Genomic DNA, 72,089 nt, shown 5'->3' on the forward strand with positions numbered 1-72,089 from the left:
TAGTAGGCTTGGATTTGTGATAAATATACACCACATACTCTAGGGCAGCCACTTTTTTTTTTTTAATACTTTAAGTTCTAGGGTACATGTGCATAACGTGCAGGTTTGTTACATATGTATACTTGTGCCATGTTGGTGTGCTGCACCCATCAACTCGTCAGCACCTAGGGCAGCCACTTTTTAAAAAGTGTAATTGATACACTAAGGGGAGAAAATGGACTTATATTAAATGTTTGATTAAAATAAGAGAAGGCAGAAAAAAAGAGTAGAAAACAAAAATGAAGCAAAGAATGAGGAAAATGAATGGAAAATTGTTGTAAATATGATAGATGTTAACAACTATGTTAATAACCACGTTAAGTGTAAGACTGTCAGAACGAATAAAAAATACATAAGTCCCAACTGTATATTGTCTATAAGAAGCTTTAATGATATTTAATATTAATAGAAAAGCAAGTATACGATTCATAAGTACACACATTAGGCTATATACTCAAAATCTTTTTTTGAAGGTGGGAGTGAGCAATCCAAACTGCTTAAAAGCTACTCATCGAGAGTAGAACACTTTCAAATTTCATTGTGCGTAGGAATCACCTGGAGACCTTGTTACAATGCAGATTTTGGATCACTGAGCTTAAGATGGAGCTGAAATTCTGCACTTCAAAAGAGAACCCCAGGGATTCGGATACTGGCCTTCCTCAGACCTCACTTTGAGTAGCAAGGGTGTAGAAGATGTATTTCAAACCCCAATAACTGTCACTGCATCTAAGACGGAAACATAAGATCTGTACTACTGACAGTTTTCCCCTCCCTGCAATGATAATGCATTCACATACTACTGGTGAACTTTTTTTTTTTTTTTAATATTTTAGGGCAAACAGAAATAAGACTGTATCTAAACGGTAAGAAAAAAAGTGAAGAAAAAAAGAAGGAAGCATAGAGGAAGGGAAGGAGAAAGAAAGAAAGAAAGAGGAGAATTAGGAATGAAGAGAGGGGCTGCTATGAAATGAATATTTGTTTTTGTCAAAGCTCATGCTGAAATTTAATTACCCTATTGTGACAATTTTGGGAGGTGGGATCTTTAAGAGGTGTTTGGGTCATGAGGTCATCACACTCGTAACGGACTAACACTATTATCATAGGAGTGGGTTTGTTATCTCAGGAGTGGGCTCACTCCATCTCTTCCTCTCTTTCACTATCTCTCTGCCCTCTCTTTGGCCACCGTGTGATGCCTTCTGCCATGTTATCATGCAACAAAAAAGGCCCCAGCAAGGTGCCAGCACCTTGATATTGAACTTCCCAGCCTCCAGAACTGTGAGCCAATAAATTTCTGTTTGTCATCATTTACCCAGTCTCAAGTATTCTGTTATAGCAGCACAAAAGACTAAGACAGGAAGTAATGAGTTAGAATACAGGAGAACGTTACTCTGTCTTTGGGGTCATGAATCAAATAATACAGAAAGTAAAACAAAGATTTTAAAAATCAAGATTTTACTTTTATGACTCATTCAGACCATTTTAAGACTTACGATTACACTATAAGGAATATTTTGAAATAGGGGTCTAGGGAGCAGGCTTTAATTGTTCACTTTCAGCCTTTATGGCTACTGAAGGAAATCTTGTGATGGGACCTCTATGAAGGAGAGGTGGCAAAGAGCCAAGTCCTATCCAGCAGCCTTAATTCTTGGGAGAGAGTTTTGGGAGAAAATCTTGATTGTCTAATAGTAACCAAAAGCCAGAACAAGCAGGTTGGAGTTCAAGACCAGCCTGTAGGGAGGGAAAGGAAGCACTGCAGGCCCAGATGCTTTGCCATCCCTTCGGCAAAAGCAAATTCTGAAGACCCTCAACAGGTGGACTTAAGGGGGATATAAATTATTGTGAGAAAAGAGGGTAAAGTTACAGATTTAGAAAGAATTATAGAGGTTACTTGAACTACTTCTATGCTTCTGATATACTCCTCATTATGGCTTCTGCTCTCTCTACTCCCTTTATATCCTTCCTACCAAAAGTTATAAGTTCACCTGTGACCTCTTAATTTCAAAATCTACAGAACATTTCTCAGTATTTCCAACAGAATATTTGGCAACATCTGCCTCTAGTATAATCAAAACAATAAATAAATACATCATACATACTTTTTTAAAAAAAACAGATAAATACATAGGTTTTGAGGAGGAAGGGACTGGTTCACCAGCTCAGGATTTCTTCCCGCACCCTTGATAACAGGTTAGACTCCTCCTTTGTCTCCTCTTCTAACCAGTTTTTCAGTGTCTGTATGTGTCTCTTTTAAAATGTGGTTCCCAGAGGTAAAATGTATTTTTCATGTGAGGTTTGGCCAAGGGAGAGTACAATGGAAATCTTCCTATTTTTCCTGTTGACTTTTCTAAGAAAGAAGTCAAGTGCAAGAGCTAAAGAGAAGAGTGTCACATGGCCACCCTAATGTTGATCTTGTAGATTGCCTCCTTAAAGTTCTTCAGACAAATGGATCTAAGTTGCCTTTCCACAAGCCAAACCTATCCAATACAGGATCATAATAAAATGATATGTCTCATTAATAATAATAATAAAATAAATACAACTAACTTATAATAATTTTTTTTCAACAAGTGGTTCCCTTTTCTGAAAACAAAACACTGGCTACATAGGAAAATAATATGTTATTGTTTGCAAATAATCTTATCATTTCTTGGCAACTTCTGTTAACAAATTACTGTCCCATTAAAGTGAAACCTAAAACCATTATAAATTATTCCCTATCTTGTGCAGTTGATTCTGAGATCATTAAGTGGCTTGAATATTAATAAAGCTAGATAATGCAGTTGGTGAGACTACAGTAAGCAACTGATTGCTTACGGTATCCATCTCTGCTATTGACTCTGATATTTGGCCTTGAGAAAATCATTTCCTTACTTATCCTCATTTCCCTATCTGTAAAATGGGCCTGTTGGATTTTTAAGTTCTGTTTTGCCTAGGCTGATCCGCCTGGCCACATTCCATCTTTTCTGCTCAAAACATCCCATGGCGTCTACAATCACCTTTGTCTCCTTAGCCCTACCTTCTGAAATCACATTCATTCTCCTACCAGATCCTCATCTCTCCTCCATTGGATCTTCTTCTGGGCACCAGTCCCACCGCTTGCACACACCACCCCTGCAACAATGCACCAACGTGCAAGGAAAAAGAAACTGCATTCACAGACCCTCACTGAGATTTGTCACATTAAAGTGCATCTAAAACACAGATACATAACTGGGGATGAGGTTAGTTTCTGTATTCTGACTTCCATTGGATTCCTTGGGACAGTAATAAATAGTCCATGAGAACAGTCCCTGAGGAAAGCGGCCTGTCACTAGGCCTCTCTTGGGGGCAGGAGACCTGCAGTGTTAACTTGACTCCACCTCCACTTTACCAATAGACTCAGCCCTATTTCTGGGCTCCTTTTTTCCCCAAGCTGCCTGGGGAGATTCAGCTTATCTCCTCCACCTTTCCAGTGGCCTTGGAGACTGGTGAAACTGGTTTTTCCTGAGGTTCTTTGAGGTACCTTTGACTTTGCTCTTGGTTCATTCCTTCCTCAGGACCCTCTTTAAAGTAGAGGTCAGGGTTATCTTGCTTTCCACTTAAACTCTCCATTTTCAGGTTTTTCTACCGAGGAAGGACCTGCAGGTCACAATATAAAGAGTGGTACAGAAAAGAATGCAGGTTCTCATTCCCTAAGCAGTGGCCCATTGAATGGATGCTGGGGATTTATCCCCCTCTCTGTCTCCACATCCACAAAGTCCAATCCATGGAGATTGCACTTCAATCTGTTTATACCACTCTCTGCAGACAGGGCTTTTACCACCTCCTTCAGCCACCCATCTCTGCACCCAGTACAGGAAATTAATATGTTTATCTGCCAGAATTTACCCAAGTAGCTCTTTTCTGAGGATAAGCAGCATTTAAAGAGAACTACTTATGGGAGGCAGGGGCAGGAAACCAATGGGTTTCTTGTATTTTCAAGCTGATAATGAAAGAAGGAAGCCAGAGATGAAAGTCATCTGCATATCCAAAATTTTATCCCATTTATCAAAATCTTTCTAAAATTTAGATTAGCATGAAAATCTGTTTTCTGAAAAGTTCAAGAATTATCTGCTTTGACATAAACCCTTCCTGCATTCAGAGAATGAATGCGTTGTAGCTTTAAGAAGGGCAACCCTACCCTTGTTCTCACACCAAATTGCACTCCACATTTGGAGCCCTTTAGCAACTGAGCTGAGGCAAGTAAGTGCTGAAGGTGCTGTGCAGCAGGCAACTCCTGGAGTCCTGCCAGGCAGACATGGCAGAGTACAGCCTTGCACACACATGCTCACCCACACTGAGGTCGTTACTCTTTGGTGTGATGGCTGTACCCACTGAGCAGCCAGGGACAATTTTTCCCTCCCTGGGACATGTGGCAATGTCTGAGACAATTTTTAGTTATCACAGCTGGTATGTGGGTGGGGTGGGGCACAGGGGGTTGTTATTAGTATCTAGTGGATAGAAGCCAAGAATGCTGCTATGCTTTCTACAAAGCCCAGAACAGCCCTTCTTCAGCCCAAGATGTCAATTGTGCTGAGATTGAGAAATGCTACCTTTAGAGTAACCAGTTTGGGAAAAGAGTCATTTCTCCTATGTATTTTCAGATCTACCATCTCCCAAGCTCCAATTCTGAATGCATTCATTCTCTCATTCATTTATTCATTCATTCATTCTATATGCATATATTGAACTCCTACTACTGTATAACAAATGCTGTGTAGGTGCCGAATAAAGTGGCAAGAGGAAGTAGCCATGATCCTTGTCCTTAAAGAGAATGCAATCATGCAGGGAGAGAGATCAACATTAAGAGTATATACTTGAGGAGATCAAGACCATCCTGGCTAACACAGTGAAACCCCATCCCTACTAAAAAATACAAAAAACTAGCCGGGCGAGGTGGCAGGCGCCTGTAGTCCCAGCTACTCGGGAGGCTGAGGCAGGAGAATGGCGTAAACCCAGGAGGCGGAGCTTGCAGTGAGCTGAGATCTGGCCACTACACTCTAGCCTGGGCGACAGAGCGAGACACAGTCTCAAAAAAAAAAAAAAAAAAGAGTATATACTTGACAGCAGACATCATTCTAAGCACTTTGCTTATTCATTTAATTCTTACAATAGTCCTATGGGATGGGTACTATTATTATTCCTAGGTCATCAGTGAGATCATTGAGGCAATAGGTAGAGAGGTTAAGTAACTTGCACAGGATCACACAGACAACAGGTAGTGGAGGCAGGATTCAGGCATAGGCCAGCAGGTGACAGAGCCCATCTATGCTTTTAACCAGCATGCCCTGCTGCCTGTCATGTAAACAAACACACAGCTGGAATGGTAGTAAATTATTTAAAAAGGAGAGGAAAATGAAGCTTTGAATGGCTATTATAAAAGGAAGTATAATACAGTCAGGAGGCTCTGAAGAGAACTCCTTGAGGAAATGGCACTTGGGCTAAGATCTGAGGAGTTGACAACGGAGACAGAGAAGGGTCTTCCAGGCAGAGGGACAGTATGTGTATTTGTTTTCTGTTATTGCTGTAACAAATCACCACATAGTGGCTTAAGACAACACACATTTATTCTCTTATAGTTCTATGGTTTAGACACATGATGCGAGTCTCACTGAGCTAAAATCAAGATGTTGGCAGAAGTGCATTCCTTTCTGAAGGCTCTAGGAGGAGTCTGTTTCCTTGCCTTTTCCAGCTTCTAGGGGCTGCCTGCATTCTTTGGCTCATGGCTCCTTTCCATCTTCAGAGCCAGCGATGTCTGATTGAGTCCATCTCTCATCAAATCATTTCAACCTTTTATTCTGCTCCCTCTGCTACTCTTAAGGGCCCTTGTGATTACACTGAGCCCACCCAGATAATCCAGAATGATCTCTCTATGTTAAGGTTAGTTGATTAACAATCTTAATTCCATCTGCAACCTTATTTCCCCTTTGCCAGGCGATGAAACATATTCACAGGTTCTGGGGATTAAGGTGTGGACATCTTTGGGAGGTCATTCTTCCGCCTATTACAGACAGCATGTCAAAAGCCTTGCAGAAGAAGCAAAGAGACAAGTATGAGAGGTGGCAGAAGGTCCACGTGGTTGAAACTAAGGAAAGGAAGGGAGAAGGGAGGCTAGGCCACAGAGCCAGACATGATGGACCTTGGTAGCTACATTAGAAATGTGGTCTTCTTCCTGAGAGCAAGGGTTAGCTCCGAAACATGTTAACCAGGGCATTGGTGTGACTGGATTAGCATTCTGACAACAGGTGGTAGAGGTAGGTGTTTAACAAGGAGAGAGTAGAGGGAGAGGCCAAAGTGGGGCAGGTGGACCCGTTGGGGAGGAGAGGGGGTGCAGGTGGGAAGTGATGGCAGTCTAGAATGGAATTTAAGATAGAGACAGACAGGAAGATGAAGATTCAAGAGGTGTTTCTGAGATTAAATCAATAGAACTTGGGTTTGGGTGAGTAGGAAATGGAGAATGAGAGAGAGGGAGAAGTCAGGGAGGCTCCTGGGCTTGGGTGACCAGTAGTGCCACAGAGAATGAGAACAATTGAGGAGGAGCTCCTGGAGGTGGGGGGAAATTGGCTTTGAATGCATTAAATTTGAAGTGCCCAAAAGGAAACGCCAGCTAGGCTGGTGGATCTGTGAGTCAAGAGCCCAGAGGAAAGGCCTTATTTATGGTTGCTACAGTGACTGTTGGATAATTCCAACTCCATGTCCTGCTGGCATCTCAAAACCAATATATCTCAGCAAATCTGTTACCTTCCCCCAAACCAACTTTGACACCTGCATCCTTTTCCCTTTTAAGGCACCATCCTACAAGGTCAGAAGTCTTATCTGACTTATCTTACCAGGCCCTGTACAGGGCAGCAACGTGTCTGGACTCTTGTAAGAGAATAATAAACATGGTAGAATAAATAACTGATTAAACCAATGAATTAATCAATTACCTCTAAGTCTCTTTCTCTGGGTCCCCCTGCCCTACTCCCTGCATCACACTCTCTTATTCTGTTTCTTTTGGGCAAAAAGTCAGGTCTGTTTAGTTTACAAAGACCTGGGGTCAAATTGTGTTTTGACCCTAGCACCTGTAGCCACAGGACCTTTGACCTTAAAACTGCAAAGGGCTCTGTTTCTTTAAGCAGCTCAGCCAGACACTCAGAGAGAAACTTAACAAAACTGACAATCATTGCTGGATTTTATTATTTGTTTGGGTGTCTAAAATCAGAGTTATTTCCCGTAAGAGATATGTTTCATAAAGCATTGCTATAAATTGACTCACTTAAATATAAAATTGTAGCTTTTTCAATCAGATAAATATATTTCCATGTAGATATTATTTTGTGAATTCATGTTCTTTGTCCTTTAAAGTTTCCAGGAACTCTACACTCATTCACCACACAGAACTGCAGTAGAGAGAGAAACAACTGCTCACAAAGGAATGGTCCACTGGGTTAGAGCCTCCCTGAGCTTAAACCCTGATTAATCAATCACTCAGAAAAGTATCCATTAAGCTCTGCTGTATTCATCACTGTAAAAAAAAAAAAAAAAGAATTACAGACATGGTGCTTTAAAAGCTTGTGGGCTGAGACTCTTTCCTGCCGTTTGCTTTTGCACCATACTTGTTAGATGTTTAAACAAGAAATTGAACAAAAACACAGCAAAATGCTAAAAAGAGTTCTGGAGTTCTCTTTAGATCAAATGGTAGCTCATTCTATCACAACAAAACTGTAGTCAGATAATTTTCCTTTTCTTCATTCACCAAATGAACTTTATTGAATACCTATTATTTGCCAAGCAGAGAGAATACAGCTAGGAAGAGTCTGCTCCAGTTCCCCACGGGACTCACATTCGAGAAGGAGGAGATAGTCAATCAGCACTAAATAAGCAGAAAAATACTAAGTCTTCATGATTGCAATAGGACTGTGTGAAATGAAGAAATACTGTAGGCTAGACTTTTAGGAAATGCCTGTCACCATAGTTAATATTTAAGCTAAAATATGAATAATAGGGAAAAAGCGGGGGCATAATACAAAAATCTGGGGGAAGCATCCCAAATATTTCTTGACTAAAAACTACATAAAACAGGGACTGAGCCCTGTTTAACATTACAGTCACTGGAGTTACTACACAGAGTGTTAGCTCTGGGTACTCAAAAAGGAGCAGGTATTTACAGTCTTTAAAATATAGATAATCACCTCCAGGACCTACCTAACCTCTTGACACTTTGCAAGGCTCTCTAAACCAGTACCATAATCACTACAAAGCTGTGCTTAGAGGCTTTGAGCCAGCAGATCCAGCCCTTACCCCCATATCTGGGCACAAAGACTCTTTTTTTTAAGCTAGAAATTTTCTAACCTTGACTCCTTTCTAACATTTTTCATTTCCTATTTATCTTTTACTGGGTTCAAGGTTTTGCCCAGTTTCCAGGTGGGTCCTGCTTTGGCACGTTAGGAGTAACTGCAGAAAAACCCCTCCCTTCACTTCTGAACCACAGTAAAGGAAATGCTTGGACTAGAAAAAGCAGGAACCACTTCACCTCTCTCCCTGCTCCCCAAAATACTCCTCGTAGCAGACTTGGAGCACAGATTCCCTCAGTCTTCTCTTCTAGGACATCACATCCTCCACCATAGGAAATTCCTTCTCATGACCAGTTCCTCCAGCTACAACTTTATTCCATGTATGGAGCTGGTTCTTGCTGCTAAAACCAGTGGCTGACTCTTCACAGACTCAACACAGCTGAGGAAAAAATTGGTGAACTTGAAGATGGCTCAATGGAAATTAAACAAACTGAAGCACAAAGGCAAAAAAAAAAAAAGGGGGTAGAAAACATAACAAAGTGAAACAAAAACAGAATACAGCATCCAAGAGCTGTGGGATGATAAAAGTTAATGGCTGGACATGCAGTCATCACATAAACTGGAAGGGTACTAGGGTTATTAGTTCAACCTGTCCCCACCTAACCCCTAGTTATACAGCATTAACTTCAAAGTCACCCTGAAAGTCAGCTCCCAATCTTAATTTCTCAGTCATCTTCCTTGGCTAGCAAATTCTAATATTCTAATATAGAGATGGTCTTAGCAGTGATGAAAATGATGTTCTCATGGCATAGTTTGGGGGTCATTAAAATAGGATTGCCAGATAAAATGCAGAATATCCAGTTCAATTTGAATTTCAGATTTTTAATCTAAAGCTTGTCTTATGCAATATTTGGGACATACTTATACTAAGAAAGTATTCATTGATTACCTGAAATTCTAATTGAATGGGGCACCCATATTTTCATTTGCTAAATCTGCTAACTCTACATTAAAAGTCACCATGCAATCCACTCAAAAATCTCTCCTTTTTGACCATCCACATTACCTCTTCCTAATAAAACCATGGATTGGTTTATCAGGTCTACCAGGCATTAACCTAAGCTGTAGGTGCTTGGTGAAGCACGGGGCATACCATGGAAGAGTGGCAGGAGAAAACCTGCCACAGATGAGAAAAGCTCTGAGTCCAGAATCAGAACATCCTGTTCTAGAACCAGCTCTGCCTCTTACAAATTGGGCACCTCACTGAACTTCTGTGTCTCACCTTCCCAGCGCATAAAATGCCAATTACAGTCCCACTTAGTCCCCTCTCCCAAGCTCTCAGGTGATCCTCAGCACAGCTCTCCACGGAAACATAATTTGAAAACCATATAGGAAGACACGCCCATCTGGCAGTGGTATTATTGTTCCTTATGGGAAGAAATGAGAAAAAAACCAAGCCGCCAGGCAGAGGGTTCTGGATATGGGAAGGAAAGGCCTCAGATGCTCTTTGCCTGTCTATCTTGCCCCTCACTGCCATTAGCAACACCTGCTGTCATCAGACCTGCCCACTTCTCCCCCGACAAATTGTATTTCAAACCATTATCGGTCAATAGCCTTTATTTTTGGACTTTGCCATCATGAGCACCCCAGGCGCCACCAGGCTCTGTGATGTCAGTGTGGCTGAGCTTGGCCTGGTCAATTCTCAAAGGGGAAACTGCCAAGGGGACTGTGGGACGGCTCAGTGATACGAGACCCTGTCCTCTGAGCCAACTCTGATGACAGCCGGGTGAAGTAAGCCTCCGTCAGGGACACCATTCACCTGCTGGCTTCTGGCCTCTCTCTAGCGATGATCAGCACCCAGCAAACTGGCTCGGGCATGAGTAACAAGACAGGTTTATTTCACGTGGCTCCTGGCGAGGGAGCAGTGGCCTGGATTCCATACATCAATAAGAGGACAACAGCAAGCTGGCACTGGCCTGGAATTAGTACTCCCAACCTGGTTCTCCAGGGCTGCTCTGCCATCTCTTGAGACTCCAGACTCTGAATCCAAGGCTCAACTGCCCCATTTTAGATGCCTCATGAGCCTAAATGACCTGCCTCCAAGGCCAGATCCACCCTTCCCCTGCTGTCTCTCCCTCGCCAACATCCACGGCAGTCTCCACATTCAGGAGAAAGAAGCCTTAGGTATTTCCTCTGAATCTGAAAAAGGGAATTAGCATGAGCAGCAACAAGCTCCCCTGGGCTCAGGGGCTCTTTAGTTATAAGAGGGAACGTGTTGTAGTTACAGTTAGAGAGGCTTGAACTAGACAACAGGAATTTGTACACTGCCACTGCAGCATGAGGACACAGATTGGAGATAGAGGGACATGTTACCAAAGGAGGTTACAGACAGCCCTACTCTCATGTTTTCTGATCCAAAGACAAGGGACTGTGGCAGGCCCAGAAAGAAAACTCCAGAGACAGAAAAATTGTGATTCTTTGCACCATGAAATAAGCTAGAGCACAACTGAATGTCTGCTTGGAACACACGACATCCACAGGAACATCTTTCAACACAGGAGGTCTTCTCTACGCATATCCCTGGTGATAGGACAACAGGGGGCTCAAGTTTCTCCAGCCAGTAGCAGGTGAGTTGCACCCAGGCCTGTCAATTTCATGCACACCTGACCCAGTGGATCATGCTGCCCTCCAAACCTCCCTTAGCTTCCATATTGACCCTGGGCACTACAGGTCTAGGAATGTGCACAAGAATTAAGACAGCTACATGCTCTTACACACATGGAGCCCATCAATGGCTGTTCAAAAGTCCAGTCAAGGAAGGAGAGGCTAAGAGGGGCCCCTGGGGAAAGTGTAGAAGGTCCCACTGGGAAGCTGCCTCTTGGGCTTCTTTCGGAGCAGGAGCACCTATCTGGCCTGAGGCCTGTCCCTACTGGCTCTCTCTGAAATGGCTTCTCTCTGTCCCTCCAGACCAGATCTGGTTTCAAAAGACTTGGAACTCTCCAAGCCCTTGCCTGCTGTGAACTGATTTATTTGGATCCATCTGTCAGAGTGTGACTGAAGGGTGTCCGGCCAGCTAGGAGCCCAGCTGCAGCAGGTGTGTCTTGGAACGCCCTGCGAGGTGAGGCTCATATGAATTTTACCCGCCCGTTCCACTTGTTCTCTTTTTGCCCTCCTGGGAAAGACTTGGAAAGGGGTTGAGAACATCTGCATGACCCATGAGAACCAGGAAAGTGAACAGGGCACCTTGGGGGCCACAGAGCACTAAGGAGGCAGGCGTGTTGGTGCAGCAAATGGTGGGGACCCTGGCTCTAGCCTGTGATTGCACACATAAAATAAATGTTGCTGATACAAGGGTATGTACCATTTATTAATAATAAAATAAGCAACACTCTCTATTGTAAGTTCCATATGACCAATGGATTCTCACAGAATGCTTTTGCGAATTTTTGCCAAACTCTTGTGTCTATGGTGAGTTTATCATTTGCAGTTCAACTATGATTTGACAAAGGGCTGTGTTTGGCAACAGCTTGTGAAACTTTAGAAAATTTAAAAATTGGAGTAGGAGCTCTTGGGACCCAGTAGAAGCTGGGTCCCATATCCCACTGAGGCGATCCCTTGAGTGGGCACAGAAGGGTAGGGGCTGTCCCTGTCTATCTGTGCCTGCAGCACTCATCACCAACCAACCCAGTCAGCCAGTCACAGTTCAGCATTCAAGCTGTTCCCTGAATTGGACCTGCTCGCCTTAAATCACCCAAAGAAGAAAGCCAAGCAAGCAGGATCTGATAAAGTAGGAGCAGGTGTCCACAGGGAGCAGGGCCAGGGACTGATGGTAGCAGGTGGTGGGTAGCCAATAAGACTCCATAGACTGAGTGGTTCAGAGTTTGGAGAGAAGCAGCGGGCATGGAATGGGGAGAGCAGGAGCCAGGGAGGGCATTCCTGGTGAGAGGGACGGCATGAGGAAAGGCACGGGACAAAGGGCTGCCTTTTCCGGCACGCAGATCACTCTTAGATACCGTCACTAAACAAATGTTTATTGTCCACTGTGTGCAAAGCACGGTTCTAAATTAAACAAAGTCTCTGCTCTCATGGAGATTAAATTCTACCAGGGAAGAGACCCAATATACAGCAAACAAGAACCCTCCATGGTGGAGGATGCTATGAGCCAACAGCTTTTATTTCAATATAGGGAAGAACTTGATGGGGAGCCTAATCCCCAGGGATGTTAAACAGGTGCTTCTCGAAGAAAAGTCAAGTATGGCTAAGCAAAGAAAACCAGGTACCTTTCATGCACGGCTTCTCAGGACCCTGGTGCTCATGGCCATCGGGAGTCATCAGCAGGAGCTGATGGGCTGTAGTGCTTGTCAAACTTGCTTTATGGATGGAAGAAAACAAAAACATGAGTTGGGCTCCTAGGTGGAGAGTCAGAATATCTGACATCCTGGGTAGCCAGTGTGGGGATGCTAGAGCAGGTAGTCAGGCAGACATGAGCAGGGCTGGAGAGGGCTGCCTCCCACTAGCAATGTCCGGTGACCATCAGGTGATGGTCAGGCAGTTGCTACACTGTCTCTCTAAAATGAAAACTGGTCACAGCTGGTGCCAGGGAAAGGCAGTCTCCCAACAGATAGAAAACACCTGAAGCTGGTGATTAGCAGCAGCTTCCTGAAAAGATCTCAGGAGTTGGGCGAGTGGGCCCATGCATGGGCTCTCAGAGGCAAAATGGCCAAGTTTAACTGATCTATGACCTTCCTCTAAGAACACTTGACTGGTAAGGGAAAAATGCCTCAAATGAGCATGTACACAACTTCAGTAAACTCACTGGACTTGCGGCCCCTCCTAAGTGCTGGCAGGCCACTGTGCATCCTAACAGCCCACCCCAAGGGAAGAATCAGGGGAGAAGAAGTATAAACTCTGGAACCTTCCAAGGTTTAAAACCCCAAGTCAAGAACAGAACAGTGCACTTCAACCTCTCAAATTGCTTGCCTGGCCCTCTAACAAGTATACTTTACTTCCTTTCATTCCTGCTCCAAAACTTTTTAATAAACTTTCACTCCTGTTCTAAAACTTGCCTCAGTCTCTCCCTCTGCCTAATGCCCCTCAGTCAAGTTCTTTCCTCTGGAAAGGCAAGAATCGAATTGCTCCAAACTGGCATAAATTCACCACTGCTCACAAGAATATTACTTCAATGTCTGGGCTCCTGAGACCTGAATTAGGGGAAATCAGAGGAGGGGAAGGCTGATCCAGAAATGTAGCTACTCCTGTCAGCCCAGCTGCTGCTTCTCTGCATTGTCCACAACCCCCAAGTCCCCAAGAGAAATTAATCCCCCAGTGGCACTTGCACGGGGTAAGAGCTCCCACCTGGGTCTTTCTTGTCACAAGGGCCAAGCCCCGTGCTGTGGAGCAATAGCCCAGGCTTGGCAAACAAGCAGGCCCTGGACAACTTGTTTCTGGCCAGACTCCTGTGAGAGCAGTTGGAGCCTCCAGAGAGCTCACAATGAGACGCAGCTCCTGGACTCCAGATGACCTAAGAATTGACGGATTAATTAGGCTTCTCCAGGGACTTCTAAACTGTCCCGTTGGGCCACCAGAGATCCTCCAAGGTGCCTTGGGAGGTACTGAGAGAGATGAAAAGTAGCTGAGGGATAGGGCTTCAGCAACTCCTGGCCTCAGCACGGAAGACCCCTCTGCTCTCTACTGAGGCTCTGCACAGAAAGAATCATCTGATTGATAAGAAGAAAAACATATTTGCAACACACGGAGGGCTCCAGCCTTTGCCTCTGGCCCCTCCAGACATACAGCCATCTCCTATACTACTCTCACTTCATAATAGTCCTCTGACTTCTCCATGAACTTGGCAGTTGCCAGATACTCTTCACACACTCAGGTCTGCCTGTCTCCCAGTTCTGGAGAAGGGAGGCAGATGAAGGAGAAAACAGACCCAGCGAGGAGAAGGAACCACAGCTGTTAGCAGAGCAGGGGTGGCCCAGGACAAGCACTGTGTCAGCGGCTACACAATCTGAACATCCCCTCTGACAGCCCCTGCCATCCCTTGCTCCCAGCCCACAATTCCACCCAACATCAGAGCCGCTGCCCAAGAGCTCATGAAAACCCCTCTGTGTTTTTTGGCCCTGCGGTTTAGGTCCACACACAGCACACTCTACCAGTTTTTGAGCCAGCCCCGAATGACAGTCATTTTCCCCAGGATTAAAAATCCCTTTAACTGATCCTTCATGCCACACAGGCTGAGCCTGGGAAAAACATCCGGGAGGCACAGCTGGTCCACCAGCCGACCTCCCTCACAGACGGGCCTTCATGGGCATGAGCCCTGGTTCCTGCCACACCACCAGGAATGTGGCTTTGGGCCCCAGCTCCAGCCAAGAAGCTTACTCCACCGAGTAATCCTACTGCCTGGAGAAAGCCAGCAAACCTCTGTGAGCTCGTTTCTGCTTCTTTGCAATGTGGGGAAAACACACCCTATTAACTCACTTCACCATCCATTATAGCAAGCAAGGCAGTAGCTAAAAGGCAGTCAGAATCCTTAGTGAAGGCAGAGCATCTGCAGTAATTACAAGTGTCTGTTCTTTTGCAAGATTGTTGAGAGGTGCAAATCCATATTGTTAAGTTTGGGGGCAGGCTCACATAGTTTCAGTTCAATTCCTCTTGCTTTCCTTCAGCAGCCACCCAAAAGACAGCCTGATCTTGACAGAGGCTTTGACAATGGTGATTTTCACAGAAGCCCTAGATAGTCACCCCTTATCTGTCTTGGGAATAAAGTTGCTGAGGGTTGATTAGCAAAGTAGGAAAGTGCAACTGAGGCCTGGCATTTTCTAGAGGAGAGATGGCAGTGGCGACAGGGCCCATGGGGTGGGGAAGGGGGTCAGCCGTGTGAGTGGCTCCATTCCTGTTAGTGGCACCACCAGCAGACCTCCCTGGAGCCAGCCAGTCCGGCCAGACTGATTAGGCCAATTCACTCTTTATCTGGGACAAGCAGATAAGGCTGTAGCCCAAGAGGGGTGGCTATGGGATGTGCCCAGCTGGAAGGAGACCCAAGAACACTGTAGCTGATGGAGAGGGAAGGGAAGAACAGAAAGAGTTCTCTCAGAAGCCTCCTTTGCGGGTTTCAAATGGTCTCCAGTCAAGATGGCACTGAGCCTCCTGACATGCCCCACCTGAATATCTGAGGCTGGCAGTTCTCCAACTCTAGAGAGCATCAGACTCACCTAGGGGGCTCCTAAAACACAGGTGGCAGGTCCCCACCCCAGGTCCTGCTTTAGCAGGTCAGGAAGGGACTAAGAATTTGTATGTCTAACAAATTTCCGGGTCACATTAATGCTACCGGTTCAAGCACCACACTTGGAGAACTGCTGCCATAGGCCCTTGACGAAACCTGCCTGTCCAGCCCCTCCCCAGCCTCATCCTTAGGCTACTCCTCAAATCCATCTCCCTCATTGCTCCTGAGACCCTACTTCCAAGAAAGCCCCTAATGAGGAGGGATGGCCACCTCACTCCCCACAGTTTAGGGCTGTATAGGCACTGAGGTATGGGACCGTCCTGGGTTCCGCTTCCCTCATTTTAGGGTGGACTAAGCGATATTTTTGTTTGTTTGTTTGTTTGTTTGTTTGAGATGGAGTCTCACTCTGTCGCCCAGGCTGGAGTTCAGTGGTACAATCTCAACTCACTGCAATCTCCGCCTCCCGTATTCAAGCGATTCTCCTGCTTCAGCCTCTTGAGTAGCTGGGATTACAGGTGTGTGCCACCACACTTGGCTGATTTTTGCGTTTTTAGTAGAGATAGGGTTTCACCATGTTGGCCAGTCTGGTCTGGAACTTCTGGCCTCAAATGATCCACCCGCCTCAGCCTCCCAAAGTGCTGGGATTACAGGTGTGAGCCGCCACGCCCGCCCTAAGCAATTTTTCAACAAGCCCCTTTCCACACTGAAGTTCCCTGAATCCATGGAAGGGAAAAGAACATCAAGCTTTAACTGGGAACCTAGCTGGGGCCAGCTCTGTTCTTCCCATTCATCTGGACACCGGATTACACAGATGACTTCGTTTTGAACATCCACTCATATCTAAACCCCTAAATACATGTCTGAAGAGTTTTTCAGTTGTCAACTTTCCCTCATTTTCCTCCTGTCTGCTTTCTTCTCTTTGCCTCTTCTCCAGACTTAAGATTTAAGCAGAATTTTATTTCTGCAGATGTTTGATCCATTTTTTTCATACCTCAGCTGGCCACCTTTCGCCTGGGACACTCTGGTGCCCTCCCAGAATAGAATCTTGTCCACAACCATCTCCCTGACAGGCTTCCAGATGCTGCCCTGGCCAGAATCAGTCACCCAGGCTGCACCGGAAGCCACCTGTTGCCTGGTCCCAGCCTTGGCCTAAATCATAGTGGGGAGCCCTGGCAAGAGGCTCAGTGCCTGCCCTCTGAATTGCTAGCAAGATCTCTGGTACCCACACCAAGGCCTTGTAAAACTCCACAAATTTTTGTGAAAAAGAAGTGTCCCTGCAGGCAGAAGGCCTACACTGCATCACTATTTCTGCTGTCAAATGACAGCTTCAGGGTCCCACAAGTGAGAGAGGGGCAGACCCCTGCCTGGGCTAGAATTCTGTGGGTCTTGGGTCTCCACACAGAAGTTGCTGAGTCAGAAACCCCCTCTATCCTCCAGGTGTCCTGCCAGACACATATGCTTTCTCCCACTTGACTGTCACCAATAAATCATGGAGTTGGCCAAAGGCAGGTTCTCCTAACATTGCAGGTGAGAAAAGCTGAGATCCCCAGGGCAAAAACAACATGCCCAGCGTTGCACAGATAAATTCTTGGTGGAGTGGGAAAAGGGTCAGAGTCCCCCAGACTTGAACGGCTCACTTTGCTTTGACACAATTTGGCCCTGGGTGCTGTTGCCTGACTCAGATCTGACTGCATGTGCCAGGGCCAGCCTGCCCTGGCCGGTGTCTACTCTGTAACCGGACACAACCATGAAGGACATCAAGAAGGGGGCAAGGGAGCAGAGAAGATATACAAAGGGATTTGAGCGGATTTAGTTACAAAGTTGCACCAGCCATTTCCTGGAATCTAATGGGAGCGAGTTCTGAGAACTTGAAGGGGTGGGGAAGTAGAGGGAGGAGGGAAAAAAAAAAGCAGATGACTGGCTTGCGGGGTGTGCAGTGGGGAGGAGAGATGGGCCCTGCTCTTGTGGCCAACAGCCAGGCAGGCCAGGCTCCTGCAGGCAGGAAGGGGCCTGAGAATTATCTTTCCCCAGCCCTCAAATGATTTCTGCAGCCTACGGAAAGCCCCCAGGCCTTCCAATAAAGCTCCTTCTAAGCCTTCTTCCCAAAGCCCACTCTGGGCCTGGACAGCCTGGAGGGTTGATGCGCTTCTCCAGGGCTGGTAAGGACAAAAGGGAGCAAAGGTTCCTGGTCCACCCGGGATGCCTTTGCCCCGGGAGACAGGGAACCAAGGCCCTCTGGTGCTGTTCTTGTCTTCTAGGCCTTCCTGCCCCTTTCCTCTTGCCTCCTCAACCCTCTCTTCTCTTCCTGCTCTCCCTCTGCTTCTGCCTTCACGTTCTTCTTCTTTCTGTAGAACTTCTCCACCTCCACCTTCCTCTACCCCTTTGGTACTTCCACATTCCATAATGCCCAGTTGAGGACAGAGGCAGAACCTCATCCTGAAGCCCTGTCCATGCTGAGCAAGTGGGGTTTGGAGATAAGAGTCACAATGGAGACTTCACTTCTCATGAGTGATTCAGCAGCCTCCTGCCTACTTGCTCTCACTCTCTCTAAGCCTCATTCCTGCCAGGAGGGCCATGTCTGCCAGGCCCAATCACCAACGTGGGGAAACCAGCAATCCCCTATTTTTCCAGAAAGTCCCCCCATCATCACACACTTTATTTGCCCTCTTCCTTTCCTTTCCCCTTTACCCACAGGACCAAGGAAAGATGGAGATCGCTCACCTGTTCCTACCTTTATGATAGCTGCCTACATTGGCATGCAAAACACCAAATCATAAGGCAAGACAAGGAAGCTTCACCCACTAAACCACAGGCCCCTTGAGAGAAGGACCTGTGCCTTTTAATGTTGTACAACAAAGCCACTGTGACTTTGTGGCTGAATATATTTATTACTTTTATTTGGAGGTGCACCAATTTTTTTGGCTTTTAAGGTCAATGTATTACTTCTGTTATTTAAATGTTGAGAGAGACATATTGTTAATACTGAGGCATGAATTAGCAGCTCTTGCATACTTGGATACTCCGAAACCAACATATTTTCGATTGGGACCATCCTGGAAAATCTGTTATGTAAAGGAGATGATGCATACTATCCCCAGCTGGGTTTGGGAGAGATATGGAGTAGGCATACAAACAAGGTGTGTCTAATTGCTTAGTTGTTTCACTAAAGAAATCAAGATGGCATGGGTGGAAAGCCAAAGGGGATGGAAAGCCAAATGTCATGACCAGCACTCTCTGCAGATCACCCATCAACACTCCTCCCACTGACATCCTATTATCAATTGCAGATTTTGCTAAAAATTAAACCAAGTCAGATGTGTCTTCTCGGAGTAGCCCACAGACAGGGTGCCATCTCAGGATCATCTAAAGCTAGTGCGGGAAAGGCGAGTCCCTTTCTTTAGCAAACAAATCTTTTTGTCTCAACCCTGACTTATTCCTGGGGCCTGCTGGGTGGTGTACACAGTGACTGAGTCATATATATAGTATGACTTTTGAGGGCGATATCATGATAAGATGCCCACACAGAAGCAAAGCCAAGTTCCTTGGCCTTGTGTATGAGGCTCCCTGCTTGTGGCTAGTTTTCCAGACTGAAAAGCCCTGTTTATCTTTCCCACTCAACCTCCTCTGAGAAACTTTCTGATTCTCCTTAACTTTATTGACATTTCCCTTCCTGGAACTCCCAAAGCACCATGCCTGAATCACCCATCTGGCCCTTACAGCCTGTCGGTATGGTAAGTTGGCTTTTTTTATGTCCACATAGCTGAAACCACCATCTCTGTGCAGATCTCCCAGGAGGTTTTGTTGTGCTTTCTCTTCCCAAGTGACCCCTATGGGTGACTCCTCTTTGGAGGGCCACCTTTGGCCTACTAGAGCCACTTCATTTGCATACAAGCAGAGAACCTGATATGCCCAGGAACCTATGACCTCATGGGGTAACCCCTGGCTCCCTTGTTCCAGGGCATATATCAGTCAGGATCTAGTCTCAGACAACAAATCACACCAGTTATTTTAACAGAGAGAATTTAATATAGAGAATTATTAACAGTATTAGGAACAGAAAAGGCTAAAGGGGACATTATAAGGTATCGAAGAGGTAGCAATTATAAGCAGCTAATATCTTTAGTCTAGGGGAACACAAGGGAGCATTAGAATTATAAAACTTAAAAGCTTGAAGGGAGACACTCACAGAGCTGATCTGCACCCCTTAGAAAAGGAGCTGCTTCTCTGCTGGGGCTGAAGGGGAGGGCTCACCATGCTGGGACCCAAACCCCTGAGCCAGATGACGGCTGATGGTGTTTCTGCGGGAGAACAATGGACCTAGTTCTACAAGTGTTGACAAAACTGCAAACTGGTATCCCTGGCTGCTACTGGAAGGAACTGCCACTGCCAGGGTGAGAAAGCATTGCTATGTGATACTGATAGGAGCGGAAAGCATGATGAGGAACAGAAAGTAAATAGGAAGGAGCACTGGCCAGGCCAAACTAGAGGCTGCCTTACAGAGATGGGATTAAATTTATTCACCTACAGAAACACTAGAACCATATTACTGCCATGTATATGAATTTCAGGGACAGCTTGAAATTAACAGAGGGCAAAGCCAAAACTGAAAGAGATCTACTTTGATTCAACTTGCTCATACTCTGATGCCCATACTCAGGAATGGAACTTGTTATCTTTCCTATATGGGTTAGTTTATTCTGGGAAACAGTAAAGAAGATGCCTACTTAAGTCACTTAACCAACTAGGACCTTGACTACGGAAACCACACACCATCCCAAATAGAGAGGATCTCAGGGACTGGCTATTACAACCTTCCCCTCTCCTCCCACCCACTAGCAGACATTAACAGATGAGGAAACGAAATGACAGAGGGACCAAGTGATCAAAGAGTGGCCAGGACTAGCCCTGGAACTGGAGTCATTCTTTTGTTCAACAAGTATTTATTGATAATCTACTGTTCTCGCCATGGATCTAGGTTCTTGGAAAATATCAGTGAATAAAACTCCCAGGAAATCGGGAAAACTAAAATGTAAGCCATACTGTGGCAAAGAGGTTTTGTCTGTATCTCTTCTTCCTAAGGTGCTCTCTCTTTATTACTTTAGGAGGGCTTCGTTTTTCACTTATTTTATCTGCAGATGTCATCATGAAACAAAACACTTTCAGTGAGTTTGTGCTTAAAAGGAGAAGCTTGGACAGGCAACAGAATACAGTGCAATGAACACTGCATTTTGCCCCCATGCTCCACTGGCCTCCATAGTTCTGAAAACTCTAGGACCTTACCAATTTCAAACATCCTGCTCTTGTGACTAGTACGTACTAAGAACCTTGTTTCTGGATGGTTGGGTATATATGTTATGTTCACATTCTTCTTGGAAAGAGACTGGTGCCAGGACTGAGTGGCACAACAGCTCCCCCACGTGCTCTGGAGGAATGGCCTGTGTTAGACAGTGGTGGGGATCAACTGGTTTGGAAATTAGTTCACCTCTTCCATGAAAACAACACCCTTTTTTTTTTTTTTTTTTTTTTTTTTAAGTTCTGAGATGCACGTGTAGAACGTGCAGGTTTGTTACATAGGTATACATGTGCATAATGGTTTACTGCACCCATCAACTGTCATCTAGGTTTCAAGCCCCACATGCCTTAGGTATTTGTCCTAATGTTCTCCATCCCCTTGCTCCCCACCCCCTAAATGGTCCCAGTGTGTGATGTTCCCCTCCCTGTGCCCATGTGTTCTCATTAGAAAACAACAAACTTGTAAGAGACCTTATGGGAAACCTCAGAGATAATGGAGGAGCCAGGGTTTCTTTGGGGGATTGAAAATTCTTAGGTTCTATTTTTCACATTTCCAATGATACCAGGCCCATTTATTGTTGATGATAGACATGAAGGTGCTTTGAGCCTATAAAATAAGAGAAGCAAAGGAAGACAGATAAGGCATTGGAAAATATAGATGTGGCTGCATTTCACCCTTCACCTGAGTTCGAATCAAGAAGCATGGCTTGTGCTCACTGATCCAGGGGATGAATTGAAATTTTGTTTATTCTGGTCTTTGTTTTTCCCTCTTTCTCTTGATCTCCACTTTTTAATCTTTTCCTCTGATTTTCTAGTTTAACTCCTGGGAAACAAAAGGGACAAAGGGAAACTGGGCTCCAATTCTATCAATCAACTGTCAGAACTTCTACAAGGTGCTTGGTCATGTAAATCAAAATTTCAAGAGTTCTAATATGTATCTGGGTTATCATTTCCCACATAATCTTAGAAATTTGAACATGGAACACCTGGTAACCAATTTGGTACATGGATACACAGAAAATAAGGGTGTAATGATGGGAAGGTAAATTCAGAACCTTTGAAAACTCTATTAAATATCTCAAAATGGAATTGTCTTTGAAGAATCTATTTTATGTGTTTTGTATATGCTTATTTCAGCTGATACTATAAAGAAGCACTTTTAGAATCCAGGGAAGACAAGGCATCTGGAATGAATGTCCTTCATACATTTTCTATTCACATAGAATAGTGATCTAACCTACCCCAAATAGATAGAGACCTCCACTGTGCTGAAAGTCCTCTGAGCAATAAGAGTTTACAACCTCTCTTAGTCACCCATGCCAGGTCATTGCCAAAGTTCACCTTTAATGCTCTCTCACACTGCTGATGGGACTACAGGTCAATGAAACCTCTCTGAAAAGCAATTTAGAAAACACATAACCCATTTGACCCTATAAATCCACTTTTATAAGCTGTATCCTAAGAAAATATAAAAAATACAGACAATACTGAATAAAGACGTAAATTTTTGTATACATTTTAATAAATATAATTAGAACTGCAGTAAATATAAGATGTTGGTTCATAGATTGTATAAAACAAAATGATAGAGTATTATGTAGTCAGACACATACATACAACAATGTTAGCATGATGCATTTTCTGTCTCCATTTTGGCTGAGGCCCTAAAAAGGCAGAGAATAATATATCAGGGAGCAAGTATTCCTACCTATCAAAGGTGCTAGGCAGCCCAGGCGGCAGTTAACATTCCCAGAGGAAACCTTCAACTACGAGAGGATGGAAATCCATTACATGTCCCAGCCTCCCCGCATCTGGAGAGATCATTCCAAGGTGCATTCCACAGTTTCTCAGAGGGTCTCCAGCAGGATTGAACCCCAGTTGCTGAAGACAATACTCAGCTCAATAACATATTCTTTATTCTCTTCCTTCCCTGTCCCACGTGGCCTGTCCCCTCCCTTCTGCTTCCTATAATCTACCTCCCATTACAAAGCCTGGACTCAAGTTCTTATCTCAGGTTGTATTGGAAGGTGAGATAAAATTAAGTTGCCCCCAAAACATACCAATAATATCAAATACTCAGCAAGGGAATTATGGATTTTGAATACCAAAAACTCAGGAAGGGAATTATGTACAAAGAGCTCATTTCATCCCCCACCCAAAGCAGGAAAACACAAAATGAAAATGTGGCTCTCTGCTTCAAAGAGGGGAGGGGAAATATATTGAGAATATACACAAACAAATAATCCAGTGAGTTGTCTTGCTCCAACATTATCATCTCATCACTGCCATTGTTATTGTCACACACCAACAATGCAGGTAGAGGTCAGTGAGTGTCCCTGCCCTTCAGGGAACCACAAAACTGGAAAAAGACTCACAGGTCCAGGACCTGTTTAAGGCAATTCCTCTGCCTAACACAATGTTCTTGCTGTCCCAGCTATCAAGAAAGCATTTAGAGAACACAGTGTTATACGCACCAAAAAATAATAATTATTGAGTGTCAGGGGCAGGAGGACTATAATGTGTTATGAGTCTTCTGTCCCAATTTGGAGCCCAAGTCACATCCAGACAGACAACTGATTCTCTTCTCTGTGGTTACAATTCTTGTAATTTCCTCATTAATTTCAAACTATTCTTCAGGAAAAAGAAGGGATTCTGAGGCTAGCAATGAGATAGACTCGATAATGTGTGGTCCCAGTGATCTGAATAAAGATCCAAAAAGCAGGTTGCCCTGTATAGAATTCCAGAGGCTTGTCCTTGGATCCCCTACCTAGAATATCAAACTGTCCTCTTTACTGTTTGATAAATGTTGGCAAGAGAGCGATGAAACCAGCACAGTTGGTAGTGCTAGCTACCAAAAGTTTAGGACAGAAGATACAAAATCAAATGTCTTCAGAGCTCAGGCAGGTAGTATTTATACTGTACCAAAAGCCTTTCTTTGTGCTGGTTGTGGGAGAACACATGGCTCAGAAAAGCCCAGATTCAAGCAGCTTTTTCAAACAAAACATTGACGTATTCTGCTGACTAAAGAGACAAATAAGAATATTGAAGATGTACACTCCAAAAACCCATGTGTTTTTCATATAGGGACCTTCCCAACTCAGTTTCCCAGAGATTCCATCAAATAACAGGCAAATTGACAAGTACGTGCCTCTTCCGAAAGATGCTTCTGAGCGCAAACCAGTTAAAATCTAGTATTGATGGACATTGCACACTTTTAAGAGCAACCAAGAAGTCAAATATCTGGATTTTACATGAAAGTTCCTGACTTTTCCATGGTGGCAACTAATTCAAATATTTTCTGCTCACTCCATATTGGCCTGCATAGGACGTCAAAGGAAACATATTTGTGGGCTGTTTCGGTTCTTGGGCCACCAGTTTGGACATAAGCTATGAGAGTTATCTTCTGTTATTGGAGAATGTATTGAAAGTGCACCATAATGGACAACTATAAAATTTTGAAAAGCAGAAAGACTGGAGAAAAGTGTTAGGTCATGAGTTATAAATGAGCAAGAGGGACTGTACTCAGATTCACAAGCTTATGCTCTCTAATCTGGGACCAGTTTCAGCACCTGATATGATGAGTTATAAAGGATAATGGGGGCTATAACATTATGACCCTTATTGCATCATACAAAGCCCTGACCTGATAGCTGCCTCCTCCTGTCACTGATTTAATTGCCTGAGTAGCATCTGGCTTAGGACTAGTAGGTTCTGTCCCCTAGCCCTACTTCCCTGTGCTCCTTAAAAGACCCTTTTACCAGAAATATAAAATTACCAGTCCCATGAAGACAAGTATAAAGATAGCCTACTGCAGAAAGGTATCCAGAAAGAGGAAGAAGCCCCTGAGTAGAAGTAACAAGCTACCGCAAAGGGTTAATGAACCTCTTAGGAAAAGGAAGCGTAATATTGACACTTAGGTGAGATCCGGAGAAGGAGGATCCAACCTCCCAGGGGCTGGAGAAATGAGGCTAGATAGAACCCTGCCAGCCAGCTCTACCTACCTCTTCCTTTGTGTGACTTTTTTGAAGGTATAATAGCACCACTCTGACTTGGGTCTTAATTCAAGCACATCCTCAGCTGTATGATCTTAAGCACGTTCATCATTCCACCTGTTTCAATTATGAAATTGGGACCCTGATTACCTCGATGCTACAACTGAGATAAATGAAATAATGATTCCACAGGCTCTAGGGCAGGGCCTGACAAACTGCTGTCTGCAGGCCAAATCCAGCAAAGTTTAACTAAAGCAAAGTCAGAGCCATTCACTTACTATGGCTGCTATCGCCTGCAAAGAATAAAACAAAACATCTGCTATCTGGCCCTGTAACTCTGTAGGTGCTCTCTCAAGTGGCCCTATCACCTCACATAACTCACAAAAGCTGCTGTAAGGTATAACTTGGGTCATGGTTGCTTACCTCATACAAGACTTTCATCAATAAATATTGAATGCCCTAGACAGAAGATTCAAATGTTTCACATCCTATAGTTCTCCACAATTATCAATTACAAAATTTTCTTCTAAGTTTTAAGTTTGAACATGTGATAGATCTCCTGGTACTATTAGATTTATTCTGGTTTTCTCCTGGACTATATATCTTAGACTATATATACTATATGTACATTTCTTAGAGTACATAGACATGTGAACAGGACCTGGCACATGGGCATTATTCAATAGTAAAACATGTCCTATGTAAACGTAGTGAAAATAGTGAGGGTAGTGTGGAGGACTGCGCCAGAATGATGCAGGGAAGGCTATTGACCTCTTTGCCTTTGCCTTCTCCCTGAGATTATGTCAGTGTATGCACAACATGATTACAGCCTACTACTGCCAGACACACTTTTAACCCGTTACTGTAGCCAGTTACTACCAGAGGTACCTGTAACCCTTTACCATGACCTACTACCATAAGACATGCTTATATCCAATGATATAGCTATATTACTACAGCCTGCTACCACAAGAGCGACTTGTATTATTACTACATACACTACCTCAGGACACTCCGCTCTTGCACCCAGGAACACCTGCCGTAACATCTTTAAGCAGTAAATTGCCATCTCTCCACACCCCTACACTAAGACCGAATGTGACCACCAAAGAGCAAAAGCAATCATCAAAGAAATGCAAGAAGCTCATCAACATCTAGGAAATAGGACAAAACCCTGGGGCCCACCTAAGTCAGCCGAACAAGAAAAAGGCAGTTTCTGCATCTTTCATGTTCCAAAGGAAATAGAGAATTGAGTTGTGAGGCCCCAACCTTACAGATTAGCTTTGGTCTTGCTGGTAAATGGTTTTTAAAGATTGCATTTATGATTCTCGGGGGGCGGCAAGCTGTGCTTAGCAGAACTTCTGCAGTTTAGTGGTAATGGATTGGGAGTAAGAGATGATTTGGTACCTTTACATAAGTTATACAAGGTTCACGTTTAATTACACAAGGGATTCTATAAAGCTATAAGAATTATTTGATCCCAAATTGCCCAAACACTACATTATATCTAGAGTATACTACCAGGAGAAGCTCGAGGATGTTGTCCTTTAAAGAGTTCCAAATGTACATATGCCTTTGTAAGCGTATGTTGTGTCTTTGCACTTCCTCACATTTATAATTCCAGGACTTCATGATGGATGACCTGGGCTTGTTTCTAGGAAAACAAGCATCTTCATTTCTGCTAACAAATGAATGAGAAGTGTGAGCTGATGGTGATCTGGTGGTTCACCTGTCTCAGCCTGCACTGGACTTGTTTAGATGGTCTATCAAACCAAATAAGCCCTTACCATATCCAGAAAGCACCTCAATTTATCCCAAACCAAAGCCCAACCACAAACATCATAGTAAATCTTTCAAACAGGAAAAAAAGGGTAAACTACATATTTCCTCCTGACTCACGTGGTTCTCCCTCTACTTATCACACCCATCTGATTACATGAAGGGCTAGGGTTCTAAGGTCACCTAACGTCACTCTTCAGCTGAACAGTAACACTCAAAAACACCTTTGTCAGAGAAAGAAGAGAAATTTTATTTAGAGACACTGGGGTGGAGAGGAATAATCAATGATGATTATGGTGGTCTTGGGCCTGTACCAAAAGCCTTTCTTTGTGCTGGTTGTGGGAGAATACATGGCTCAGAAAAGCCCAGATTCAAGCAGCTTCTTCAACCAAAACATTGACATATTCTGCTGACTAAAGAGACAAATAAGAATATTGAAGATATACACTCCAAAAACCCATGTGTTTTTCATATAGGGACCTTCCCAACTCAGTTTCCCAGAGATTCCATCAAATAACAGATCTTCAAAGAGTTTGAGTCCCACCTCAAAGAGGTAGGTCCAGGGTTTGTGTGATCTCTTTTTACTGCGTGGACAAGATTAGAAGGAGGCTCTACAGCACAAAGAAGACAAGCCATGAGCACAGAAAGCCTGGCTCTCCACAGGACTTGTGGGGAAGCAGGGAGAGAGTTGGGTGGTTGTTTGTTATTGGTGGGTGGGTGTTGGTGAGGGAAGGGATTGTTAGAGAAGTACCGGGGCCAGTCTTTAGAAGGTGATAGGAGATCTTTGCTTTTGAAGAGGCATGACAGTTTGGGAGACTGGCCAAGCGTGGGTGACAATTCCTCAGTCCTGAGAGTCCCCTTTATAATCAGAAAATGTCATCAATACCTTGTCTTCTCATTCCTTTTCAGAGATAATTTCCTTGCTTTTTGCATCTGTGGGGAATATTTCAGATGACATGCTGAACACCTACATCTGCAGGCCTTCACCATCTTCTGTTCCTCAGCTCTGGTCAGCACGAGGTTTTTGTTGAAATAGCAATATCTGCCTGCTCCCACTGTTGTCCCTCTCTCCTACCCTAAATCCAGTTGTCCAAAGCAGTCCACCCATCATTACCTTTATATAGTGGCTTATGACATGGACCCTCCTGGTAAAGGGACATGATGATTGATGGTGCCTTGTCACAATGGCTGAAAGTCAACATGAGAGCTTGGTTGAGTAGTTGAGGCAGTACTGAAATGTTGGATAAAATTAAGAAAATGCCTATTAGGATTCCTTAAATCAGCTGGCTTCCTATCAGGATAGCCCATTGGAACCCCCATGAATTACAGAAACCTAGCAAAATTCTCTATGCCTTTCAAATACAAGTCTAGCATTTTTAAAGCCTTTGTCTGCTGACACATTTAGGCATATATTCCTGGTTTCATTGCCTTACTTCTAGAAAGAGCTCCTGAGGGAGGATTTGAACAATGTACATTTTTTAAATGAATGTATTGAAGTATAATTGATATACAATTGACTGCACATATTTTAAGTGTAAAATTTGATAAGTTTTGACATAGGTATACACCCATAAACCATTACTACAAATCAAGATAATAAGGACATTCTACTGTGCTCCCTTTGTAATCTTCCCCCCAGCCCTCCCCCAAGTTCTACTCTAAGTCCCCAAAATGTAAAATTTAAAGCACTATTCCAGTTCATTTTTTAAATCTACTACCCCTGCCCCATCCCCTAGAGCCCCACAGAAATATAGCTTCAACTTCAAGAAGCTTATATCTGGCCGGAGAAGGCATCTTCTATTGGTAGATATAAAATGTAACCAAGCAAAGAAGTAACGATAGAGTATAGGGCCTTTGTTTTGAGTCTTGAAACACATATGGAAGTTTAATAGGTGAAGATGAAAAAAATAGTACAAATCATTGAATTTCCTATGAACACCTGTACTTTTTCTACTTTTTAAATAACCCAGTTTGGTTAGAACAGAGGTTCCCTGAAGGAAATAAAGGACATGGCTAAAAAGCCAGGTTGGCGTTGGGGATGGGGATATGGAAATTGAAACGCTTTAGTCAAAATGTCTACATCTTGTAGACAATAAAGAGTTTCTCAGATTGAACTGAAGAGTAACATGATTAGCCTTGCTTTATGAAGTTTCACTGGGCAGCAATTTGCATGAAAAAAGAGACTCCAGCCACCTCCACAGTGATGTAGCCCAAAGGCTGACGAAGGGCTGCCACCTGGCATCATAGAAACATGGGCCTCATAAAGGGGGGAGAGCCCAACAACACACCTGGGCTTCAAGCCTAAGCAATGTAGCTCAAAAGGGTCAGGTTGGCAAGAAGGTCCCAAGAAATGTCGTCTCCTCTCTTCCTTAAAGGCCTGGTTTCAAACACACTTCCTGAACAAGGGCTGTAGTGATTCACCCACTTCAAGAAGGCCAACTTCATGTTGAGGTCGTAGGGGGTGGAGGGGTGGACGTGATCATCCAAGCATCCCCTAGTGTCCCTCTAATATCCCACCTCTTGCAGACACCCAAGAGGCAGAGAATGCTGCAGTTCTCTTGTCATTCTTTTAACATAAGACCTAAGGTTTTAATCCTGGGTAGGGCAACAAAGGCAGAAAAGAAGAGAAAGAAAGAGAAGGAGGTAGAGTTGTATTTAAACCACATATGTGATGCTGAGCTTAATGTATTCTAACTCTTCTCTGATTGTCAGATGCTCTGCAGGAATCACCTAAGGTAAGGACAGAGAAATGAGATCAGGTTCCTCAAGCGCTCACACAGTGCCTGACTCTTAGTAGGTCCCCTAAAAGTGCTCTGACCACCTCAAGTGTCACAGCTTCCAGTTTTGCATGTCTTACTTTCAACCCCATTCTCTCAACCCCATGTCTCTATCCCATTTGTCTACAGGGCATCCTTGGGGACATTGGACCTATCTGGTAGACATTCAACCTATGCAAAACTAAAACCAATTTTTTTCTGTTCGCATCTATTTCCTGCTCCTGTACCTACTCAGCAGTCATTCACTATTCACTTAGGGAAGAAGTCTAGGATTAAAACTTTACCCCTCCATGTAAATCATGTCAGTATTTTATAACACACCCCATTCTTCTCCAACTCCATAGTTGGCTTGGGTTAAATGGCTTAATATCACTAGAGAACTTACCATATTGCAGGCACTTTCCTACAATAGATAACAAGTTAGACTTCAAGTCTTTTGTTGATAGCTGTCTTCATGGTGAACATTAAGTCAAAGATATCACCCTCTGGGTAACTGACCATCTTCCTCTGCATCCCTTCTGTGGCAGCAGTTAGAGCACATGCACTAAAATTAAGTAGCTGTGGATCTAAATCCCAGCTCTGCTGTTCAGTTATTTGTGCACCCTTGAGCAATTTCCTGAAGCTCTGAGCCAGTAAGGAGGTGATCTCCAACTAGGTGTTTAGTCTCCTCATTAGTAAAATAATAGGATTGCCATTAAGCCTGAGTCCTTCTCTCTTTAACTTACTGAAGATTTTTAAGGCTGGGAGAAATATAATGATTTGCCCACATGTAGTAAGTTGAGAAGCTTGGATCCAGAAAATCAGTCTGACTAAATATTGGAGGAAATCATCCCAGGTGCCCTGCTCAGCCCTTCTCTTGTAGATTGGTTCACTGACCTCATATGGACTTTGTGATATCCCAGAGAGGGGAAGACCCAGTCACAGTGGCCTAGCTTCTTTGCAGCTGGGCTCCTTCTGTCTCAGAGCTGAGAATACAATCTTCAGGCAAATGACTGGAAAACCACCTTCAGGCCCCTAACATCTCCCATCACTAAGTATAAGCACTAAGTGTGTGCATTCAGCCACACTAGAATACAGAAGAGCTGCATGTACCCCAGGACTCAGCCAGTTTCCTACAGGAGCATAGAAGAAAGCACCACTAAAGGAGAGCAAGGAGAAGGAAGAGGAAGAGGGCAGCGATTGGCAAGGCTTGAGGGTAAGAGTAGGAGAAGTGAAGACAGGAGTAGTACCAGCTATGGATAAAGGATGTGTGTGAGGAGGGGAGAGGGGAGATGGTCATGGACCACCAGTAATGAAGAATGAACTTACCCACCAGTAATGAAGAGGCTAAGTTCATTCTCAGGCAAATGGCACAGCCTCAGTATGAAGCACGTCATTTGTAAGTATTCATCAATCTCCCATTATGAATAGGAGATTTGACCAGATCTCCTGGACTATAAAGGTGAACAAGACAGGGATTTTTCAATTTAGTTATCTGGTATTTGCCATATGTAGTAGCTTAAGTGAGGCAGAAGAGCCAGGGTGGGCTTCATAGTCCTGGGCCCTGTGCATCACAAACGGTCTTGTGCCCACTTACCCACACTGATCCCAGATTTATGCTCTTCTGTCACTACCTTGAAATTCTTAATAACTTTTTAGCAAGAGACTAGCATATTCATTTTGCATTGGACTTCACAAATTATGTAGCTGGTTCTAGGGAGACATAACTTTTTTTATCTGGAGCATGTGGAGTCCTAATAAGCAACAATAAAGAAAGGACACAAGGTGGGGGAAGGCCGGCCCCAGGTTGGAGGAGGACAATAAACAATTTTTCTGAGAAATGGCTAAACACAAACAACCTGTGGGCACAATGACCTCCTTTCCCACATAGACCCAGCAGCACAACCTCATTCTGCACGTAAATCCTATAAAACTCCCCTCCAGCCCCTGCCTCTTTGCAGACAGCCCCTTCTTTGCTGTGCTGCCCATTGCTTTCTTGCAACATACCTTCATACTTTGTCTAATAAATCTGCCTGTCTTTACCTATGATTGTCTTGGTAAACTCCTTTCCTGCCCACAACACCAGCCCTAGCTAGTCACACCCACAAGAAAGCAGATGTCACAGGAAGTAGCAAGTAAGCTAGGCCAAACCAGAGCTAAAGAGGTAACAAAATCATAAGGGAAAATGGGGAAAATGTCAAGTTAGCCTTGTGTACCCATCTTAAGAACTTCCTGTGGCTCTCCTGCTCTAACCAGGGATTTTTAAACCTCAGTTTTGTCTTTCCTCTCTTGCAGCATGAAGAAAGTGCACTTTTACTGTTGCAGTAGTCTTAGAAAGCAAATATTTCTGCATGGTGACATGGTCCTTACTAGAACCCCAGAACATCTCCATGGTATGACCGGGACGACTACATTTCCTCCCCACCAAATAATAATAATAATAATAATAATAATAATAATAACAGTAATAAGGCTGCCAAGTATCTGGAATTTCTTGATCAATAAAATCTGATTACTTCCACACTCTAAAGCATCTGGGTCTTTCTTTGGTCCTTACTAAAAACAAAAGCTTTGCTTTGAACATTTCTCTAAGCAAGTCCCATCTGCTTCCCCAGAACAAGAATGTAATGAAGAGGGAAGTGTTACTAAACCTGTGTGCTTTGGACCACAGAACTTTAGGATTAGAAAGAGCAGCAAAAGATCTACTTTTTTCTTTTTATTTAGTATAAATACAACTAAACCTACTTTTTGAGATCTCCAAATATGAGAATTCTGCCCCAAAGAACAATGGGGAAACCTGACAGTGACACTGTCAAGCAAGCCTTCATTGCCAACTCTGTCTCTTAAGAGTTTCAGGACATGTGGTAAAATTATGCTTTGAATCTGCCTGTTCTTCTCCCTCAATCACCACTAAGACTAGGAAGTGGAGGTTTGGCAAGCCAAGTCAAAGAGGTAGGGCTCATTGTGATGCTCTCTTTTGGCCCAACCTTGGTCAGTAGAGTTAGTCAGATCTCTGTATCCAATGCGCTCTACCAGCCTGATGGTCACAATGCTTTGAAATCACCAATTATGAAGCCATTGACCTTCTTCATGTGTAGCAACCTCAGCCTGTCTCTGTGGTTCTTTTCCCCCCTTGATGGCAACTCTTTCCCCACTTTCAAAGGGTCAGGTGCCCTAAAACTCTGAACTGATGGCCCTTGGCAGGTGGGATGATTTTAAGAGGGCCAAGTCTCCTGTACATGGCTCTTAGCACACAAGGGGAGAAGAGAAAAGCAGACCAAATGCACAGAAAATAAAAAAGAGGCCAGAAACTATAATTGCGGTGCATCATTGCATAGTGGCAGAAGCCTGGACTGGAGATTAAGAGATCTAGGTTTGAGATCTCACTTTGCCTATGATTTGTGACTTTGTCTGTTACCCTTCATCTCAAGGTCTATTTATTATAAAATTGTTCTCCAGCAATGCTCCAACTCAAAGTTCCTTACTCCAGTTGGTGAATGGATTAAAACATATTATTCGTGACTACGTGAGGCCAAATGATTTTAATACATGTGATATTTTTGTACCATAACACCCTTTTCTAACACCCTGGGATGCAGCCATACTTTTAAATTAACAGCTGAATGGAACTATATTTCCAGTGTATTCGGAAAAAGGACATATTTTTTGTTACTATGTCATAGATGGGGATTAAGGGAGGCAGGTTAGTGGCTAGTGGTCAATGTGAAAACTTTATTTAGAACCCTCCGAAGCATACAATTTGAATTTTCTTTATGCACCATTATACCATGTAGTTTTATTGTTAGTGGGACTTGGAAAGACAAAAGGAACAGAAATGATCAATTTTCAGAAGTCCGAAAATAACTGAAAGCAAATGAAAGTTTGAATGTTCTCAAAATGAGAACTTGAAAGTTGTCCAGAGGTCCTCCAAATTCATGCCCTGCCTCTAAGAAGGACTACTTTTTTTCCAGTTCTCCCTCTTTAATATTAGGTTCCTTCACTGTGATCATAGCAGGCATGCATGAAAGAAAAGGCTAATAGAGTAGAGACTCAAGGACAGGTTTGTTTTTAAGTCGAGTAGGGAAGGCACTATGGTGCAGCAGGCAGTCCTTGGCCTGGGGTCAGCAATCTTGTCACTATCCTGGCTCTTCCACTGCCCAGGTGTGGCCCCTGCGATAAGCCTCTTGGCTCCCAAAGAAGCAGGACAAGGTAGACCCTAAAAGCCTCCCATGACCATTGCTCTTGTGATAAATCTCTCACTTTAAGCACCCCAATCTCTCTCCTCCTGAAAAAAGCAGAAATTGTTTACTGATAAACAATTTGAGAATGCAGCAGAAAGAATAGGAGAGAAGCCTGATGGAAAAATGGGAAGGAACACCACCATATCTTCAGACAGACTCCAGGCCATCCTCAGAACCAAGATGCTGCCTATACTTCCAGAACTGGATGAAAAAAAGGTGTATGGAGTTAAGATCCTTCCTCCCTTTTGTTCTGCAAACCACCCCTAGGCCTTGGTCTCTAGCCTCTTGTTATTCCCTACTGAAGACAGTGAATGTGTTCTGAGTTCAGAGAGTTCTTCCCCTTGGTGAGGCACCTCTGTCAGCCACTTTCTCCTCCTCCAACCTGTCCCCACACCCCTTTGGCCTGTTTGAACAGCAGCAGCAGCAGCAGTAGAGAAGACAGAGTGTGCATGTGAACGGGGTAAAAGGCCCCCGCTTCCCAGCCGAGGTCAACATCTGGAGAGACTTAGATTTCAGAGAGGGATTCAGACTGAGTCATCGACATGTGTAAGGACTGTCAGCAACTTTTCCATGTTCCCTCTTCATAAGCCCCAAGTCTCAGCCTGCTGGGAAGATCCAGCCCTATGAAGGCATCCGCTGTACTCCCCGGGAAAATTAATGGAGTGAATTTGAATTGGAGAGGTGACATGGAATCTAACTAGAGATCTGACTTCCAAAACAGTGACACCTTAAGCCTACCTTTCCTAGCCTAGGAAAGGGACCAGTGAGAGCACTGGCCTCCAAGCCCTTTCCTGCACTGCAACCCTGGCTACCCGTCTAGGAGATACAGACACCATCCTGTCCATTTACCTGTCTCCAGGCAAGACATCACTGAGCCCCAAGAAAGAAAAGGCTGATAGTGTCTCTTCTCAAAAGGCCAGGAATTTAGTTATCTCTCTTTCTGTGCCAACAATAATCAGAACATAGTCATTTCCTTTCATCAAGGGGAAAAAAAGCTAAGTCCCACCAGGGAAGCTAAGGTATGAAGGAAACAGGTTTATGGGGCTGTCCCTGTTAGTCCTATGCTGAGTTATTTGAAGTCACTCATATGTCCTCTCTGTGCAAAGATAGCAGGAAAAAAAATGATGAGACAGTCAGCAGACTGGATTAACAGATGGTTCTCAAGGAAAGGCCTCATCCTGGACCTGCTAAGGGTTAGAAGTAGCTCACTGGGCTCTATCTAAATTGCTGCTAGCTTGAGCAACACTGGGGCAGAAATGGAAAGAGAAACAGAGACAGGCAGCAGTGGCCAATGCTCAGCCCTGCTCCATCCTCGCTCCAGGAGGTCCGATACAGGAGCCAACCCAAACAGCCTCCACACACCCTCGCCTTGAGTGCCTGTGAATCGCCTACCCCGTCCCCTACTGGGTTTTCTGCTGCTCAAGTTTCTCAGCATGGGTGTCTGGAACCAGAACTGCTCCTCAACTCTAGGCAAAGGGGACGTTTTTGTTTGTTTCTTCATCAGTTCCCAAGTCTGGCTGTCTTCTTCCCTGTGATCTCAACTTCTCCTTGGCACAGCAGGTCTTTTGGGGGTGGGAGGGACTGAGGAGAGAAATAGTATCCAATCTTCAGGACCATCCAGAAAAATACCTCTCAAACCAAAGAGGCCAGTTCCTCTGTAAACATTATAGCCAATGGTGTCAGGCATGAGAGGTGGGCACAGAGCACCAGAGGACCTGTTGTGAGGACAATGTCTTCTCTCTTCCCTGCCTAGAAATGCCCCCACTTGTGCAAAGTCACTGTGATTGTGTTGAACTATCCTCATAATACACCAAAGCAGCTAGACTGAACAAATATTTACTGACCACCTAGTGTGGGCCATGCTAGTACCTGTGGAAAATGCAGTAGAAATAAAAGGTACAGTCCCTAACGAGAAGGAGGCTATCACCAAAGTCAGATCATTTCAGAGATCACCTAGCCCAACCTGCTTATTTATAGAACAAGGGAGCTAACGTCCAGAGAAGTCCAGTGAGGACCAGAACGAAGACACACCACCTCCTGTTGAAACCAGTCTAACACACATGGCTGGCAATGCAGGCATAAAACACGATTTCACACAATTAGGGTTTGTTGTCTAGACTTTAAAGCCAAGGTCATATGGACAATAAACTTTGAAGAAGTTTCAAAGGACAGTGAAAATTTGGTAAGTTGGGAAGTCTTCCTTAGAGATGTGGGGCAAAATGGGAAGGAACAGGATTTGGAAAAATAAAAGAAGGACTTTTTATTCACTGACCAAATGTATTTCACAAATATTTACTGAGCTTCTATTCTGTGGCAGGACTGATTAACTCCCAGGGAACATTCAGTGGCGAGCCCAATTTCTCAATTCCTGCTTTCACAGAGGTCGCTGCTTTCATGGGGGCATGTTTGTAGGAGAAACAACCAGCCTTGAGTGGACACAGAAGGTCTGGAGTACCAACAAGCAAGCCAGTAGTCTGTTTTATAGAACTGCTTCTTTGTGTGAATAAAAGTCACCAACAAATCACCAACAGAAGGTCTCCAGAGAGACCTGCCTGGAAGAGGAAAATGGAAAGTGTCACATATGGTGGCTATTCAAGGAATCTGGGTTTCAAAACACAATTTGCCATCTATAGATATCAGAAAACCAGGGAGTGGGGCTTGAACTACATTTGCTCTTCTATTCAACCAACTTTTGCTAAGGATCTCCTGCACACAAGATGCTCAGTTCTTGAATGAGTATAATGGCAGTGGAGAGAGAAGGAGGGACAAATGGAAGAAATAGCAAACAAGTTCTATAGAAATCTGAATGAGGCGGGCACAGTGGCTCATGCCTGTAATTCCAGCACTTTGGGAGGCGGAGTTGGTGGGCTCCCAAACTCCCAAAGGTGGGCGCGGAGCACCTGAGATCAGAAGTTCAAAACTAGTCTGGCCAACATGGCGAAAAACTGTCTCTACTAAAAATACAAAAATTAGCTGGGCATGGTGGCACGCCCCTGTAATCCCAGCTATTCAGGAGGCTGAGGCAGGAGAAATGCTGGAACACAGGAGGCAGATGTTGCAGTGAGCCCAGACTGTGCCACTGCACTCTAGCCTGGGCAAAAGAGCAACACTCAGCCTCAAAAAAAAAAAAGAAATCTTTTCAAAAGCATTTACTATGAGGTATAATGGAGGAAAAAGGAAAGGCTGGATGACTTATACACCAATAATCCTTCAATATATCTATTTGTAAGTGTCAAAGGCACTTCAAAGCCAGTATGTCATACCAAGTACATGATCATCACTCTCCCCATGTCTGGCCTTTATCCCCATGAATGGCACCAGCATCCAGATAACTGCATTATGCAGAAACAAAAGCCACACCCTTGACACCATCTGTTTCACCTCCCAAATCCAATCCATTACCAAGTCTTGGTCTCTTGTCTCCTTTATATCTCAATCACCCTTCCTGGCCAGATCTAAGCCATCATCAAATCTTTCTCTCTACTGAACCATTGATGTTGACAGTAGCATCTCCCTTTACATGGCTCCTCCAGTCAATACATCACCCACTTGGCACCCTCTAATCTCACAAGCCATCCTCTTAACATTTTCAAGGGCTTCCCAATGTACTTGATCATGGTTTGATCTCTCTCTCTCCAACCTCATCCTGTACCATGCAGGGAGTTTCCCTCTGTCCTTCTCCAGCCAAAATGACTCCCTAAGTACTTATTCACTGACTTATGTAGACACCGATGAACGGCTTTCTCCCTAGTGGGCTGAGAGTTCCACGAGCACAGTATCTACATGTTTTTACCCTCCAATAATTTTCTACCACCTAAATGTATGGCATATGCTATGTGATCAATATCTGTGACCGAATTTTAAAAAACGATTAGGTTAATTATTCTGAACCAGAGTCATTTTGTCCCTCACTTCCTCAGCCTCCCAAAGAAACAGGTGGCAATGTTTGGGAATATTTTGGGTTGTCATTAGTGTCCAGTGGGTAGAGGCCAGGGACGTTGCCAAACATCCTAGGATGCACAAGACAGCCCACCAGAAGTTACCTTGCCCATTGTGTCAACAGTGCCTAGACTGAGAAATCCTGACCTAGACGAAAAAGAAGGAATATTTCTATTTTGATCATATTGAATTAGGTTTTCTAGAGTCAAGTCCTTATAGAAATATATTTATTATCTCCGGATGCTGTGAGAGACTTAAACAGTGATGCATACACACACACTCAATGATTGTTACATTTCCTACAGGCAGGAGAAGCATATTTGAATGGTCTCTTGTACTCCTCCGATGCCTGGCACAGGGCTGGGATTCAGTTGCTCAATAACACCTCTGGGAAAGCCTCACTTAACATCAAAAGGACCTCAAAACTGAGGGAAGCCCTTGAGCTGCATGAAAAGGACCACCTTATTTCACATATATGACCAAAGTGCAGTAAAGGTGAGTGACAGCACAGTAGAGCCCCGCCCACCTGCCGAGCCACGCCCCTTCCCTGTCACAATGGCCAAGGCCTTAAATACCCAGACTCCCGGCCCCCAGGCCTTGCAAAGCCCCCCATTTTGGCAGAACTTACCATGTCGACCAGCCGCAAATTAAAGAGTCGTGGCATGAGGAGGAGCAAGAGCCGATCTCCTCACAAGGGAGTCAAGAGAGGTGGCAGCAAAAGGAAATACCGTAAGGGCAACCTGAAAAGTAGGAAACGGGGTGATGATGGTGAGTAAGGAATGGGGAGGAGACTGCCAAACTTAGGCACACATTGCTGCCAGGCCCTCCCTTTTGGAGGCAGCCCTCACAGGACCCTGAAATCTTGGCCTGAGATTATTTCCAATAACTAAATGCAGATTTGAGCAATAAGAGTATTGATGGGAATGTTCTAATTGTGTCTCTGTTGCAAACCTGTCTTTTCCCACAGCCAATCGCAATTACCGCTCCCACTTGTGAGTCCCCAGCGGGCTCTGCCCTGGTGCACTTCACACAGCACCAGGCAGCAACAAGAACAGCAGAAGGGGGACCGCCAAGGAGAACTGATGTTAGATCAAAGCCAGAGAGGAGCCTATGGAATGTGGATCAAATGCCAATTGTGACGAAATGAGGAATGTATATGTTGGCTGTTTCTCCCCAACATCTCAATAAAACTTTGAAAGCAGAAATGTTTCCTTTGATCCTTTGGTTGGAAAGACTTGAGTTCCTGAGCTAGGTGGGTTTGGGGAAGAATTGGCTAGTGTGAAACCATTAAATGTGACTTGGAAAATATCAAAAGTAATTTGTCCTCCAATTCCCTCCCATGGTGGTCCTACTCTGGCCACACACTATCGCCATATTTGTCTTCGTCCCAGTGTGCTGTCTCCCTCCCCGACATGAAAAGGGAGAAGAGATAAAAAGGGAGAAATGCATTCATTAGCATAAACCAAAGGATTCAAGCTGTTTTTGTTAGAGCTTAAACCAAAGGATGCAAGCTGTTTTTGTCAGAACTTATAGCACAGAGGTGTTGAAAGCTAAACTAAATCTAAAGACTTGGCCCGGAGATAGAGATCATTTGGAGGAGCTTTTAGAAGCTCTTAATTCATTGATCATATGGGCAGGATTAGCAGGCTAAGAGATGGGAACACCTTCTGGACAGAGACCAACATGCTATTTGTAAAGGATCCTATTAGTAACAGTGGAAGTGATGAGAGTTTAGATTTCTTTAGGTTATTTTGGTAGCTATGTTGGGCTTGAGGTGGGCAAGACTGAAGGGTGGGATATTGCCTCGTAGCATGACTCTGTCATAAGCCTTAGTCCAGTGTGCCTGGAAGTAGGAATTGTCTCAATCTGAGTAGGCCTTATTAACCATTTGACAGAGAACTGACTTTAGGGATAGAGCTGGTTCTGCTCATTTAGGAAATTCCTAAGCCCTCACTTTACCTTGTCCCTGAGTTGTAACACAATTTATGTCTCTGGTCAAGGATATGACACTGGGTGATCGTATTTTTCTTAAGTGTTTCCTGTTGCCTCAGAGGTAGCTCCAGGGTAGAAATGAGACTCATATTTAAACTCAAGAACCAGCCACCCACATGGTTTCTGGGGAAGTAACCAGGAAAGGGTATAAGCAGGAAGGAATGAGGGGGCATGAGGTTAGACACAAAGTTTCCAGCAGTCAGGGGTGTGAGACACTATTAAGTCTGAGCCTCATGCAAATGTGTGGGTACCAGGATGTTGGGATGAAAAGACTATTAAGGGGTGGCAAGGAGTGTTCCTGTGGGTCAGAATCTAGAAATGCAATAAAAAAAATGTTCATTTTTCAGATAAGTCATTTCACTCGTTGGGGTAAAATATTTCAAGTCCTTACTCTTCCATAACCCTAAAAATGCACATGCTGATTCAGTGCTGTTTTCAAGTTCATGTGAAAAACATCTCTCCTGACCATCAGGCACACAGATACTTCAAAGTTTCCCATTATCAGTTTCCCTTTTTGTCAAATAGGGATAGGGAAAATGCTTCATAGCCCTGATCCTCCCTGGTTATGTCTATTTTACCTCCTAAATGTAAACTCAGATTAGTCTCATATAATCCTGTGTGTGTCCATAGTGTCACTGAACGAAGCTCTAACTTCTTAGAAGTTTGCACATTTCTGATCTGGATTCCCTCCTTCGGAAGCTCTGAAAGAACTCATCAGCCATGGCTCTTACCCAGCTCTCATGCCCCCTGGGATTTCCTCTGCCTCTGTATAAAATATAAACGCTCCTTGCAACATATGAAATCTATAAAATAAATCCAAAAAGTAAAAATGGTTTAATTATTTTAATGTGCTTTTGCTGCTCTTGCTGTAAATTCTTTTAAACTTAGCCTCATAGATTGGGTTCTCAGGGAGCGGAGATGGAGTTTGAATGCAAGATGTTTATTAGAGGTCAGTACTTGAAGAGGGAGGCTGCAGGGTTGTACAGAAGAAGGAGCCGAACAAACCATCAGGCAGTATAGCCAGGCCTTTATACCCTTTATACCCCACCCGGCTGGGCTGTGCCTGTAAGAAATGGCATTTCCCTGCTGAAGCAGACTCAGAAGGGAGCATCAGCTGGAGGTTGCTTGGTGGACCGCACATCTGCAATCTGAGCAGTTCACCTCGGTGTCTATTACAATTGCTCTCTGGATCATCTGCATCTTTTCTCAGCCTCTGGTCCCCATCTTCCCCTTCTGCCTCTTCACAGCTTGCTGCCTTGCCACTTCCTGCTATGACTGTGTGTCGTGAGTCTTCAAATGCTCTTGTGCACAGCTCACTTCTTGTGGATTGCCAGTTTGCACAAAGATGACCTCTCTCATAGGACAAGGTCAACAGTCAGGAACAAAGTAGAATACCATGATGCTGAGGGTGCAATATTTACTTCCCTCAGGAAACTTGTTATGATTAGGGAGCCACAGATCCCTGCAGATGGTCCAAATGAAGACTTTGTCAAAGGGATTATTTACAGAGGAGAGACACCTAGAGCCTAGCAATGGGGTCTTCAGACCCTTAGGACTGAGAAGGAAAAAGGGCAAAATAGCACAACAGGAGCCCATTGACAGCCAAAACTATGTGTGGGGAGGAATGGTTGTGAATGGACCTCCTGCTAAAATTTGTACTAGGAGGATCACAGCTGTTGTCAGGCTCAGACACAGGGAAGAAACATTCCGACATTTATCTAATCTCCTGCTGCTGCTCTCATTGGCAAAATTCAGAAGTCAGCAGACAAGAGACCCCAGGTGACACAGAGCATAAGGCCCAGCCCCCTGGGGCATCAAAGAGCTGAGAATGCTGGATGAAATCTCCAAAAATCCAACAGCGATAGCTAACACAACTTTGTAGACAGAATCTCTTCTTTCCTTGGACTCCTTAGAAGTTTGCCATTTTATCAACCTGCTTAACTCCTCCCTTATGTTGTCATGGACCAAAGTCCCTTCAGAAGCCAATTGTAGAGAGACAGAGTGAGGAGAGAGACTCAGAGCAGTTACACAGAGCTCCTGAACCCTCACCTTAAAAAGCTTGTTTTCATGTTATTTGCATGACAGTATTATCCCCAAGCCAATACAATGCAATGTTCTAATACAGTGTTATATCTTCACAATACTCGAAACACCGAAACAATCTAATTAATCATTAGGACAGGCATGTGGTGAACAGCCCAAGACTAGCCAGAGCAGACAGATCCTCGCCTGATGACTTCAGCCTCTGCCCTCTTAGGTTGTGAAGGAATGGTAGCCACCCGGAAAACTCTGCTTTGCACTAGGAACATTTTCCAGACCCACATATTGGAAATTTTTCAACACTGGCATTGACTTAGTCTCTGTACCCCAGGAATATTCATTCTGTCCCTCTGTTTACAGTTCCTGTAGGCCCAGCACCTACAAGGTTCGTGTACAGGTTTTTGACCATGGGGACGCTCTTTCAGAAAACCCAAAGGCCTCACCCTCTGTATGCTTTTTCTCCATTTCCCTAACCAAGGAGGACTTTGTTTCCCTCCCCAGTTTTCTCCAGAATGCTATGTCCTAAAGTCATCACTTGTTTGAACTTTTGGAAAAGTGAAAAATCAAAAAAAAAAAAAAAAAGAGGAAGAGGGAGGATCTTGGCCACAAGCCCTTTTGGGTCACCTTGACCTTCATGTGAGCTAACTTGGATATGGGGCCTCTGCTCCACTGGCTTCAGAGCCCGATGGGAGTGGCGAAGCCAGGGGACCCATGTGTGGGTGGAGAAAACCCCAAGGAGCTATGGGGAACACAGCCAACTCCCACCTTTCACCCAGCCTCCTCCAGATGACCCTTGGGTGGGACCTGCATCTGTGCAGCTGCAGGCAAACAGGAAGTTCTGGAGAAATGCTCAGGGCTATATTAAGGAGGTGAAGGCCCAGAAATGGCAGCAGGGAGGAGACTGTGTGCTCTGGGGGTAGCTGGTGCAAGCCAGACATGGCCTGGGGCTTGGCTGTTGGGGTCACCCAAAGGTTCTGTCCTTTGAAACAAGAGAACAGCAGCAGCCTGAAACCTCTCTCACTTTCTGGCTTTGCAATCTGAGCAATCACTTCCAGGCCTATGCTGGGAGAAAACCCAAACAGGGAAGGGTCTTAATTCCTGACCTCTAGGAGCAATGGGTTTTGGTTCCAGGTTGATCTGCCTCACTAGGCTGTACGTGAGGAAGCTGGCTATTTCAATAAAGCCTGCCTCTCCTCATGGCTGGCCCCACCAAGCCTCTCTCCATTCTCTCCCCGATCCCTCCCATGGCACTCCAAACATGAGCTTTCTCCTGCAGCTGAGCCCTCCAGCCATTCCTGAGCTCAGCGTTTCAGAAGTAGTTGGCATCAGGGTACAAGAGGGTTGAGAATCAAAACCCAGGGGTCTGACTCCTTCTGAGCCAACTCCTCTTGCTTTGTGACCTCAATTGACCTATTAGTCCTGCCTCATTTTAAGCTTTGCACACCTCCTCTCCTGCAACTGGGACAATTTCATCTCTTTCAATGGCCCGGCATCATCATCACCATAAGCAGGCCTGACCTCAGGCAGAAGGCAGTGAGGCAGCATGACATAGGATGAAGCAGAAAGGCACCGGGGTGAGTGGGTCTGCGTCTGAATGCCCACTCTCTAGCTGTGTGATCTTAGGTGAATTTCATAACCTCCATTAACTTCATCTTCCTTATCTGTAGGATGCCAGTCGTTAAAATCTACCTCTCAGGTGGCTTGTAAGAATCTAAAATGCTGTAAATTATAGGCCCTGAGCACATTGCATGACCTCTCATTTCTCTGTCTGGACTGGTCTTTTAAGGATCATTGTGCCTGTCTGATCTTGACTCATGACTGCTTTCCAGACCTTAGTCTCAGGATGCCACACAGAGGAGGAAGACCCCACACTTGAGGACAGATGTCCCTGGCAGTGCCTGCCTGCTCTGCAAAGAGCTAGCCCCAGGCTCCCATTGTGACCTAGCACCTCAGCCTCTCCTGAACCTTTTGCCTAGGCCAGATCCTAAGATCAACCTACATCTCCCTGGGGCTTGCTTTCCTCTCCCATAAAAGTTAGGAGTTGGGGATGATCTTATCCCTCTACCTAGACTGTAGATTCCTGGGAGCGGGAGGCAAGGCACTCACAAGTGAGGGCATCAGAGTCACATCAAGACACACAAACAGCCATGGAATCTTGAGAAACAAATCAATGAGTCCACCTCTTAAAATATTGTAAAGCATAAAATCTGAGTATGAATGTTGGTGAAAAGGACCAAGGATGGATCAATAAACTCACCAATTAGCACCATACTTATTTTTTTCCATTAGCACTGGCAAGTATCTTTAAAATTAATTAGGTATGAAGTCCCCGAGTCTAACCCACACAGGTTTTTACTAAGAAGATGTAAAGGGCTTGAATTTCACAATCAGCAGGGATCATCCTCAAAAATGCTTTAGAACAAAGACTTTTCTAAAAGTTGAAGGAAGGATAGAGTCTTCAACAGGCCTAGAAACTGGACCTTTATTTGTTGAAGTTCCCTTCAGGAACACAGAAGAACAACACTACACCAGCTATACAATAATACTTCTGCAACTGTATGTGCATAGAATCACCAGGGGATCCTGATAAGATACAGACTCTGATTCTGTACGTCCAGGGTGGGCCTAAGAGTCTGCATTTCTGAGAAGCTCCCAGCTGGGGCTGATGCTGCTGGTCCAAAGACCAGAGTGAGTAGCAAGGACATAAAAATACTCAATTGAAAGCTCTCTCCAACCTTCCACAACCATTCATTACCCCTAACTGAACCTGAGCTGATTTCCCAGGGATATCAGACAAAAAAATGAAAGAGATAAGAAAGTACTGTGAAAACAGTCAGGCTTCTCCCACCATGGCCACCACTGGACTCTTGAAAGGGGATCTCTGGGTTGCTTGCTTGCTTGTTTGTTTGTTTGTTTGTTTCGAGACGGGGTATCGCTCTATCACCCAGGCTGGAGTGCAGTGGCGCGATCTTGGCTCACTGTAACCTCCGCCTCCCGGGTTCAAGCAATTCTCGTGCCTCAGGCTCCCGAGTAGCTGGGACTACAGGCGCGTGCCACCACCCTCAGCTAATGTTTGTATTTTTAGTACAGACAGGGTTTCGCCATGTTAGCCAGGCTGGTCTCAAACTCCTGACCTCAGGTGATCCACCCGACTTGGCCTCCCAAAGTGCTGAGATTAGGGACGTAAGCCACTGTGCCCAGTCGGATCTCTGTTTTCACCACGTGACCCTTTCCTTTTTTTTCTTTTTTTCTTTTATGTGCTCCCCTATGCTACAGATTATGAGCCATATCACCCCCAACCTGCTGCTTGAAATGTGTATTCGTTTGCAGAGACAGATTCTAGCCCCCTTAGAAGTGGCATGGGGTGGGGAGAGGATGAAATCTATTAGAAGAATGTGGAAGAGCTTAGGGAATATGAGGAAAAGCTGAACAACTGGGCCTCATAATGGGAGCCAGGCAGGCATCAGATGGGGCCTCAAGGGCACCCTGCTTTGATGGAAATGACTGATTGTTTCTCATTCTTACATCACTTATGCTAAAAATTCAGAGTCCCAAGAGGCAGAAAATGATGACCATGCTTATGTTGCTGTGGGGACAACAAGGGTTGGTCCTAAAAGGAAAATTGAGAGATAATACCAAAGATGGGTATATGCGTGTTGATCAGCCAGATATGATGATATCCTCTACAGATACAAGAAACTACTTCCCTGCAATGCAAAGAATTCCAGGGTTAGGGTGGCAAAGCATAAAAACAGCACACAACAGCCACTTTCTTGAACCCCTAAATCTGTGAACACACTTATAACATGCAGTTTTTCTCTGTAAAATGGCTATCTTAGCACAAATAATTTGTTTAGAATACATAACATACATTTTACTTTTCACCACTAGAACCAGTTCATTTTCAACTCCATTATTTTCCCTGCCTAGAAAGTTTTACATCAGGAGAGGTAACAGCAAATGGGGTAGGAAGGAGGGAGTCACAGAACACTGAACTGCAAGTCTACACGCTGGATGGGTGGCCAGGCTCATTTGCTAGTGAGCATGTTTTATATTCATGCCACAGCAAAAAGAAACGTGCCTGGGGGTCATAGACTCTCTATAAGAGTCCAGGATAAAGGCTGTGATGTTCTTGAAAGCCAAGAGTACAATGACGTACAGGTGTGGTGGTTGGAGGGGACCCTGGCCTCAGGGCACTCATCTGTCCCTGCCTAACTCCTAGCAAGAAGAGACCCCTCTTCCTCTCCTTCCACTCCAAACAGCCAGGAAGCAAGATATGCTCCAGCTTATTCAGCAGACAGAAGTTCCTCGGGGTTGAGGTCTGTGGCTCGCCAGCCTGGGATCCACTGGGCACATGCAGCTACCAAGCTCTGGAAAGAGGGTGAGTTTGAATGTCAGTGTGCTCCTATTATAACAGACACACCAGCAACCAAAGGCACTATGCAAGAGAAAGAGTGTCAAAATATCTCATTCACAATTTTTACATTGATTACATGTTAAAATAATATTTTAACTATATGAAGTTAAATAATGAAAATTAATATTTATGTTTCTTCTTTGCTTCTTAAAATGTGGCTGCTAGAAAAATTGAAATTACAAATATGACTTGCATTATATCTATTTCCATATTTGGATAGAGTTGGCCTAAGCTGCCCTAGGGGTTAACTCCTCATTCCACACACTTTCTGCACTTCGCACTTAGAGCAGTGCCTACTAGCCAGGCCCTGTGCTAGACAGAGCCCATTATCTCCCCACACCTTTCCTCTCTCTCTGTCTCCTTCTGTCTTAGTTTAATCCTATAGGTCTAGAGGTGTAGGAGGTGACTGCTGAGGCACTATTGTGATGTTCTTGTTGTTCTCATGCTCATCCTTGTTGCCTTTGATGGATCTATATGATCACCTCATCTGGAAGTCTGGAGGCAAAATTGTTCACCACTGTATATCTAAGGTCCTTATGAATGGGCTCAAAGTTGATTGGTTTATAAGCATATAAAATGAAACAGAAAATGTGTTATTTTTGATATATGAGGAAGTTTTCTATGTTACACACAGAGGAAAGGATAACTTGACACCTAATTTTCACCATGATCTACTCACACCTCTGCCTGTTAACTCTCTTTCTCTCTCTCTCTCTCACACACACACACACAAACACACACACACACAAAAAGTAGAGAAGAAAATATCAAGACACACAAACACACACACACACGCACAGACAAAAAGTAGAGAAGAAAATATCAAGGGAGTGGTACTCAGCTTTAAATTCTATGTTATTTCCCATGTATTATTTGAAAATACTAGAATTTCACTAATTTTACATTTAAGAAGAATAATGACAGCAATACTCATAAAACACCTATACCAGATACTCTCCTAAGAGCATTATATGTATTAACTTCTTTCACTCTTGTCACAGTCCCATGAAGCAGATATGATGATGATCTCTATTTTAGAGATAAGAAATGTTTCCAAGGTCACAGGGCTAGTGAGCAGTAGAGTTGGGGTAGAGCCAGTCTGTCTGTCCTTTATCTGTGTGCTTAACAACTAAGCTATGCATCTGTGTTTTACAGGTAGAAGAAATGAAGCCTGGAGATTGAGAAAGATGCACTCAACATGGCTCGGTAAGTGACAGAGGCAAAACTAGAAATCTGTGCTCTATTGCCCTCCCTCCACCCCCACAAATGCTGCCTCACCCCACCTCCCCATCTCTCTACCTGCAAAACCAGACTATGTCATTGTCTGAAATGAACGGGGGTTTTGATAGCAGACCTAGGATGCTTAGGGGTAGAAGACAAGGAGGAGAAGACAGACGATGGTTCCCATATCTCTTGATCTGATAGAGACAGGGCCAGTTGATTCACACCCTAAGTAACAAACTGTAACAGAAAAACCCAACAGCCTGATTCAAACCCTAGGTAACAAACCATATCAGAAAAACTCAGGCTTTCCCAACAGCCTGTTCTAGACTCAAACCTTACAACAACAACTTATCAGTTATATAACCTTGAACAAGTTATCTAGCTTCTCTGAGTGCTGTCATTTGCTCTGTAAAATTGAGTTAAGAACACCCTCTAGGATCAGCATGCAGATTCACATGGAATCCACGTACAAAACAATTCACACCATACCCAGTACCTCCTGGCTACTTTATAAACATCAGTTCCTCCCCAGACCACCCTGACTCTTCTCAAGGTTAGTTGGAACCAAACAGGGACCCTTGAAATCTCTGCCAATGGGTCTATCATGGAGGACAGTAAGTGTGTAGATCTAGAGAGTTGCCCCAGGAGCAGAGGAGCAACCTCCACACCGGTCGCTGCATAGCAAGTCAGGCAAGGGTTACCACCGAGAAATCCACCCCACAGCCTCGCTCTGTGTTGCTAGAAAGAAAGAGAAGGATTGTGAGCTTTTGCTTGAGTCACAGAAGCCCTTTATGTCTCCCCGGAGAGGGGAGGGTGGGACCTCAGGCTAACGGAACAGTGGTGGGCGGGGTGATCTGGCAGCCTTGATTTCATCGAAGAAAGGCTGGCTTGATGCCCAGCCTGGCGTGTTGCAAGGCCAAAGGTGGAGGTACCCTGTGAGGTGGAGACAGGTGTGGTGGAAAAGCAATGACTTGGAAAAAGGAGATGCCTTATTCTTATTTCTTTTAGATTGCATTTTAACTAAGTAAATTCCATTTTTAAGACTTTTTGTGCTTAAAGGGAGCCCATTTTCCATGCCCCGGTTTCCTCAACAAAAACATAGGAACTCAAATATTGTGGAGCTCAGAGGACATTCCCAGGCCCATCTTTTCTATCTTCCAGTAGACACCACAGACGGCTCTCACCCCTACTGAGCAGATGGAAAACAAATGGATGAGACCTCAAGACTCCCAGAGACTAGAAAGCACCTTCTCTTTCTAGGCCAACTTAACCTTCCATGGTTTTGGTTGGAAGGGAACTAGGCCAAAGACCAAAAGGAGGCTCCCTTCTGGAAAAAGGCCTCTTCTGTTTCTCACTATCACCTTTCTCTTTGAAATTCCTCCAAAATGTTAAAACCTAGTTCCAAGGATCTTTCCTAATCAACCCAGGCAAAAATGAATAGGCTTTATCATCTCTCAATTCCTGGCTCACTGACGCCCTTCTAGAAGTCCTCACTTTCTACGAATACAATGATATTATAGTTGCTAAGGTCTCGTGCTTACTAACTCAGGGTTTATTGAATGTCTACCCTATACCCAAACTGTATTTCTAGTTTCCCACATTCATCCAGGATGACAGCCACTGTTCCATAAATGTCTGTGGAGTAAGAGCCCCTTACACTATAGACTGGTGCTTGTATAGAATGAGTGGTCCAGGTACCAATTTCACCCTTCAAGGTATATGCCTCTAAGGTGAGCAGGCATCAAGATCCACACGAAAGAGACAGGTTTTACCATGGGTGTTCTGAGTATCTGAAAGATACTCCCAATTTTGTTCATTCCACAACGCCTCAATTCTAAATGTAATTATTTGGCCAAAGAGGGTAGAAGAGGGCTCCATTAACCCAAACTGCTACTCCAGGCCTGGACATCCCATGAGGACAGGTAGTGTGACATTTTGTACTCTACTGTCTCCAGCCTCTGGTAAAGTGCCTGCACATGATAGTTGCTCAACAAATACGTGTTGAATAGATGGACAGATAGAGTTGATGCTGCTGACAAGTGACCACATACCTCTTAAGAGGAGGATGAGAATGAAGAACATTGCAGTTAGAAGGGACTGTGAAGTTTTGCAAGACCGGCCTCTTATGTTTAGATTAGCAAATGAGGGCCAAGGTCACATGATGGAGTAGAAAGAGCACTGAACCAGAGTTTGGGAGACCTGGAAGCCTCAACTCTGACAAAAAAAAAAAAAAACTCAGAAAAAAGAATAGATAGTACGGGTGCTGTTGGGGAAACAGTCCTTGCCATATTACCACCACCACCCCTCCACCGATCAGGTCATGTGCTCTTAACACATGTATGTTTATGCTCTCCAAAATCACATTTCACGTTCTCAATTCTATTCCTATGTAATTCTCTAATTGTAAGCTCCATGAAGCTTGCAGCGGGGGTTCATAGTTTTGGTTTGTTCTTTTCTCACTGGCCATGGTATCCCTATCATCCACCACCACAATTTAGTTACATATTAAATATTTGTTAAACACAAGAAGTTATTAATTATACATTCCTTCTCAATTGCATGCTAAATTTTTCATGCAGTCTCTAGTGGCTCTCATTGCAAATGCAGTCACTCTTGTAACTGTAAAGTTGCATTTCAGAAAGCTGATCAGAACTGAAGCGGGTTGAATTCAGCCCTAGAAAGCTGGCAAAAACCAGAAAAAGGCATGGCTATTGAAGCAAAATCAATTCTGCCTTCAAGATGGATGGGGTGTCTTTCAAAACTCAGGCTAACACTAATCTGAGCTGGGATTGAGAGACTTGCTCCAGGGTGGTAGGTCTGGGGAAGATGGGAATGCAGAAGATTCTGCTAGTGGAACTGAGAGAATAAGTAAACAGCCAGCAGTAGCCAAGTGGCAGCTGGGAGAAAAGTTTGGACCTCAATTTGAGAAGGTTCGTACCTACAACACCGTTGGCAAGAACTGGGTATCCTCCAAACTCAGGACCAAGAGAGGTAGAAGAGTTAGCCAAAGACTGATGCGTAAGCCCTGTCATTTTTTATTCTGTTCTGTGTTAAGTTGACCCAGTTATGTGTCTATAAATCGTCCTTCCATATATAAATTGTGTATTAAGATATTGAGCTCCCATCAGAAAACTGAGAGCCATTTCATGAATTTGGTTTATCATCCAGAAAGACTTTAGATTTAGAACATGAGTGATAAGGTAGATCATGGTTCTAATGTCTGGTCTGAGCAAGAAAAATGTGACAAACTAAACAAGGCAGCCAACAAGTCCCATAAACTGGGAGAGGAACCCTGGGGCTATGTCTGGGGTGTCCAGGAAGAAATTCCAGCTCTAAGATTTTTGAAACCTTGGTGTGTAGAAGTTGAAATTTAAAAACAAACAAACAAACAACAACAACAACAAAAAACACTTCAAGAGCCAATCTATTAAAAATGCAAATGATGCTGGGTGTGGTGGCTTACACCTGTAATCCTAACAATTTGGGAGGCCAAGGTGGGTGGATCACTTGAGGTCAGGAATTCAAAACCAGCCTGGCCAACAGGATGAAACCCTGTCTCTTCTAAAAATACAAAAAAATTAGCCAGATGTGGTGATGGGTGCCTGTAATTCCAGCTATTCCAGAGGCTGAGGCATGAGAATTGCTTGAACCCAAGAAGTGGAAGTTGCAGTGAACAGAGATCATGCCACTCTCCTCCAGCCTGGATGACAGAGTGAGACTCTGTCTCAAAAAGAAAAAAAAACAAAGAAAAGAAAAACAAGCAAGCAAAACGTTGGGCTCAGAAATTTCACCTCTAGGCATCTGCTATGGTTTGAGCATTTGTGGCTCCTCCAAAATTCGTGTTGGAACTCAGTTCCCAATGCAACAGTATTAAGAGGCAAGGCCTTCAGAAGGTGATTAGGCCATTAGGAATCCACTCTTATGGATAGAATTAGTGCCTTATAAAAGGGCTGGAGGGAGCAAGATAGGTCCCTTTTTGCCCTTCTACCTTCTCCCATATGATGACTCAGTGTTCATCTCATCCAGAGGACACAGCATTCAGGACACCATTATGGAAGCAGAGACTGGATCTACTAGACACCAAATCTTCTGGGGCCTTGATCTTAGACTTCTCAGCCTCCAGAACTGTGAGAAATAAGTTTCTGTTATTTATATATTGCCCAATGTCAGTTTTTTTAATAGTAGTATTTGTTCTAAGCCCAATGTCTTGTTGTTTGCTTTTTTTTTTTTCTTTTTTGAGACAGAGTCTCACTTTGCCATCCAGACTGGAGGGCAGTGGCATGATCTCAGCTCACTGCAGCCTCCACTACCTGGGTTCAAGAGATTCTCATGTCTCACCCCTCGAGTAGCTGGGATTACAGTGCCCGTCACAACACCCAGCTAAGGCAGCATCTATTCTAGAGAAATCGTTACATCTCTGCACAAAAAGTGTTCCATAATAGCCATGGTAGGATTTAATGCTAACAAGACTCTTAATATATTTATTTAACTAATAAAAATATACCTGCTGCAAAGTCTAATATGGGCTTCCACTGAAGTACACCCTAAGGGACTAGTCAAATCAATAAAATTACATCTGTACCATGATACATTCTATAGCAATTTAAAAGTAGATATGTGTACGTGTGTGTGTATGCATAGACACACACATATACATATGCTCTGATATGGAAGATTTCTAAGTCATATTACTAGGTAAGCAAAAAATGTAAGAAGCAAAACAATACATATAGTATGATCCCACTTAAATTTAAGAGGATAAAAGTTTTCATATTTAAAAATAAAGTGGATGAGTGTGTGTCTATGTGGTGTGTGTCTATATGTGTATGTGTATACATATATTTACAAACACACATACACACACACAGTTTTGTACATTTTTTTATGTTTGCACTAAGCTATTGACAGTGATCATTTCTGGGGGGAAGAATGAAATTAAGTGGTGAACAAAGAAGACTTTTGATCTGTCTATATTGTTTGAATTTTATTACACATTACTTCTATAATTAACTTTTTTAATTTCTTCAAGCTGCAAGCAATTTTTATCTGGCAATAAATGGAAACACCACCAGTCTTTTAGCATAGAGAGTTTCTTTGTTCTGCGGAAATTTCCCAAATGAGGCTTTTGATGATATAAAAGGACTTTCTTCGGTGCTCAAGATGTGGTTTCCAGGAGAAAAGGTTATTTTTGGGGATTAATATTCCCTGTGTTAACATGTCCCTGTGTTGGAGCAGAGCAGACTGGACTAGGAGGTTTGTAAGGACTTGTGCCCTAGCTGAGAAAGGAATGAAAACCCAGAGGGATGGCAGGCCACTTATGTCTCCCTCAACAGCAGCATGCTCAGAGTTGGGGCCCTTGTGGTTAGAAGTTTGAGGATGAGAGGCCTGAAATATTTTCCTTCTGTCTTTCATGCAACTCTGGCTGCAAGCTGTGCTCTTTCTGTGCCCAGATAACTAAGTAAAGCCCCAAGTCACAAGACACCCTCTCTCTCTCTGCCCTGTGTGGAAACACTCCTGCAGACCAAGGATTGGTGGTTATTGTGAATGGCATTGTTTCCATTGTATTTTTCAATAGGTCATTACTGATATGCAATAAAGCACTAAGCCTTTTTAAATATTTATTTTGTATCTGGCTACCTTAATAATCTCTTATTAGTTCTCCTGTATTTTCAGCTCATTGTCTCCATTTTTTCTCGGTATGCCATCTGTTATGGGTTGAATTGTGCTCTCTAAAAGGTATATGTTGAAGCCGTAACCCCTAGTCCTTCAGAATGTGACTGTATTTAGAGTTAGGATCTTGAAAAAGGGGCTTAAGTTCAAATGAGGCTGTTAGAGTTGGCCTTAATCCAATCTGACCAATGTTCTTATAAGAAGAGGACATTTGGGCACATGGGGACAATCACATGCAGAGACAACAAGAGGTGACATCTACAAGCCAACAAGAAAAACCTCAGAACAAACTCAACCTGCTTTCTCCTTGATCTTGGACTTCCAGCCTCCAGAACTGTAAGAAAACCAGTTGTTGTTGCTTAAGCCACCCATTCTGTGGTATTTTGTTATGACAGCCCTAGCAAACCAATACACCATCATACAATCAGAAAATACTCAGAATTTTGGCTGCTCTTCCCCATAATTCTGCCACTTATTTCTGTTTCCTGCCTTATCCCATTGGCTACCATATCCATTCTTTTAAAGTTTAGGATGCAGTGCAAGAGGGGAAGTCCTTATTTGACATTCCAATAGGCCTGTTTTTATTAACTAAGTCACTCAATATGAAAGAGCTAACTTCAAAAGGTATTACATGTTGTTCAATTAATCCTAAAAAGTTGACACTGTCATCCTGGTGACTAGATCAGCGGACTGAGGTTTCATGAGGGTAAGTGATTTGTTTTGGTTGAAATTCAGACTCCAGCTTTCTCTAGTTTCTAAACTGAATTCCTTGCTTACTCTATCTTATCACCAAACAATTGATCAACAATGAAAAAATGAATTTTAAGTATTTATTAATCAATGTGATGATTGCTTCTTTTGAAGTCTTACATTGTCCTTTCTGCCACTAATGTTTGCTTTCCCTTCCTTGGTGGGAAGAGTGTTTTCTCTAAATGAAAGGCTGGGCAGAATAGCTGTAGAACAGAATACACACTTCTTAGGGCTGCTATATGACTCCGGGAGGCAGCAAGTATTAGCAGGAAGTATTTGGTATGGTGGCAGTTTCCAACAAGGTGGTTCCTGCCTCTGCTGTTCAGGAGTGTGGACTACACAGAGTGGCTTACTCAGTGAATGAGATACAGAAAAAGTGATGATATGTCATTTCCAAGGTAAGGTTAGAAAAGGACTGGCTTCAATCTTGCTCACTCTCTTTTGCACCCTCACTTATTGCACTAATGGAAGCCAGCTGCCACAGTGTGAGGGGCCACATGGAGAGTGATACATGGCAGGTGACTTAGAGAGGTCTCTGGCCAACAGCCAATGGGGAACAGAAAACCATTCCAACAGCCTTCAAGGAACAGCATTCTGACAAGTGAGCTTGTTGAGTGGACTTAGAAGCAGACCTTCTCCCATTAAGCCTTCAAATGAGCACACAGCCCCCTCCTAACACCTTGAGTGCAGCATTCTGAGAGTTTGTGAGTCAGAGGACCCAGTTAAGACAATAATTTTTCTATCCCATAGAAACCATGAAATAATGCGTTTATGATTTTAAAATCACTAATTTTGGGGTTGCTTGCACCACAACAGATAATGAATAAGTTCAATTTGGAAGTGAAAAGACCTGGGTTCCAGTCTCACCTCCACCAATGGTTTAGGATGAACACTTAGGCTAGTACTTTTCCCTCTCTGAGAATCTGACAGCTCCTCTCCTGTGAAATGAGGAATGTGACAGATAGCTCTAAAAATCTCTTCCAGCTCTCAAACTTTATAAGCCTCTTGACACAACATCCTAAATCTTTTCCTATGTCCCCTCCCACCTTTTTTCTCCCCTTTCATGTGCCCCTTCCTTCCAGGCCCCCTGGCCTCTACTTGGGCTCTGTCATCCCTGCTCTTTCCAATCCTGCAGTGAAAAAGAGAAAATCTTCCTGGAGAAAGAGGTCCAGCCCCCATGGCCCAGCCCAGGACTTTAGTGGAACTTCAGAAGCTAAAGACAAAAGGAAGGGATGCTGCTGCAGTCTGTGAATTTCTCCACGACTCAGACATTCACAGGCTGCTGCTAACTGCACACCTCAGCTCTCAGCCCTCAGTCTCCTCTTCAACTTTTAGGAGACTCATGTCATATGTTCTTCCATGTTCCCCCAGAGGAAGTTCCAAGAGGCTCTCAAAGCCTGTCACCTGACTTTGGACAACACCTGGGCCCCAAATCAGCCCAGCACAGTAAGTTCAGCAAATGGCATCTCTGGAGACCGGGGCCTTCGGCATAGAATGCTGACCTTGTGCTTTCTCCAGAATATCCGGTCTGGTTCCAGGGGAAGCAATTCACAGGCCTGAGGAGGAGGCAAATGGACCATCTGGAGGGTGGGGACTGGTTTGGGAGCAAGCACTCTGGAGTTCAACTCTCTGTAATGCCGCCGGATTGCCTGGGTGACAAGGAACAGGTTCCCAGCATTAAGCCTCAGTTTATATTTCTATAAAATAGAGAGAAATCCCTGAAAGATTTCTACCTCTCCTAACACATCTGCACCCACATTCTACAAACCTGTCCTCATAGACTTCTCAACACCCCCAATCCTTCCTTAGAGGTCCCCCAACCTCTAAGAGACAGTACAAGGGGAGAGTGCCTGTTTCCTTAAAGACAGAAAGCATAGCAAAGGAAAACCACTAGTGAAATTTAAATACAGAATCTCTCCCTCTATTGCATTCTGGTTCTGTTCTCTTGAGAACACTCATCCATGCAGCCCAATGTAATAATGAGCAGGTCCTGGCAGCTGTGATAATGATCCTTGTGTTCTCCAGAAGGGGAAAATGAGGTAGAGAAAAAGAATTAACTTTTTTAACGCATTTTAATTACTTTTTTTACTACACCTGCATCTGTGAAAGGAATCTAAAAGGCTGGGTGATTCATTCAAGTTCAGAAGAGTGCGTGCCAGAGAGGCAATGCACCTACCTGCTGACTCTTTCGACTGCGTGTAAAAAAGAAAAAAACACCTGACTCAAATAGCTTAAACGTTAAAAGGGGCTTATTAGCTCACCTAATTTTAAAAGATGAAAGGTATACTGGCTTCAATAGTTTCACTTGGAATTTTTTTCTCTTCCTTTATCTCTGTTCTAACTTCAACTTCATCTTAACACTGGTTCCTCTACTGTTCTTCAGACAGCTGCCAGCAGCCCCCAAGGCCATGAGCTTCCTCGTTCACATGGAGAAGGAATGTAGGAGCTTCTTTGCTCCAGCATTCACAACAAAAGTCATGAAGTTCACTGGGACATGACTAGCTTAAACCACCCAGAGGTCATCATTATTGGAGACTGGATATGCTATCTGACTGAGCTCCCCACTGAGCCAACAGCAAAAGAAGCTTCCCTGAACCACTTGAATTCCCACATAAAACTGAAGGCCTCTGGGGAAAAGGAAGGCAAAATGGATACTGGGAAGATAACCAACAAGAATCTGCTATAGATACAAAGAGGTTCTTCAAGTTCAGAACCTCAGGGTTTTAAAGTGAATAATAGCCCATACTACCCACCCTTCCTGGACCTCTGGATGATGACAGAAAGTCACACCCCACCCAGACAAGTGTGCCCATGCACACACATAGACACTTATCCTCTTATCAATTCCTTATCTGGAAAATGAAATGTTAGAATAGATCATCTCTAAGTGATGGTCCACTTCCAAGATCCCATGACTGTATATGAAGCAGATGTGTCCCCGGGCTCCCGGAATCCACATACAGACCTATGCTGGTTAGTTCTTACTACAGACCCAACTCTGCTCTTCTTGGGCCCAGGGGTGCTCCTAGAAGACCTATCTCTACAAACTCTGTACCAGGGCACTCTTGCCAACTGGCTCTGGTTTGGTTTGGCCAACAGAAGACATCAGCTTGAGATGAGGAGTTGGGAGGAAAGACATTTGGGGTGTCTTTCTTTCTCCATTCCTACTTTGGGCCACATTTCAGTAGTGTCTGTTCCTCTAAAACCAGGCAGCATCTCCTCTACAATTCTAGCTCTCACTGGGATTCTTATAACACTGATCCCTCCCCTTCTCCTCTAAGGCCAAAGTGTGTCCATGGCATTCCACTGTTGCTAGTCTCTAGGTGCCTTGGCATTTCTTATTGGTTTCTTTAAACCTGTCCACACCTTTGAAAGTAGTGCTTTGTTAGTTTTTTCATCTTTTTTTTTTTTGTTTTCATTTGAACCATTTGAGTTGAACTCTGGAACCTGACTGATACATATTTTATCAGTCAGTGCAACATTCTTGTATTCCACTTCAAACATGCTTCCAGGCAAAAACAAACAAACAAAAAAATAAATACTGAGGATTCCTTATTCTTATACATATGTGCACACACATGGAGATGGAAATAAATGGCTACTACCCTAGGGATACAAATAGATTTTAATTTCTATGACCATACTGCCAAATTGGTAGCACCTGTCAGGAACACTGAGTTGAGAAGGATTCTGTCTGTGGAGTAGGCTGAATAGTGGCCCTAAAAATGACAGACCCACATCCTAAAGCCCAGAACCTATGAATGTGACCTTATTTGAAAATAGGGTCTTTGCAGATAATTAAGGATCAAGATGATGTCTACTAGGATTCAGGGTGTACCCTAAACCCAATGACTGATCATTGAGAGAAAGGCCGACACAGATTTGAGACACAGAGAGAAGTTTGTGTGAAGATGAAGCACAGATTGGAGTGATTCATCTACAAGCTAATGGCTCCCAACGGCCCCAGAAGCTACAAGAGAGGCATGGAAGAGAGTTGTCCTCAGAATCTTCCCGAAGGAACCAACCCTGCTGACATCTTGATTTCAAACCACTGGCCACTGGCCTTCAGAACTAAGAGAATACATTTCTGTTGTTTTAGACCAGCAAGTCTGTGATAACTTGCCCAGCAGCCCTGGGAAGCTAATCCAGTCTGCACCTTAACTTAGCTGAACAGAGTCCTATGCAGAGTCTGGGGCAGGAATCCACCGTCACTAGGCTATCCAGTTTGGACTGCTAGGAGAGCCACTGGCCTGTGGCATCTGTGCTCCAGTGGGCTCCCTTATGAAAACGTTTGTATGTGGGCATTCTAGACTCCAGGAAACCAGTGAAACGCAGCACATATGGCACTCCAGAGAATACTAAAAGATGACCCGAAAGAATACGCAGATAGTTACAGGTAGAGTCTCAGGTTTCCTTGTGAGTATATGTATGTGCACACATACTCATAGCCTGAAGGCAGAGATGATGTCTGTTTCACTTAGTGTTCTTTTTCTGCACCTGTCCTTGTTCCATATGGTGCTTTGCACACACAAGGCATGGGATCAGAGTTTGATGAATTAAGGAAGGACAGAAGAAAATGAATTCATTAGTTACTTAGTGAATTCCCAGGATATGGACTGGAACCAAAAGAAGCAGGTTGCTCTTGGATATACCAACAAATCCCTTTGCTGATCTATCCTTCCAAATAGGCACAAAACACTAAACTAAGAATCATAAATCTGTAGGAAAGTTAGAATATGAATCAAATTGATTTACCTGTGCCAAGAATTACTTCAAACCTGTGCAGGCTCTTGCCTACAACCCTCAGACACACTGTCTTCTCCAGCACACTTGGGTATATAAGAAGGACTAAGTGACCCTGCTAGGTTAAACGTCTCAGTTTGATGACCAATTAAGGCAGCATGGCCAGAGGTCAGAGATGCAGACTCTGAAACAAGCCTTCCTGGCCTCAGATCCCAGCTCTGCTACTGACTATTGGTGTGACCAAGAGAAGATGAGGTAAACTCTATTTGCCTCAGTTCCTGCATCTGCAAAATGGGGATAATAATAGTACAACTTCATAGGGTTACTGTGAGGATTACATGACCTACTGTTTATAGACTCCTTAAAACATTGTCTAATATAGAGAGCACCACATAAATGTTTGCGGTTGTTATTCTTCCTTTTTCCACTCACGTATAGCTTGACCAGTGGACAAATTGGAGCTCTCAGCCAAGCATGGTGGCTCACGCCTACAATCCCAGCACTTTGGGAGGTCAAGGCAGGAGAATCACTTGAGCCCAGGAGTTCAAGGTCAGACATAATGAGATCCTTATCTCTACAAAAAATACAAAAAATAAATAAAAATTAGCCAGGCATGGTGGTGTATGCCTATAGTCCCAGCTACTTGGGAGGTGAGGTGAGCGGATCCTTGAGCTTGAAAAGTTGAGGTTGTATTGAGCCAAGATCTTCCCACTGCATTCCAGCCTAGGTGACTGGGAGACCCTGTCTCCAACAACAACAACAACAACAAACAAGAAACCAAACAAGCGAACAAACCAAACAACTATAAAAACAACACATTTGAGCTCACAAAGCTTCACTCTGGACCTCAGGGTATTCTGGTGTCAGATGAAGGACCGAAGGACGGTGTAGGCATGGACTCACACCAGGAGCCCATAGTAGCCCATCATCAAAGTGTGAGAAGTTAGTGGGACAGGCTAAGTCACAGAAGAGAGGGCAGTAGAGGCAGAAAGAATGCCCTCCATTCTCCAATACGGACAGAAACATTGCAGGAAGCTGGAGGCCTTATATAAAATGCCTTCTTTGCTTTGCATGGTCCTCAACCCTCTTTTCTTCTTTTCTGAGTTGAGAACACTGTCATTTTATGAAAAGAATAACAAAGATGCATACATGCCTATAAATGGAAGATGAAGTGGTGACTGAGGGCTTCCTCCTGCCAAGGAAAACAAGTGCAAGGCAGCTGGAGAGAGAGGAGCCAGGGAAGTCTGTAGAACCAGAAGCACTCCATCTCCCTGGGACCCAGCTCTGGCCTGTGCAGGCCTGGCCGTCTGGGAACGGCAGCTCCATGGTCCTGCAGGAGAGACCTGCCAGGAACCCTGGGGCTGCAAATCAGGAGTTGCTGGGAGCTGAATGCTGCAATTTGCCATGGGAAAAGAAAGAGACAATTGGAGGCTGGTGGCCCAGAAAAACCGCTGCTGAATTTGACAGGCATCGACTGAATGATTGCTGTGTGTGAGGCGTGGAGCCATGGGGCAGAAGAAGCAAGGCTGGCATGCTTTCTGTCCTTGAAGACCTAGAGTCAATAGGGAGGAGGCCTGTGAAAATGAGAGTAAGATACATACAGATGTGACTGCACCTTCCGAAGCATCAGCTCTGCTTTGAATCAGGAAGAACTAGGTTTCTGAGCAGTAGAGGGCTCACTCAGTTTGAGGAAGTGACATTGGAGATAAGCTGTGAAGGAAAGGCAGGATTTTGACAAGGGGAGATGGGGCCACAGAAGGGCAAGTGACTGATGTGACCAGGTGTGGAGGCAGGGAGACAAAGGCACCTCTCGGTGGAGGGATGAGGGGGAGCAAGGGATCCAATTTGGCAGGTTGGGCAAAAATGTGACGAAAGATGTTTAAGTGAACAATGTGGTAGAGCACTCTTGAAACCAGGCTGGGCAATCTGTGCCTGGTTCTGGAAGCGATGGAAACTCACTGAAAGTGTGGGGGGCTAGAGAGCGTGCGACCAGCACTGGGCTATAGGATAACTTATGGGCAGCAAATGAAGATAGACTGGAACAGAAAGAAAGAAGACTCCTTATGACTATCAGCCCTCGGAAAGAAGGAAACCTAAAGCTTTTGTGTGACTTAAAAAACAAAAAAAATCTAGCCGGGCATGGTGACTCACACCTGTAATCCCAGCACTTTGGGAGGCCAAGGCAGGCTCATAGCTTGAGCCCAAGAGTCTGAGACCAGCCTGGGCAACACAGGAAGACCCTATCTCTACAAAAAATAGAAAAATTAGCCATGCGTGGTGGCGTGCGCTGGTAGTGCTAGCTACTCAGGAGGCTGAGGTAGGAAGATCACTTGAGCCCAGGGAAGTTGAGGCTGCAGTGAGCCATGATTGTGCCATTGCCCTCCAGCCTGGGTGACGGAGAGAGATCCCATTTCAAAGTAATAATGATAATAAATAAATAATCAAAATTCCCTACCACAATTTACCTATGAGGACACCACTCTGTCCATCCTTCCTGCCTCATCTTGTGCCATCTTCCTGTGTTCCAGCAGCACTGGCTGGCTTTCTGGTCCTCTGACGCACCAAGACTTTTTGATCTCAAAGCCTTAGCTTGTCTCCAAGATGGTCACCATCCCTTCCTTCCTTGAAGACACCAGCCATTTTCCCTTTGAGAAGTGGAGTCTAATTCTCCATGTCCTACAGTCTGAGCTGGACTGTGACTTCCTTGATCAAGAGGATACTGCAGAAGTGATACTAGCCCAGCCTAGGTCTAGTCTTTAAAAAGACAAGTGGTTTCCTCCTCCCTGCCCACTCTGGACAAAGTCAGGCTCCACAGAAGAAGTTCAACCATCCCGAGCCCTCCATGCCATTAGGAAGCCCAAACTAGCCATGTGGAGAAGCTACACGGAGAGAAAGCATTGATAGCAACCTCCAGCTATTCCAGCCAGCCTAACCCAAGGGCCAGGCAGGCATGGGAGTGGAGGAACCATCTTGAATATCCATTCAGCCAAGTCCAGCCTTCTGATGACTCCAGCCCCAGCAGCTGTCTGACTACCGCTGCGTGAGAGACTCCAGTGGGAATCAACACCCAGCAGAGGCTAATCAATCCACAGAGCTGTGGGAAATAATAATACCTTTATGTTCTAAGCCACTAAATTTTGGGGTAGTTTTGTCTTATCTCTAGAATATTCTGTCTCCCTCACCCATACGCTCACATCCCCCGCGGCTGGCGGCTGGTCATTGTCAAAAACTTCAGGCCCCAGCCCACTTTAGGGCCTTCCTTTCCCACCCTACATACATACCCCGGGTCCCCACCACCCTGAATGTCATTGTGTTACACTCCTTGCTCCCTTCCTTACGTGTCTCATAAATGACTTATTCTGTTAGTGACTGCTACCTCTCTCCCTTCACTAAACGTGGGCTCTCTGAGGTTAGAAGCCATGAATACTTGAACCACTATTTCATTACCATATCTAGCAGACAGTATGTGTTCAATAAATATTTGTCAAATGAGTGAATAAGTCATAATCTCTCTACATAGCACAGAGCCACCAACAGGATGATGATAAATTTCCAGAGCCCCAATGGTCTACCAAGCAAATAAGTGAGTAATTACATTTAGCTGTGACATTAGTCTTGCTCCAAGGGATTCATAAGCTAGTTTAAAAGTCTCTCAAATACGTTCCTTCTGTATCCCCCAAAGCAGCTGATCTGAAAACGGCTGCATAGAAGCTGTTCATTACATATTCGCTGACTTATTGATAGAAAATTGGATCATATATCCAGTCTGGTCAACAGAGCAAGATCCCATCTCTACAAGAAAATAAAAATAAATTAGCTGGCATGGTGGCATGTGCCTGTAGTCCCAGCCACTCAGGAGGTTGAGGCAGAGGATGGCTTAAGTCCAGGATGTCAAGGCTACAGTGAGCAGTGATTATGTCACTCCACTCCAGCCTAAGCAACAGAGTGAGACCCTGTCTCAAAAAAAAAAAAAAAAAAAGAATAAAACTGATAAAAAGACAAAAATGATTTAATGGATGGGTTATAATAGTAGCGTCAATTCTGGGAGGTCTAACACCATAGGGATCCCCCCAAACCTGAAAGAGATCATTTAAAAGACAATCAAGAGAGACTGAAGTTGTTTTCTTCTCTTTTACCAACTCTCCTCAATGCAGAGAAATGTACAGAGTATGTCCATCTCCATCTCCATGGTAACAGGAGGCAGGCATGATTATTATTCTTCACATAATTGTAAAGAGCCTCTACGTGGTTATTCATTTATCAGATGAAGAAACTGAGGTTCATGAGGGAACCTCAGGGAATTCTAGGAGCCAGCCACAAGGCTACTGTTTCTTGTTTCCAGTGGGAGAGGGGTTAGCGAGGAGGAATCCAATCAGAAGGCTGATAGGAATTTAAGGAATTCAAGGATGACATCAGGCAGTCGAACACTGTGGATCGCCAGCCTTAATCAAATCACAGAAGGGATTTATAACTCCCTTGCCCATCAGTGGTCCAAGTCGCATTGTGTGTATCAACACCTCCCTTACCATGACAGCTAGCTTTTATGTTGAAGGGTGTCAAAATTATCACAAAGCTCCATTCTTTCTTACCAGACCAGTCTTATGCTGCTTTCTTCTCCCATTTCTCCCATACCCTTCACCTCTCTCTGTGTCAGCCAATCTTGCCTGGTTTTTTTCTTTCGCCCCTCTCCTAATGGTCTCTGAGTTTCTGCCTCTTTCCTGGATCCTGATGGTACTGCAGCATACGAGATGGTCTGGGGTCTCTTCTCAGTCACCTTTGACCACAGGCCACCAGGAAGTCACAGAGGAGAGAGACGGCTCTTCTATGAGAAGTGGTTGGTGCAGGTGAGGAGATCCGTGTTACAGGTGATTGGGAATCAGAAGACCCAAGTCCTTCTCCCATTTCTGCTACCTCTAGCCATGTGACTTTTATTCAAATGTGTAACCTCGTGAACCTCAGTTTCTTCATCTGAAAAATGAATAACCACATGGAGGCTCTTCATAATTATGTGAATAATAATAACCATGCCTGCCTCCTGTCACCATGGAGATGGACATACAGAGTATGTCACCATAGACATTCTCTGTACATTTTAAATGCTAAATATATGTATGGAAATACAATTTCGACTGTCTGGTCTCACCTAGATTAAAAGATCCTGTGTTCCTGTCTTGGCTCTACCCTTAATGATGTCACCTTAAATAAGTCACTGTCCCACTTTGAGCCTCAGAATCTTCAACCACAAAATAAGAGAGTGGAGTGACCTTGCAGGCATGAAATAGGACCAACATTCTGGGTCCATTTCACCCACTTTTTTTTATCCCCACCATTGTGTTTGGTGTGTGATAGGCACTCAACAAATGTTTGCTGAATGAATGCATGTGTAACATGTGATATTTATGAATAAACCCTAAAAATACGCGTTAGAAGTGGCTAAAGGAAGTCTGGCTAGAAGCAAGGTGCCACATAGAGGAGGCTTCCAGTGAAACCCAGCTGGCCAAGGGCAGATTCCCCTCTCCCTCCACATTTCCACACTGTCTGTCCCCATTCCCTGAGAACCTGGCCTGGGATGGCACTCCCAGATGAGCTCTGGGCAAATGCTGAGCATCTCTAAGCCAGATCACAGTGGAAGAGGCAGAAGTAGAAGAAGAGAGATGAGGTGGATATGGAAAAGATGGGAGAGCCCAGGAAAAGAAGGCAGGCTGCTTCAAACTTTAGACTCTGACAGCAGAAAAAAACCTTTGCAATCAGGTGATCAGGTAATGAAGTTTCTCATTGTCTACACAAGGAACTTAGGGGACAGCAAGATCATTGGTGATTAGCGCAGTTTGAATTTTAAAGAACAAAAGTGTTGCTCCCTGGGATGCCCAAACTACTTCATGTAATTTCCACCTCACCAGACTTTGCAGAACTTGGAAGCAGGAACCATACCACCTCCCTTATCTTTCTGTCCTCTTTCCTCCGGGCTCAATTCTCCACCTCACCCTCACCCCCACATCCCCGTAGCACATAACAAAGGGACCAGATATGAGGCAGATGCCCTGTAAATCATGAGGCCCATGGGCTGGGAGCAATTTCCTACTCACTGGAGAGCCCCTCTTCTGTCTCAATGCAGCCACATCTGTTTCCCTACATCATGGAGGGACCTGTTGGTCTCAAAGGAGGAATCCACAGGGCTTCTCTATCACCTGCCTGGGAATGGGTGGGAGCTGGAGGAGGACGGCCATTGCCAGAGACCACATGAGTACTGACCTCTGGCCCCGGCAGCAGCAGTAGCTGCTATTGCAATGGGCCTCTGCCATGCCCCAGTCCTGGGGGAACATCTGCAGATCAGTGGTTGTCTTGGAATAGGCCATGGGAAAGTCAAGAGAAGCCACGGCTCTTGAAAACCATCCCAGAATCCCACTGGAATGCTGTGCCAGAATACACTGAGCCCTAGAGGTCTTGGGTTTTATGCTATTTTACTCATTTTTATTTTTTGGCTGCACTTTTAGTTGGAAATTCAGAACACTAAAGTTATCCCAGGGCATTGGTTCCAAGCATGTCACACAGCTCTCCTGCAGCTGATTACTACGGGACCTGTGTTCAGGATCCACAGCAAATGATGCAAACCAGCCTAGCCCCCAAGAACAACCAGTCTCTAAAAGAGACCCAAGTCCAGGGGAGCAAAGACTCAGACCAAAACCCACATCTTGTCTCCATTCCTTAAATCTTCCTGCCATGGCCAAGGGAACATAAGTTACTCGAAGGCAGGCACTTGTCTCATTCACTTCTGAATTCCCAGTACCTGGAACAGCCCCTAACACACAGTAGGTCCTCCGCATTTGACTAAAGAAATGGGTAGGCCAGGCACGGTGGCTCATGCCTGTAATCCAAGCACTTTAGGAGGTCAAGGTGGGTGGATCACCTGAGGTCAGGGGTTCAAGACCAGCCTGGCCAACATGGTGAAACCCTGTCTCTACAAAAATAGAAGAAGAAAAAAAGTAGCTGAACACGATGGCGCGTGCCTGTAATCCCAGCTGCTAGGGAGGCTGAGGTGGGAGAATCACTTGAACCTGGGAGGCAGAGGCTGCAGGGAACCAAGATCACACCACTCACTGTACTCCAGCCTGGATGACAGAGCGAGACCCCATCTCAAACAAAAGAAATAGATAAACTGTTAGGCCATACAAAAAGAATCTCTAGGCAGAGTGACCCCACCCCACAGCACCGCTCATCTTATAATGTGATAGAAGAGGTGATAGGAAGGCAAAGGTTAGCAAACTGGCCCATGGAATTCTGTTTTTGTATAGTCCATGAGCTAAGACTCCTTTTCACATTTTTAATGGCTGGAAAAAATGCAAAGAAAAATAATATTTTATGACACATGAAATACATGAAATTCTAATTTTGGTATCTATAAATAAAGGTTTATTGGAACACACCACTCCCATTCACTTATTGGTATCGTCCGTGGCTGCTTTTGCAGAACAGCAACAGAGCTGAACAGTTGCAACAGAGACTGCATGACCCACAAAGCTGAATGCATTTGCTATCTAGTCCTTTACAGTAAAAGTTTGCCAATCCCTGGCCTAAAGAATCTCCCCAGTTAGGTACATGTGGTCTAGATCCCCAATGTTAACTGTGTGGAGTTGAGCATTGTTCTCTCAGCTCTTCCTTTTTTATTTTTGTTTATTTTTATTTTATTGCAAATTGACAACTTGTAATTGTATCTATTTCTAAGCACAAAGTAGTGTTATGATTTATTAATAAAATGTGGAGTCACTAAATCAAGCTAATTAACATATCCATCACCTCATGGCTCTTTCTTTCAAATACAAGCCTTTCTAGAGTGGTTTAAATTACCCTTAGCAGTATAAATTGTTGGACAATTTCTCTCCCTGAAAAAGGGACCTGATCAAGGATAAGGAGAAACAAGGGAAGAAATATTCTTAAAAGGGTAAAGGACTCAAAAAGTGGAATTTCCCCAAAGAAAAACTGGGTGCACTTTGTAATGTTCCTAAGGGCTAGCACTCTACCAGGGCTTTGAGAAGGGACGCAAAACAGGAAACTTCTCTTGAGTTCACAGAAGGACCCCTTACCTTGCCCTGCCCAGACTGGCTCCTCCGATCTGGCCTCCTTCAGTACCTCATCCATCCTGAGCCAGTATGAACAATGCTGTCTTTGGACGTCTCATCTGCACCATTCACAGGGCACCACATACAGCTCTGAGCAGTGGAAATCATGGTATTGTTTATTTAGATCCAGACATAGCAAATGACATCCATCCCTTCCTCCCCAGTCAGCAAACAAAATGACCACCACTTGCCATCTCTGATTCCATGCTTGCCTCGAGACAGTGAACTCCTTGCAAGTACAAATTCTTAGTGATTTTTATTTCCCTGCACCTAACACGACATCTAACTTGTGGTAGGTATAATATTCAACTAAAACTAGTCCTCTCCTCTTTTTCCTTTTCTTGCCCTCTCATGCAGCTAGAAGATGCATGGAACCCAATGCTCTTTCCACTGAAGTGGAAAGTAGGCTGCTAACAATCTCCCCAGAATCCTTGTAAGTGACTCCTACCCAGGGGAGAACACACATCTAGAATGTGAGCCTGGAATTCAGGTCAGCTTGGTGTCAACATTCATCCAGGGTCTCCCCATGGCCAGTGTGGCTTTTCTCCCTCTTAGATATACTGATCGGCTGGGAGGGTCCAAGGTTCCAACTGAGTTCTCTTGCTGCACCTTGGGCAAGAGGAGAAAAAAACAGTCACTTGTCCACCTAACCACAAACCCCTGACCCTCTTCAAGGCAGAGGAAAGTAACTTTCCAAACTCTTCTTGAATAAGAAGAAAAGAACCTCTCCTCTTTCAACAGGTATTTCTGGCTGCTGGGGAGGGTGTTATTAGTACAAGAATCTAAACACAATAGCCTGTCTCCCAGCAGCTGCCATTCCCATGGCAACCTCTGACTTTCATGGACTGCTTTGGATACTAAAGGCCTCAGAGACAGACTTCTAAAACAACCAAATTTTTCAAAAGTGACTTCTCGGGGGACTTATTCCTCTGGCAGAACAGACCCCTCCTAAACTTCCATTTAAAGAGAAAACCTAAAATCTGCCAAAAAAAAAATAACAGAAACCCCCATTAAGTGCTGTTATCACACCAACCCTCAAAGCTATGGACATGGACAATATAGAATTTAAATTTCACAGGTGAAAAAAAAAAAAGTGTACTAAGTGTGAGTTGAGGATGGCAGATGGAGATCTGGTGGACTACCAGCAAATGGAGATAGCCATGAAGAGGCATATTTGGGAAGGTAGTTCACAAACCTGAACCAGAAGAGACTCACCTGGAGAACACATTCAAATACCGATTCCCAGGCCCTGTCCCCAGATATTCTGATTCTGTAGCTCTGGAATGAAACCCGGATCATTTTTGAAAGCTCTTCCAGTGATTCTGATGAACATTCGAATTTGGAAACCAATCTGAAGCCTAATCCTTGCACCTTCCCCACCATGGTCCAAGGGTCTCCTGGCTCTTAGCTCCTTCAATTCCTGCCAGCCCTCAGTTCTAGAACCAGAGTAAAAGAAACTCATTTTCTTTAAAATAAAAGGAAGAAGTCGCAGCCCTGAAGTGCACGTGTGCTCTGTTAGGCGCTGTACCCAGGGAACCTTGGAGCTGGAAGCCGCCTCCAGCTCTGAGCTGTGGGAAGGTTATGTCACGCTCTTGGGTTGCTGCCTGGTTTCCACTGGGGTTGCTGCCTGGTTTATTTTAGGTGCTGGGTCTGCAGGCTAGTACTCTGACCTTCCTTGGCTCTCCCCCAGGGAGCAGCTACCAGGCTCCTGCCGTATCAAGAGCTACAAGGTACAATTTCCATGGCATCCAGGTAACAGGAACTGACTGGCAGCAATAGCTGGGACCTGCATTAGACCTGAGGAAGCAGCCTGCTGGGGAAGAAAGGTTCCCGAATGTGAGCCTTTGCATGTGGTCTTAGCACGGCTATTCACAGCTGTGGGATTTGGGGCTAGCCACTGTCCCTCCATGGGCTATGAAACTAGGGGTTCAACAAGGGGTTCAGCATAGAATAGTGGAAGGAATGTGGATTCTGGGGCCAGAAGACTGAGGCTCAAATCCTAGTTTCATCACTGATGCTTTGTGATATTGGGCGAGTGGCTCAATTTCATCGTGTATCAGTTCCATCATCTACAAAATGAGTGTAATGGTACCTCTCTCACAAGGCTGATGTGCCAGGTAAAGATGATGTATGCCAAGTGCTTGGCTTACACAGTGCTGGAGTTCCAAGACACCCACACCCACACTCACCACCCCCCCCATACATACACACACTCACTTCTTAACCGGGAGCCTGATGAAGTGGGTGCCAAATCTAGATAGAGATGGTCTGGAGGAGGTTTAGAAGGTAGAGGGAGTTCTCTGTGCAGAGCAGGTAGGAAGAAAGAGAAACATGAATTTCTGAAGGAAACAAAGTTTGAGTTGGGATTTTGACAAATGGAGAAAATATGAACAAGCAATTATAGGACAAAACACTGAAGAATAGAAGAAAAAAAAATCTGGAATCTGGATTGGGAAATTTGGGTTCTAATCCCAGCCCTTTCACTGTCCAGCTTTGTGGTTTGTTGATATGCTATCTCTGCTGCAGGAAAAAACAGGTTCTTTTCACACTACCAGGAAAATTTAGGCACACAGACACAACGTAGGGTGAGATGCGGGGAAGGGATTATTGGGTGAAAAGGGAAAAAGGAAAGAGGAACTCCCAGCAAAGCGAGAGAGAGTCCTGCTAGCAGGCCTGCACCTTACAGACTGAATCCCAGGCCACTACGTAGGAACTGAAGACGACAGGCTCCTCCTCCCTGCTCCACCTGCTTCTCCCTGTGCATTATTCAGAGCGAATCAGTCAGGAAAGGGTGGGTTTCATCCGGGACCAGCAGTCCGGTTTTTCAGCCTTCAGGTCTGTTTTAGATTTTAGGTGTGTTTTTGCCAGGGACCCTTGTCTGTCTCCTGTCTCTATCACCTCTTTATCTATGGAATGGGGCTGTGGCAAAAATTAACAAGATGACTTAGGAGAAAGCACCTTGTATAGTGCCTGGAACACAGTAGATGTTTAGTGGATGGACGGATGGATGGATGGATGGATGGATGGATGGATGGATGGATGGATGGATGGATGGATGGACAGAGGATGAATTCCAGATGGGGAAAGTGGGGTGGGCAAAGGAATAGAAAGAGGAATGCCCAAGGCATCTTTACAGTCAGTGGGTATATCTGCACAGTTCAGCAGTTTCTAAAGAGTGTTCATGGAACTCTAGCCCCTCAGATACTCCTAAGGGGGAAAAAAACATATCCCCTAGTCAATTAAACTTAGGAATGACAGTTTGATATATCACTCTCCTGATGATTTGCAATAAACGCCAACATATAAATGATTCTGCAAAGTTCTTTCTAGTTTTATTTATACCCAGTAGTCCACAAGCTAGTTCACTTCTAAACCAGTTTTTCACATTAAATCTGTTAACTTCATACTGAACTTGGCAGAGGTCTTCCTAAAGTAAACTAAGGGGGTGAAGCAGAGACCCTTGGAAGAATTACTTGGGGTTTTCTTTGTGTGCCTGCTGCTCTCAGCTTTAGGAGCTGTCTGTGCAGCACTGTGTAGAAGCACCCTGGACAAGACAGGCAAGCAGATTGAAAACAGGGTCCTGTGCTTCCATACAGTCCCCTGCCACTGAGCCATATGACCTTGGGCAAGTTCCTCAACTTTCCTTTGCCTCCATTTCCTCACCTATAAAGTCACAGTACTTACCTCACAAGGTAATTGCAAGAATTAAATGAGCTAAGGTACCTAGGGAGGTTAGCATGGTGCCTGGCACTTAGCAATGTCAGTAAAAATGGTGCCAGTATTATCGGGTCACCATCTGAATATTCTCAACCAGTCATTCTGTAATATCCAGCAGGACTTGGACACTGAGTCCTGAGGGTAGGAATCACACCAGTTTCTGTCTCTCTCTTCCTTGTGGGGGTCAACCTAGAGCCATACACCAAGAGGAAGTGAGTCAGACCATTGCAAAGGAGGCAACGATTGTGATGTCTGCTTCGTGCTTTCTCTGAACACAGAGCAAAAGAAGGGGCCTCTTTCAGAAAAGCATCAAGTCTTGCAGGCTGGCAGTTGGCTACCAGGAGATGGAGAATCTGCTTAGTCATTTCTTAACAGCAAGAACAAATGGCTTAGAGAAGAAGCCCGCTATACTCCCTGGAAGGTCAGCCAAGTACCACCTAAAAAGGGAAAAGCAGGGAAGCACAGAACCTCCGAGTGCCTGGATCTGATCAGAGCCTCGGGGCAGAGACAACTGGCTCCCAGTATCAGAGACCCTTGCCCTGCACGAATGCCTCCACTCCAGGCTGCAGGGTGATGGCCCAGCTTCACCTCTGGCCAGAAAACCAAGTCCCAAGCTCTCCTCCATTTGTGGAAGAATGTTTGTCGCTCTGCAGAGGCTCTATGGTCAGTTTCTCCTCCTTGATTCATTCACTCATTTAGTTAATATTTATTGAATGCTTACAAGACATCACAAGGGATACAGTTGTACACAACACAGGAAAAGTCTCTGCACTGATGGAGTTCACATCTTAGTGGAGAGAGACAGAAGATACACAACTAAAGAAATAAATAATGTCAGGGAGTAATAAGTGCCTTAAGGAGAAATAAGTCAGGGTGAGGGTGAGAGATCAGTAGATTAGAAGCTAGAGAAGGATGGAGAGCTAGAGGTCAATGGATTAGGGGCTAGAGAAGGATGGACAGCTAGAAGTCAATGGACTAGGGGCTAGAGAAGGAAGCCTCCTGAAAGAAGGGACCTCAGAAGTGAGATGGGAATGGAGCAAATGAAGGAACTGGAAGAAGATCTGGAAGGAAAGAGCCCCAAGCACAGCAAGCACCATGGCCCTGAGACCAAACTGAGCCCCACATGCTGAAGAGCAGCCAAACTGGCTACGGCCAAAGTGGGGGTGGTCAGGAGAAGCAGGAGAGAGCTACAGGTGAGGTCAAGAACCTGGGCAGGCCAAGGCAAGGATTCTGATTTTATTCCAAATGCGATGAGAAGTCACTGGGAGATTTTGAGTGGAGGAAAGAATAAAGAGCTCACCCTGACGACTGAGTGAGGAACAGACAGTGAGCAGTGAGAGTGGGCTCAGGGAGAGCCCTTGTGCACAGCACAGATGTGAGGTGATGGCAGGAAGGAGGTGAGATTTGAAGGTGGAGCAACAGGATGTGCTGGTCGATGGGAAGCAGGCTGTGTGTGGCACTGAGGGATAAAGGGGGACTCCCAGGGTAGCTGCCCTTATCCTGAAGTGTGGAAGGCTGTACCGCAGGAGGAATCTTCTGGGAAAGGAAGACAACCTAAGGCTTTGGATGCATGTGAGAGGCTGGAGATGCCTGTTGGACATCCATGTTGAAATGCCAACCTGGTAGTTGACTGTGTCTTAAAGCCCTTGGGATCCCTGCGTCCAGACAGGATTGAGTGCACAATCAGAGGTATACCATTTGAGAATGAGACCCTAGCAAAATTATTTAGTTCAATCCTTTTGTTTTGCAAAGGGGAAACTGAAGCCCCAAGAAGGGAAGAAATTCAGTCAAGGTCAAATAGCAATGTGTGTGTAGTGCCAGAACCACAGTCCATGTCTTCTGTGCCAACCCCTGCAAGC

General features: G+C 44.4%; 1 protein-coding gene and 2 long non-coding RNA genes across 3 annotated transcripts; 2 read left to right on the forward strand and 1 right to left on the reverse strand.

The window, feature by feature from the left end:
• Positions 1-26,853: 26,853 nt before the first annotated feature.
• LOC105504744 lies at positions 26,854-27,996 on the reverse strand. The gene is made up of 2 exons (XR_001000652.1): positions 27,511-27,996; positions 26,854-27,037 (listed from the first exon to the last, which is right to left on the reverse strand). It is a non-coding gene; the product is annotated as an uncharacterized LOC105504744 (long non-coding RNA).
• A 2,368-nt stretch (positions 27,997-30,364) lies between these two features.
• Positions 30,365-31,903, forward strand: LOC105504745. The gene is made up of 2 exons (XR_001000653.1): positions 30,365-30,596; positions 31,676-31,903. It is a non-coding gene; the product is annotated as an uncharacterized LOC105504745 (long non-coding RNA).
• A 6,256-nt stretch (positions 31,904-38,159) lies between these two features.
• On the forward strand, positions 38,160-38,765 carry TNP1 (transition protein 1 (during histone to protamine replacement)). The gene is made up of 2 exons (XM_011932294.1): positions 38,160-38,328; positions 38,528-38,765. The coding sequence occupies exons 1-2, from the start codon at positions 38,190-38,192 to the stop codon at positions 38,554-38,556; spliced, it is 168 nt and encodes a 55-aa protein (XP_011787684.1). The 5' UTR covers positions 38,160-38,189; the 3' UTR covers positions 38,557-38,765.
• Positions 38,766-72,089: the final 33,324 nt, after the last annotated feature.

Source organism: Colobus angolensis, unplaced genomic scaffold (genome assembly GCF_000951035.1).
Source record: "Colobus angolensis palliatus isolate OR3802 unplaced genomic scaffold, Cang.pa_1.0 Scaffold95, whole genome shotgun sequence".
NCBI lineage: Eukaryota > Metazoa > Chordata > Mammalia > Primates > Cercopithecidae > Colobus > Colobus angolensis.

Coding starts and splice junctions, on each gene's coding strand:
- TNP1 (XM_011932294.1), top strand. CDS start 38,190: ATGTCGACCAGCCGCAAATTAAAGAGTCGTGGCATGAGGAGGAGCAAG. Junction 38,329..38,527: donor TAGGAAACGGGGTGATGATG/GTGAGTAAGGAA, acceptor CTTTTCCCACAG/CCAATCGCAATTACCGCTCC.